Genomic DNA, 64,704 nt, shown 5'->3' with positions numbered 1-64,704 from the left:
GATTCTGCCATCATGACCGGCAAGCTGCCTAATCACCGTCTTTGGACAAACGGAACTGTTCCCTATGTCATCAGCGCAGCGTTCGGTAAGCTGATTTCAAGGCGACATTTTTCCGGAAAGCATCGATAAAACATTGAGTAGAAATTGGAGCAATTTAACTGGCGTGCTGCTTTATCTTATTTTACGGTTCTTTTCAGACTGGCGAGACAATATGAAGATTAATTTTGCTCTCGACGGATTCACCACAAAACCGATCAGTGTATCAAGTTTGTCCGAAAGGCGGCAGAACCGGATTTCATAGTCTTACATTATCAAACACGTAAGCATGCTTACTGCCTAGTCAATTCCTAGTACTCTTTACAACTACATAATTCTGGCGCACTAGTTGACTACAAGTCTTCTTGATTAAAACTGATTTCAGTAGCTCCGGCTGTCGATCGAGTGTTGGAAGACAAGGAGGTCCGCAAATAATAAGCTTGACTCCGGCGTGCATTTCTCGAGGTATCATTCAGCATTTAGTACTGCATTCTCTTGGATTCTTTCACGAGCACCAACGGCCGGATCGGGACGGCTACGTGCATTTTAATGCAAACAGCACGAACGCGTCGGCGTCGTTTCGAATACTACCACAGATGGATTCTTATGGAACTTCATACGACTTAGAATCCATCATGCATTTCGGCCCCTACGATGCCGCCAACGGAGACCAGCCAGTTCTACTGCCGAAGAAAAGAGGAAACTTTAAAATGGGCCAGCGTCGAGGCTTAAGCACCGCTGATGCGGTCAAACTTCATAACGCCTATAACTGCACCATTGCAAATATAATTCCACATAGTGATCCGTTTCCGGCATTTATTCCTGTCATTCCGTCGAGCTTCACCGATGAACAGTGCGCTACGTTGAGAAGTTATGCTTGTTTCGGCGGCGATGACAACTGCGGTAGCAGACCGTTTCTCCGTCTGGAATGCGAAAGAAATCCGCCACTCGACAAATTACGACCGTTAATCACGGAAATCAGTAAATCTCTGCATGCAATAAGTCTGGTCTGGTACGATGCGGTAAATTTTACAGCTGATACGGTTGCACCAGTTCGCCGACAAGTGTTAGGTTTCACACTTCTTGAATGTTCGAGCACTCATTCCACGAACGACCTAGCAAAATTTCGTTTCCACAATCTTCTGATGCTCCAGTTATCGGATTGCCGGGACCTACGAGTATACAAGAAGGACTTCGTGGGATTTCACAGATTGACAATTATTTTGTTCACGCGAAGCACACTTCTGTCACTCGAATGGAACGCTTTTTCTGATTTACTGCTAAGTCTGGAGTTTCTTTCGTACAGTACGGAAAAGAATTTGAAAGAGCAGCCGTTAAGGCTCGGCTTACCTTATCTGCGATTCATTCAAGACCTTCACTGCAGTTGTCAGTATTCGAAATTCCGATCTTGGATACGGAGCAGCCAAACTCTGATTCCTAAGCCGAACGCCGGTGATGTTTTCTACGTCAAGAACGTCTTTCAGAGTATAGGATACACGCTCGAAGACCTGTACTACCCAGTTGACTGCAGCAAAGTGCCATTTTCTGCAAATCCGGATTTTTTCAATTTCTCTCGTACTGAGTATTCTGTTAACGAACCAGTCTGTTGATACCGCAGCCGTGTTCTCAAGTTACTAATTTTGGTCTTCTAACTCTACCATAACCTTTTCTTGCTTGAACCTGCTCTGCTCAGTATACAGTAGTGCGGTTACGTGAACTTTTTATGCTTTTATTGTTACTTATTAGTAATCGACAACAAAACTGTAATAAGTTATTACAGTTCTGTTGTCGCGAACTTGCTGTTACTTGTTATTTTTCTTAAAGAAATCCAGAATAGATTTGCAGCAGGAACTTTTTATTACGAAGGACAACTGTTACTAGGTTCACCAATTATCAGTCAGGCACACCAGTTTTATAACAGCATATTAATCACTGAAAACTGGCAATACCAAACAACAGAATTATCTCAGTTAATCTATATTCCGAATTTCATTTCGCAGCGGTTTCGAGACCTGGTTGGAGGCTGCTAGTGTTCGACAAAAGAAACTACTATCAGAGACTGTATCACTATCACATACAGGATTCGCCAATCAGTGCTAGTGCCAGTAACTGCTAAGAAACGGAAGGAAACAACAAGCAGATCTAATTAGATCCAATTAACTCCGTTCAGTATTTATAGTTGACAGTCAGCGTGACACAAGCCGCCACCGGTGCGGCGCGGGCCCCGGGCAGCTCTACCGGGCGCACAACACTCCAGCGATTCGATGCGGCATCGTACACCTCCCACTCTGTCAGCGGCACCCCGTCGCGGCAGCACCCACCGCACACGTACAGCTGGTCGTTCAGCACGAACATGCAGTGTCCGTAGCGCGGCAGGACCAGATCGGGCAGGCGCTGCCACTGGGCGCCGGCCACGCCCAGCTGCAGCCGCTCACAACTGCTCAGAACGGTCATTCCGAACGGCATCAGCAACCCGACTCCGCCCGTTACATATAGGTAGCCGTTGTATATTTTAGCGGCGGAACTGCAGCGCGCCTGCTGCATCAGTGCCGGCAGATCGCTCCAGGCGTTCGTCTCCGCGTCGTACATCTCACCGGAGGCCAGGGGCAATATGTCGCTGGCACGGCCCATGGCTGGGTATCCACCCAGGATGATGAAGTACTGGTTGTTCCACACGTCGAACGCCGCTTCTTTTCTGGAAATCAGACGAACAACCCGGTCAAACTTAGAATCAGTCGCCCAATATTTTGTACACATTGCTGTAAAAACTAACCTAACGAATGTGGGGTTACGGATAGCGTAATCAAAGCCTCGCGCTCCGGGATCGTACGCGAAGGAGAGCGCGTACGGCGAAGTGTCAGTGCTCCAGCCGTACACGCGGCCCTGGAGGCTGACCAGCGGGCCAACAGCATCGGTCATGTGGTTGTTGAACATGCACTCCATCTGCGCCTTCACACCACCAGCGTCATTCTTCAGAATCAAAGTCAAGGCATACGCTCGCAGATACATCCGGTGCTGGACGCGGAACAACATCCGGTTGTCCGCTAGCGGGCCCATCTCCATGACCGTGTTCCACGTCTGCAGTTCCGCCGGCAACCGGATGCGGCGCAGCATGTTGTGGCGCGCGTCATACCAGCGCAGACTGGCTGTGTGCCCGTCGGCGGAGAACAGGCAGACCACCTCGGTGTAGTGACCCTCGCGGGGTGCGGCGGTCAGACGGACACCCTTGGACGGGAAGAGACGCGTCCGCAGCTCCAGTAAAACGTCGCGCAGCGGCCCGGTGGCGGTGAGAAGAGCCAGGGATAGCGCGTCGCCCAGCAGATCCCATCGCAGCTCCGGTAGAACGGCTCGGAAATTCTCCAGTGTCCAGCGCGCCGGATAGTCCACGCGGAACCATTTCATCACTCTCTGGCCAGGCAGACAGGTTTTCAGAACAACAGCGTATTTTGAAGAGTGCTCACATTAAGGGATTTGGCCCGGTACATAGTACCAAATTCGGATACATACACGGGATATTTCGCTCGCACTCCTAAACACCTTTTTGCATTGCTTTATGACATTTTTTAGCCAAAGGATTTGTATACGTAGGCGTAAAATCCGTTTGCGCGCGCAACATCCGGTTCGGGAGTCATTAAGGAAATAAAATTCCAAAAGTTTAAACGCGCGGAGGTGTACCGAAAGTCTCATTATGAACCGATTCTCTTCAAATTTTGCATGAAAACGCAGATTACTATGAAGATCGTTTTGGTACCGAACCAGCTTTCCAGCATGTTTTTAAAAATTTTATATGAATTTCAAAAATTTTAAAAATTAATTTAAAATTTGAAAAAAATGGTAACCATTTCATCACTCTCTAACCAGGCAGACAGGTTTTCAGAACAACAGCGTATTTTGAAGAGTGCTCACATTAAGCGTTTGGTACAGCTTATCACGTGATATGTACAGAGTATAATCTACTCTAATACTGTATTAAGTATTTACTGCTCCACGTAGCGCCTCTGTTACTCCGAAATTATGAAGATCGAAACGAACAGCAAACAAGAGCGTCCGACAACGTATACCGTATACGTAGAACTTCGATATATAATCGTCGAGAACCATATTACAAAACAGAACTGCAGATACCTCCACGATATGTAAGCGGCGTAGCAACTGAAGCGAGATTGGACTGAAAAATTTGAATAACTAAAATACACTTGTATTAAGTCCAAAATTACTTCAGTGTTCACTATTAATTTTAAAAGAAATTATTAAAATTAAAGTTACCACATATCCAGCAATTTAAAATGCATAGAGAAAACCATTGGCGCAAATTGTCTAAAACCATCATCATTCTCGTGCGACTGTCTGCCGGCCTCGGCCAGTTTCCTTACCTGATATAGTTCCATTTCCGTTGAGAATTGAATGATATCCTGTCGAAGAAGCGTCAGCAAAGCGTCCAGTGTCAGATCCGCCTCGGTCACGGTGGGATCGTCCGGCGGTGGCGGCAGGCTTTGGCGCGTATTGGCTGGCTGAGCGCTGGCCGTGGTACTCGAGGCCACGATCGCCGGGAACGCGACAGTGGCCCGCGGCTGGACGATCCCGGCCTTAGAGTCCTGGCCAGCTGCGGAAGACAGTGGCGTTCCTACGTAGCAAAGAAACCCGGACACCATCATTTAAGGCATCAGCTTTTATTGTCGTAATGAAATTAATTTTACTGATACGCCTCCACCGCCGACCAGCGACTGTACACCACAAACTTGCCTGTAACAACGGCTACCAGCTGCGGCGGTGCACTCCGTTCCGGCTCGCCGCTTCCGCTGACGCTCGCGCTGACGTCACGGCCGGGATCGGGCTTGACGCGCGTACTCCTGGGAGCACTGCCGCCAGCGTCGTCCGCTTTGCGTTTCCCCACACTGTCCATGATCAAGTTCACTACAACCGGTCAAACCGTTAGTAATGTATGTTGCTTGCTTATAGCACTGCTCCCTACTATTTTACGCTTGTGCAACAACAAGCTTTCTTGGAAACCCAAGAAAACTTACGGAAATCTAAGAAACCGACGAAACTAGAATTCTGTGAAACCGAACGAAGATACAGATAGGTCATCCGAGTAGACGACCGAGCTTTCGAATGCGATAAACTATTTCAAACTAGCAGAACGCTAAAGTAGTGTTGATGATCAAACGCTGCGGAGCCTATCGCGGCAAATTACCAGAAGTGTGCAGTACGTTCCCGCAAACGCTGCGGCAAAACCGCTTAAATACTTTCGAAAATCAGAAGCTCTCCGAATACTAAATACTGGGAAGTATCGGCAAATCAGGGTTTGTGTAACAGCTATACGTACGTACCTAATGTCAAGCTCCTTCAAAAGCAAATGCAAAATCTCACCACGCGCCAAGTGCTTGACAGACGGTAATGTTATTGAAAAAAATAAACACCGATCGGAGATCTAGATGCACTTCCCCTCCTAGGTTTTGCGTCCAAGTTTAAACCGGCAAATTAAATCGGCAACGAAGAACAGCCTAGCAGACGAAAGTTTGCCGAATGATTTGCCCAATACACACGAAGCACCAACACAACGAAGTTGAGCGAACGGTTTCTGTAACTGCGGAGGATGTCAGCGTGCGAACCTGACGTGGGAAGGGGCGTGGTCGAGAGAGCGGACTGGCTGACGCGTGAGCCGACGTTGGCACTGCGAACGCGGATCCTTTGTGAGTCAGCGCCCGCTTATCGGCGGTGTTTTGGTCAGGCAGGCACCGCGACGCCTGGCGCAGGCTCACTTTGCTATCAACGCAGATTCAAGAGATAAGCACGCGCGACGCTCACAGATTGGAAAGACGGATTTCTACCGACAAGGGCGCTCAGATATGGGAAAGTGGACCCTGGATACTGAGTCTGAGAACCTCGCTCGTCGGGCGCTCGATGACGTGATTGTGCGTGGGAACGATCTGAACAAGATTGTTCTGCAAGAGTTGTATAGTGCTTTAGGTTTGTATGTACAGCTTATCGACTGTGACCAAATAAAAATGCAAATCATCAAATGGGTATAATGGTAATATACCTCACGATTGCTGTGACGTAACCGATGATGCCATTCGACTCTGTATTTTTTTCTAAGTAGAAAAGTGATGACCATGACCTTAAGGGAGGAAAAGGTCATCTAAAGCTCACGGCCGACTATGATTTCTATATTTTTTTACTAAATTTTTCTTATGTTTCCTTAGCCGAAATAAATTTCCTATAGATGTTTTGTTCAGAAAAAAGTCACGTGATCATGCTGATCAAGTTAGCGTTCTACATTAACGGCTAGTTTCTTAGGTTCTTAGGATTTCTTTCTTAGGTAACCCAAATTACTGTTTTATTTCAGCGGTGTTTTCTTAGGTTCTTAGGGTTTCTCTCTTGGGTTAACCAGCTTACTATTCTTCTTAGGTTAATCGGGTTACTATACCCGCGCAGAAACAAACACATTGCACGCGAGTGATGGTAAAACACTATATAATTGTATTTTGCTCCATGACCTTTGGATAACCTTTTTCCCCAAAAGGTCATGACCGTTCGACTCTGAAAGAAAAACTGAGTCGAATGGGGTCAGCGGTTACGTCATAGTAATCGTGGGGTATGTTACCATTTTACCACTTCATTCTTTTTCCGTCGGACCGTCAGGCCACTAGATAAGCTCACTAAAACTTTAATGGCCAGTTTGTCCTAACCAGTACTCGCACTTGCTGCTGAAGTTTAGGAATCCTTTGCGCATTGGTGTTTCCGTATAAATTTACTTTTACTTTGGCATCTTGCTTTGTTTGTTTGGATTTGTACCTAACTGCAGTTCCGCATAGACTTTTCGGCTGTAATTTAATTTATAATAAATTCGAAAACAAATCCAGGCTGCTCATTAGTCCGAGAACGTACCGGCGCACTGCGCTTCAACATAACATGGTAGAACGTTTTCCTAGTTATTCTGGGGTAATTTACACTGGATCGTATGTAAGTGCATTATCAAACAGGGACACACCTTTAATACCGAAGAGGGAAGACTATTACTTATAATATTTTTAATAGAAATTTTTATTACTTATTTTAATAGGCTTTACTATGACCTTTTAGTTATCATTATAATTTTTGTGACGGTTACCCAAAGAGATTGTGCAACAGGATGCAGATTATTTAATTATTGAAATTTTGTTAAAGCTCTTTATGTGCTGCCTTGCGATCAATGGCTCTACTCATCATTAGATTGGTTTGGATTCAAGAGGCAAATCGAATTACACAACTGCGAGAAACATGAATGTACAAGTTCGCAAAAAGCTTCGACTTGCTCTTCGTCGTAGTCTTCTTCGTGGTCCTGGGCCTCTTGGCCTTCGTCTTGGTATTCAGTTTGGTTTTCACTTTGGTAATTGTTCTCGTGTTCGTCTTCGTAATCGGCTTCTTCTTCTCCGGCTTCCGTTTTGGTCGTCGTCTTCGTTCTCTTCTTCATTTTCTCCCTCCTCTTTTCCTTGTTCCTCTTCCTCGTCGTCGCTCATCGACACTCGTTTTGTCTGGAGCAGACCAACTCTGTCAAGCAGTTTGCCTATTGCGCGCATGGATTGTTCCCATTCTTCATCCATACCTGGAAAAAGTGACGTAATGTATCAAAAAGCAATACAAACTACAGATTTTAAAACATGAAATAGTAACGTTTCTATAAGACTTTTGGTACACATTTTTTTGGTACACATTTTTTGGTACTTTTGGTACTTTTGGCTTTTTTTTGCCTTTAAATTTTTTTGGAATTTTTTTTACTCATCAGTTAATAACCTCACCGTATGTGCGCGTACTAACGTTTTTCACGTACACAAAAATCTTCGTCTACAGAATTTCATAGAACTATACAAAGGTTATTTTGGGGTGCGCGATAGTTGTTGAGCTTGTACAGGAATTTAGCACCATTTACCGGCACAATTCCCTTAAGTACCTTGCTGTGTGTACGGCGCTTGGCACCATCTCTGTGGATCTTGACTTAGCACGGTATTATTCACGAAAAAGAAGTTCTCTGCTTTCGGTATCCAGGGATGCAGGGTGTCCAGGTTATAATTGAAGGACGAACTCGTGCAGTGGGTAAAAACCACAATCACATTTTCGGCTGCATTAACGTCTGGCCATGATCCACCAAGCCGGATCAGAGCTTTACGCACATTGTCCGTGTTCCTGGTTATTGTCCCGTTAAGAACGACGACAATGACCGATACGACGCCGGCATTCTCCGCGGTCTGCATAATCTCCCTCAAATGAGCAGCGTCTTCTTCCATGCCATTTGTGTTACTCAGCCCAGGGCTGTCGATGAAGCGGAAGTGGCATCCATCCACCTCGAAATCATAACTATTGCTGAAAAGCCCGCGTCACCTTTATTATTCAGGTTGCACGCCTTTTTTCGTACTCGCAGAGCCGTATACTGTAGTTCCCGAAATAAATATTGTCGGCAAAATTAGAATTTCTTCGCACTTACACACACCTACCACTTCGTTGTTCTGCTTTGTATACGATCGCCGATGCCGTATTCGCTGTTCGCGCAGGCTTCGGTAGCCTCGTAGAATTCATTGGGTATGGCAATGCGCGGGGACGTCGCGGAGCCCCCTTTGCAATAGCTCGTTATGTAGTTAATTAAGGTCGACTTTCCAGATCCAGTTTCGCCGAGCAACAGTACAACTAACCGATCGTTAGCAGACCGACCGGACAGGTGGTACTCATCGGTACCCGTACGACGACGGATGATGTTCCCCATGTTTGAAGACCAGCGTAAGCTTTTCACCTCTAAGGAAATTTTAGTGAGCTCTGGCAACGTAGCTTACCTTTCGGTCTGACAGTATTGCAGGAGACTAAGCCAGTGGCGGCCTGAAACGCGTTTCAGATTCTGTTAGTTTTGTGCTTTTATTGACCCGATTGAAGCAGTCAATGCTTATCTGACAACCACAAAGTCAGCCACGGGGATAACAGTGACAGAATAAAGTAGCTCTTAGATATGCTTCATCGTAATCGCACTTTTGCAACAGATTGCTTGTTAGCGATATGACCACTGTAGTTCAAAAGCGCTTTCCGGTAACTACGTATTAACCTCTGCCTTAAAACTTAATAGACCGTGTAAATAAAGCACTGACAGATCTCAGACTTACGACTTACCTGGCTGATGATACCCAAATACACATTTCAAAACGAGCGGAAGCCGATAGACGTGATACCACTATTATTGTTAGTTATTACAACGCCAACAAGAGGATGGCAATACGTGCCTTAAACAGTGAATTATTTCGAAAACCATTATGCATGGTTTTGCGATCAGGATCATTACCTGAAGTTGCCGTCAGTTTGAATTATCATCTAAATTCCGATAACAAATTTTACGAAGTTTCTGAAACATCCGGAAGAGGAAAGACAGCGAGTTGTACAGCGGTATCTACAAACAAAGGCGGTCGAAAAACAGAAAAACTTTCGTCTTAATTCGCCGCCGGACGTGCTGTTCCCATTACAAAAGCCGCATGTGCTCGCTGGATTTCGATGCATACCGTTAATGCAAAAAATCAGTTGATCGTTCTTCGCCAGTTGCCTGTTAGATCGTCCTCCTTTATCATTGCTGAAAGTTAGAATTATATAATTATTATTAAAACATGATGCGAACGGCTACATAATTATGGTAAAAAGGCTACAGCAACGGTCAAGTGATACACGCTGTACGTTCTTACCGTTTCAGAGTGTTTCTCATGTGGAATCAATATATTTCTAAGTTGAGTCGGGCTAAATTCTAGCGTTTTACCTATCAATGTTTCTTATACTTCTAAAACTTTTTCAAAGGTACCGACCGGAACAGCTTACTAAAAATATTTTATTTGAGTCGCCGTGGATGTATGAAACAAAATAATGCTACAGCGGCACTCTCTGCAGTGGCGTGTACAATCTACACTGCAGTTTTAATTAATATGTATTATTAATTTTAATATTATTAATTTTAAGCGCACCGTCACTGTGAGCAGTGGTAATTAATTGACTTTATATACTTCTTACAAGCAGCACCACCTCGTCAGTATATTTCACAAATATATATTATATATATATATATATATATATATATATATATATATATATATATATATATATATATATACATATATATATATATAATATGTATATATTGTTTGTCGCGGCACGCTCCACGTCAGGCCGTGATCTCGCGGCACAAAATATGGGGGGCATCCTATGGGCATCCATCCTCTCAGGCAGTCGGATGAAGAAATAATGAATTAAAGAAATGAAAGTGCTGCGCGCCCGGAAAATTTTCGGGCGTGTAGTTATTTCGCTATGCGCCCGGAAACTCGTCGTAACTGTAAAGTTTCGCTGTTATACAAGAGCTAATGCAACAGATTACTGAAGTATGAAGATTATTTTTAAACCGAACCAGAAACCTTTTTTTCAAATTTTAAAATGAATTTCAAAAATTTTAAATTTCATGTCAAAATTTGAAAAAATGGGGGAATTTCGATTTGGTGTAAAACCAGTGTTTATATTAATGCGCATTCATTTACGTGCAAAATTTAAAGTAAAACAGTGACTATAATGAGACTTTTGGGTCACGTCAGACTACCGCTACAGTATGTCAAATAAGAATACAAAAAGGTACTCGTATTTGTGAGTGGACAGAAACGAGATTTCTCCTCCATGAATCTTCAAACGGATGAACAATATCACGTCATAGTGCTTAATGCTACAGAGTACGAGGTAGTCTGCCACATACGCAAAGGAACTACAGGTTTCGACTTTCGATACAGTACGGCAAATGGAATATCCTATTCATTGCTGTAAAGTGTGTTCAACTCAATTCGGAGCCAACTGTAATGAAAATTTGAAAAGTGTTAACGTAATGCTAAGAATGTACAACTACTCGTATTTAGTGGTACAGTCCTACTTGTGAACTTTAGCAATAAATATGGCAGGAGGGAACTTCGTTTTGTTCCGCAGACCTTCGTCAATAAGATTTTTGAACTGACGCAAGCGAAAAGCGATTATTCTGTAGTTTAAAAAAGCACAATTTTGCGAACGAATTTCCGAGCGCATAGCTAAATAACTACGCACCACAAACCGATCACACTGTTTATGTGTGTGCAACACAGCTAACCACCCAGCAACGGCAGTCCGCATAAGCATCAGCGCGTGAACATTTCAGTTAGCAGCTGCGTTTCGCAATTCAAACCAAACACTCGCATTTAGCACCTTTTTCGAAACTTCCCATCTGATATAGCTGTAGAAAAAAATTCGAAAAATTTTATATTCTTACTAAGCAACATATCAGTTTTTATGACAAACCTATAAACTGCGTGGGGTTTTGGGAAAGGTGACCACTCCGCACGCTACTTTCTGCACTACCTTTCATTCGGTCACTATCTTTTTGGGCACTGCCTTTGACTCCGTACACTACCGTTCAGCACTATCTTTCTTTTTTTTAAAGTTTTCACATCAAAGGTATTTCCAGAACTGTTGGCTTTTTTTACAGCTGTTATTTCTGCGTAATATGAAGCATCACCAACAATTATAAAATGGAATTCACCCGAGTAAGTGACTCTCGGCGCCACTTTGCAGGGTTTTTCTTTACTGCCATATTATACTACAACGCCGTCGGAGCGGTCCCATGATGTCACAAGGCTGCATCGCCAGCGGCATGTGTGACCTTTATCTTTTTGTAACGGAATTGGTATCTTTCCATTAGGGTGTGGTTACCCGCGACCGGCCTGCCACTGCTGCCGGTAGGTGAGGCGGGATTGTTTCAGCGGGACTGACGCTGGGATCTGGGCCTGATACAGCGGCACGCGGGTGTAGTTCGACTGGCCTCCCTCTGCACTGAACGAACCGTTCCCTTGGCCTTGAGGTGTATTGTCGGGCGGAAACTTGTTTCGGGCTGGTAGGAAGACGTCAGCGCCCATTGAAACAAGGTTCTTATCTGGCTGGGCGAAATTCGGCTGGCCGGTAGCGTTATCGGCAACATCCGGGTAGTGGGAGCTGTCGGAGATGGGGCTGTCGCTGGCGTCACCGCCTAGACCGCTCGTTGTCGGGTTATGATTAGCCGAGGTCGGACTGGTGCCGTCCTGACCTGTTGGACAAAATTCATTTTCCATGTTTATACTATACGCGAATTTCTAATTGCCTGCAGATATTTTACAAGAATCTTTGATTATTGGCATGGCTTTCGCTTCTAATACGAATTTCTAACCATCTCCTTCAAAACAACAGCGGCATCACTTAACACGTGCCGAGTACCAAACATGGGCAATAGGGACAAATTGACGACAAATTAACATCTATGTAAAGGTTTTCGATGTCCTCTTCAAAATTACGATGTCCCCCTCCCAAAGCTCTCGAAAAAAAAGCCAGGGCGTTTAACTCGGAATTTACGGTATTTACGGTACATATAACAAAACAGAGTTACCAAATTTTTATGGCGTTGTATTTATTGACAAATGCAACCCATTACTTATGCAGTACCGAGTTTCAAGTGATGTTGACAGTGTTTCAATGAAAGGCTGAAAAAGCACGGTAATAAATGCCTAACACAACAGTATAATTACAATATTTACCACAAGAATTTATCTGCGTTTTGTAATTTTGTTAAGAAATTGGTTTAATATTTTTTTATATTGCCAAAATATTTAATAATAAAGAATGGTACAATTTCCGATACAAAATAATATAAAAATAAAAAATATAAGATAGCTATATATATAAAAAAAAATATAAGATAGCTATATAAGATATAAGATAGCTTAAATATAAATATAAGATAGCTTTGAGTCATAGACTATAGAAACAGTGGTCAGCAAAAAATTCACTGACAACTTGACCCTTTTTAAAAAACACACACACACACGCAAAAATCGAAGTCAAACGGCTTTCAACACCACAACAACGGCATGGGTAACTAGTCAGCGCCCTTATCGAAGAGAATTCAAGACATACAAACAACCATAATTAATACAATCAAGCGAAAGAACTGTGATACGTACGTACTGTTAACCAGACCAGCAACGATGATCAGCAACACGGTAACTGGCACCGCGAGCATGGTTCGGTTAGAGACTGCTTAAAGGACGCTATGAAAATAATAACTTCACTTGGGGAATTCTTATGAAAATCGTGTGCGCGCTTTTATAATAGACGTGAGAAGAAATCGAACATGGCATGGTTAGAGAAAATAATGTCGCGGCAGGAGAAACGACACGTCGGAAACGATGACAATAATGTTACGGGGAAAGCCCCCGGTCAGGACGGATATGTAGGTGAACGGGAAATTTGGGTAGACGTTGCTAAGCAGCCATGCGAGCATACTCTCTGTACAAGTATCATTTATTTTACGTATTTTATGTTAATAATAATAATAATATTATATATATTAATAATAGTATCATACAAGGATGAATTACTAAGTTAAATTCGGTACGCCGCTGACACTACATCTTTGTTGGTAATGCGAAAACGGACGCCATGTATCTGAGAGCGAAAAGGTTGGCGCATCGGGGCATGTGCAAAATCGAGGTCTGGGCAAGCGGACCTCGACCATGAGTTTCCGACATTCCTTCTTTGCCCGACTGCCCCAAACAATACCGACTATCCACCGTGGTTGTGGTTGACAGCTACAGGGTCTTGTGTGCGGATGTGTGCGGATAAGGAATCGGCCGTCTTGGTGAACAAAGAAAGGGCTTTTAAGGCGGTTTGATGATCTGCGACTGGGCAAGGTGCTGCCGGTACGCCTGCACGGGACAGATCGAGCGGCAGGTGGCCGCCAGCGCTACGGAGCAGCCTAGCCCGGTTCGGTCGGTTTTGGTGACCTTAAGGCGCACGATAACTTGGTTGCCGCAATCAGGGTGTGCTGAGCATCGCATCGGTCATTTCGTGGGCTGGGCACTTCGCCAGTACGTTGAAAACCAAAATACAGCATGCCTGAGCATGGTAAAGACTGCCCACTGCATCGCCAGTTCGTAAGAAGATATTCCAATATGGCGAAGGCTGCGTTCCAGGCACCGCAGTATCTGCAGGGTCACAGGTTGGCTTGTGTACGGGCGCGGGGCAGCAAGGCGTCGGTAGCCCTGCTGTGCCCGCACCACAAGGTCGTGATCTGTGGGTGATTTTAGGTCCGCTTCGCGGTGGCGCTTGTGTATGCCGGCGAGGTAGACAGCGACAGTGCGGAACGATTTCTTGGTGGAGAATAACCGAGCGACGTATTCGGTGACGGTATCCGGCGATGCCGGCAAGGAAGTTGGCAATCTGGACTTGCAGGACGCTGCGAACTGGTTGAATTCGGCGCGTCGTGCGTCTTTCTCGTGGAGTTGGCGATGTGAGCGCTTAGGAGCCGGTCAAGGCTGGCTGTCAGCTGTATGTTTGGAGCAGTTGCGGGAAAATCTCTGGGCATGGATCCGGATGTTCCAGCGCTGTTGGTGCGAGGCTGCGAGCATCTGTGACCATGAAAACGAGACAGAGAATCAGCAATCTCGCTGTTAACGGCGCGTATATACTTGAGCGTAAAGGTCATGTTAGCGGAGGCGGCCACCGTTAGTATGCTGCGCATAAGGTCCAACACGCTGGCGTTGGTCGTTCGCAGGTTTCAAGGCAAGCGTGGCCCCTTCGTTTTCACAGTGAAAGATGACTCGTTTCCGCGCAGACTCGAGCCACATACAAATAGGCTAAGAACTGTGGGAATCAGTTCCAAATACTCGATGCACGGCTTTCGCTGGAGGATCCACTGTGGCCAGCGCAGATGGAACCATGACCCTTGATAAAATTCCCGAGTCCGTGAGTTCCAGACGCGTCTGTATACAGGTTAAGTGCTTAGTACGTCAGCTCAGGTCCACCCGGGCGGATAAAAATAGTTGTGCCGTTCCTGGCTGGGAGGAACTCTCCACCCGTCGAGATCTTTTTCGTTTCAGCGGTAATTACAATAGGTCTTCGGCGGCGGTTGTCGGCTAGGGAGCAATCTTCCGCCGCGTAAACAGCCGGCTTGCTGAGGTACACTTGGAAGCGAAGACAAGAATTCCGATTAGGCATTGAAGCGGTTGTTTCGTGCACAGGTCACGGTTGCTCCAGTCATAGCGTGCTTCCTCAATGCTTCGTCGCTTGTCGCCTGGTAAACTGAGGGTTTGACGAATTGAGTCCAGGTGTATGCCCAGAAACGTCAGCTGAGTCGCAGGCCCCTCAGTCTTGTCGTGCGCCAAGGGGACCCTGAGCTCACCGCACGTATGAATCATGGTGACCATTAAGTACTCCACTCTTTGCTTCCGTGTCTGCCCAGAAAAAGGTAGTCATCGACATACTGAGCATGCTGTCCAGGCCGGCAACATTGGACACGATCCAGTGAACTGGGCTGGCAAACTGCTCAAACACGCACGGCGATGCTCTGCACTTGAAAGGTAGCATTACGCCAAAAAAACTAACCGTTCCGCTGGTAACCTAGCAGGTTCCATTCCAGTGGGCACACAGGGATCAATCGGAATGCGGCTTTCAGACATCCATTTGTGCCATAAGTGCACCTCTACCGCGTTCTGTCAAGATCGACCCCTTTGAAAAAGGTGGATGATAGAACTGGCTCAATCGGTGCCCAACTTTTATCGCGCGACAGTCGCGGACACGATCGTGACGCTGAGGTGTCCGCGATGCCCGTATATCCCCGCGACGCACGGCGACAGTGCTTATGCCGCAGTCAGGCTTACCTGCCCCGACGGCGCGATGAAAAATATCGTTAATCGAATATTTGTAGTTAGGTTACTTAGGTATGTCCTTGTTAACATGACTGTAATTGTGTGATAATTAAAACTTACAAAATTATAAATTTCAATTTGTCGTGTGTACTGTTAAATCAGTGTGCTAGAGTATACTGCACCACACAATAAAAAGACGCTGGATCCTTGTTGAAGTCTCTGCCGTAGAAATATTGAATCAGTTTCCCACCTTCTTCGCCTGAATTTCATGTATATCGCATTTCTATTCTGCTAGTATTTTTCGTGAATTTTCAAAAAACCTTGCATGCACTTCCGCGGAATTCTTGTTGCAGGTACAATACTGTACACTGTGCTATTCTCATCCCCAGGATGTCTTTTTTGTTTAATCGAATGATCTAGTTCTGAGAAATAAGAAAGTTATTAAGCAATGGAGTGTGTCAAACGAAAATAAAGCGTACATTGACGAAACGCTCAAAGCGTTGTTGTTTGATGGTAACATTGAAAGCGCTGTCTTCATTACTTAGTTACTCTAATCTAAACCCTTCGATGATCATATAAATATTCGGCAGTATTTTACCCACCGTTTCCCGTTTTGGCCGTGACCTTTCCCATCTCCTACCGCAGGCGCCACACCAAACGCTTGGCCGTGTTCATCTGCCTGGGCGTCGTTATCTACGTCCATCTGTTGATTTTGCCGCCATTTTAGTCGATCAACTGCTGCATTATCCGGCCGTATACGCTAAGTACCAGGACTGCGGGCATTATTCGCCCGACTTCCTGGATTTTAATAAAGCCGATGACATTATCAATCGCCTCCTCCCGATGCTGATTGTCATGGTCGCCTATGTGTTCATTATTGTTAAACTGTGGCTGAAGAGAAATTCACGTCGCCGCAGCGTTGCGATTAGTCTAAGGAAGTTTCCAGCCAAGAAAAAAAGTTCCAAGCAGAATTCACAACCCACCGCTGCACAGCCATCGCCGCCAAAGAAAACCGTGAAACCGCTCGTCGGATTAACGCTGACGACGATCAGTGTGGTGGTCTGCTGGGCGCCGATACAGACGTTCTTCTTCATGGGGTTGTTACTCCACATCGGATTGCCCAGCATCATCTTTACCATCGTGCCCACGCTGTAGGTATTCGCTGCAGGCAATATCCGGTTGGGGAGCTCTGACTCTTCGAAATTCCAAAAAGTTTTCAATGCATTCAGGTTTACCAAAAGTTTTATTATGAACCGATCTTCTTCAAATTTTGCATCTGAAACGCACATAAGCATACAGATCGTTTTTTTACACGGGACTACTGTTCTGGCATTTTTTTAACATTTTAAAATGAATTATAAAATTTTTGAAACTCATTTTAAATTTTGAACAAAACGACGGAACTCTGGTTTGTTGTAAAAACGATTTTTATGCTTAGTGTACTGTATTTAAGTGCGAAATTGGAAGGTGATCGGTCCGTAACTGAGACTTTTGGAACATCTGAATGCATTTAAACTTTTTGGAATTTTCTCACAGCCCTAACTCCGAACCGGATGTTGCGCGCACAAACGGTTTCCACGCCAATGAATACAAATCATCTGCCATTAGAATGACAGGAACCAAATAAAAATGTGTTTGGGACCGCAAGATAGTGAAAGTTTTCGTGCATGTACGCGAATTTGGTGCCATGTAGCCGGTCACTTCTCTTAAATTCCAAGAAAAACTCTGGCAGTTATGTTTTTGCGAATGTGCCGGCGCAATATCAAAACACCTGACATAACAAGCAGATACGCACAAAAACTGGTAAAACCCTTAGAAACATGATATAGAAAATTGCTAATTGCCTAGCCTTACCTATTTGCAGCTGGCGGGTCGTTTTGCCAATGCCAGTCAGTAGTCTGTGATACAACTCTTACAACAAGTTGGTATACGTTCGCAGACTTTCATGTCACCGGAAGACTGACTCAGCCTGCCAAAGTTCAAACGCTACCAGTCTTTTTTGCCGAGAACGGGGATTTTTATCCAGAAGTGATTGAATGTTGAGAGTTTCTGGCTCGGCTTTACATGAATTGTTTTACCCGTTTCATTGGTCGTAAAATGGAGATGTACGAGTAACTGGAGAGGCTGCTGTTGAATGCAATGCTATGCTAAGGTTTCACTGTTACAGTACACATCTTCTTTTATAGTGTACTAAGCAGGGCGCCATCCACTGGAGACCGAGAAACGGCCGAAAAATTCACCGTTGGGGGAATCGAATGGGCTATGTCGTTAGATCCGCGTAGGCAGCACCACAGCGCAAAGTGTTGAAAATCCTTGGAAGACTTTGTCGCTGTATATGAGCCGCTTCTCTCCCCACACTGTATATATAATAAACTCTTTTCGTACGAACACACTGTCGTATGCTGCTGTGCGAGTACTAATCACTGGATCAGGATGAGCCGAACGGTGGTCCGAACCTATCTTCTACAAATTTTGCCCACAAATTTCCATAAATATGATGGTTGTTTTTATACCAACCCACATTTGCACAATGTTTTCCGAATTTTAAAATGAATTTTGACATTTTCATAAATTATTTTAAAATTTGAAATTTACATCTACGCGATCAAGAAACCAGGTTTGGTTGAAGTGGCAAATAAAAAACAATCTGGTTTGATTGTTCGCGTTTGTCTAAGAAATCTCTGGAAATTCTTCACTTTTGTACGTTCGAAATAGAAAACGCCAGAGCACATAGTCATAGTCCAGTGTTGCTGCTAAACAGTTGAAAATTCAGTAGTAGTTTCCGCTAATCGGCGCTAAACGCTTCCGCCAGGATCAACTGCTGTCAACGTTTTTTGTCAACCCGTTATGACTCATACGGTTAATGACCTGGATCTGCGTCCCGTTGAGCTGCAGCACACTCCACGTTGTTCCGTGGCCTCGCGGCACATAATAGTGGCCTAGTTGCATACTGCCTCGGTACACCAGCTCCGCTCCCGACACACCCAGTGCCGGGGAATTCATCGCCTCCCGGTTGGTGTAATCGTGCACCTTAACCGTATACACTCCCTGAAGCTGTTTTCGCACGGTCACGGTCTCCGGTCCGTAGCTCTTGGTGACGTCCACATCCAGGTCCGTGTGATTGCCCGGGCTGAGCTTGGAGTACCAGTACACGTGCATCTGATTGCGGTTGCCTTCTATCGGACCCCAAACATGTAAATCTAAATCCAGCGGCCATTCGCCCCAGTGTAAAACAAACCGCCACTGCTGTCGGGAGACGACGGGGACTATCACGTGGTTTTGACCCGGTTTCTCCATCCCGCCAAGGATCACCACGGTAAATGCGGTCGGCGCGAACTCGGGTTTGGAGAGGGTTGCAGTGTAGTGACCCGTCGGGAGGGTGACCGTCCAGCGACCGGATACCAGGGTGGTGGCCGTAGCAGCAACGTCCCCGGTCAAGACGTTGATCCCGGAACGAAAGTGGATGAGGACCCCGGGTTCCGTTTGACTGGTCACCGCGTTAGTGACGTTCCCGCTAGCGGTACCGATGCCGGTGAAGCGCTGGTTAATGTACAGCATTGGCTCGACCACCAGCGTTTGTTGGACGGTTACCGGCATCCCGTGCAACAAGGCCGGATAGTAGCCCGGGAGTTCGAAGTGGAGGTCGTAGCTCGGCATGCTCGGTAGCGACATCGAGAAATCTCCTTTGGCGTTCGTGTGTCTCGTTGATTGAAAGTTTTGTCGGGGTAGTCGAGCGGTTACGCTGACGCCTGGAAGGTAATCCAAGCTGTCTGCATCGCGAACCACGCCCTGGATGGTTCCGTGCGGAAGGAAGACGACCGGGTTGATCGTGGTCGTTGTAGGTGACGTTGCCGCCGCTGTCGTGGTGGTCGTGGTCGTCGAAATGGTTGTTGTTGTCGGAAGTCCCATCGTTGTAGCGTACTCTACAATTGCTCGATCAAGAAGCTTTCGGAAACTCTGCAGGGAACTTGCATTGAGAAGTTTGTCACAATCTGGTGGCACTGCTGACTGGCTAATGGTCAACGGTGTGAAGAACGCCTTAATGTTTTTAACGGTAAGTTGTAACGGTCGAATGGACGTTTCGAGCACCGACGTATCCGCTTCCATATCGGCGTAGTGGACGGTCCGGTTTAAAGCGAAACTCCCGTATCTTACACGTGTGATAATATGGGTCCCGAAATGCTTGAGGAAGCTTATGTATTCCGCTGGGTCGTAGAGGTCCGGTAAGGAACAAGCCGTGGATAGTAAGTGTGAGTCGAGGAACAGGTCTTCTTTGTTGTAGACGTATCTCATCTCGTGCTGATACGATTGCCTGAACGTATCGTTAATTGTAGCGCCGTGCCGGATGCTGCGCATTATCGGGCTGCGCATTCCCACGCTAGCATGGATTACCGGCTGCAAAGTAGACCGCGTAGTTTATCATCGAGTGAACCTTACTGATTTAAGGGAAGTGGGCCGGTACATGGTACCAAATCCGTGTACATGCACGAAAACTTTCGCTTTCGCGCACTCCCAAACACATTTTTGTTTCAGTTTATGACGTTTTGTAGCCAGAAGATCTGTATACACTGGCGTGAAAACCGTTAGTGCGCGCAACATCCGGTTCGGGAGTTATGGCTGTTAGAAAATTCCAAAAAGTTTAAATGCGTTCAGGTGTACCAAAAGTCTCATTGTAGACCAATCTCCCTCAAATTTTGCACGTAAATGCACATAACCATGAGGATCGTTTTTATACCATCCACTGTTCTGTCCAAAAATTTTAAAATTTTTGAAATTCATTTTAAAATTTGAAAAACATGCTAGAACAGTGGATCGGTGCATGTACACGAATTTGGTACCATGTACCGGGCCACTTCCCTTAATGGGCCCGTACAATTTTAAGACAAGATTTTGTATTCTTCACAATGTCATAATATGGTCGCTTTCACACAAAGAGTAACAAGTCTGTGTATGTCACAGTTAGAGCGTAAAAATCAGTCTTATAAGTGAAGGCCGAAAAACAGCCTTTTTGCACATGATCGAAGGGTCAGCTCGCTCTGCTGTTATGTTAGTCGGACGGTCCGACAGAAATTGAATCACGTCCTAATTTATCGATAGCAAATACTGCGACATGCAAGGCTTCATTAGCCAAAGACTTACGTCAAGACCATCAATGTCCAGCGTGCTTAGAATTACGTCCTGATACTCCTCCACCGCACGAAAGATATGTTTTTCCTGTGTATGCCCGGTAGGCGGCAGCGTTGTACAGAGCACTGTGTCGTTGCAGTTCCCGGTGACAGGGCAATCCTTAAACCGGAGAATCGGTTCGCCGCTGTGAATACCGGCGTGAAATTCCGTCCCTAGTGGATCGGCGCGTAACAGATCGTATCCGTGACCCAAGACATTAGTGTACGCATCGCTGACACAGGGGTGCCGTTGACCCGCCAAGAAATTCCGCGTTTGGATGGCCCTGATCTGACTGCGGATCTCCTTCGGCCAGGGAGTTATCTGCGGTGTGGCGATCGGCTGTTCGGTTTGGGCTTCGTTGCTGTAGGCATCCATTGCTCGGTACAGGTTGTCGGCAACGGTTTTCAACCAGACCGGTTGGTTGGCTTCGGACATTCCATCGAACAGTTGTCTGTAAATACAGCGCAGGACCCACAGGTGAAAGCGGCCAGTTCGGTTTGCAGTCCGAAAACGCGACAATGAAATAACTAAATAATGTCGACATCCACATATCGAATGCGCAGAAATCGCCGGTACTGCTTTACTCGCAGTATTTGTTCAAACAAAACAATTACTTACCTTTTTCGTCCTGTCCTCTATATGGCTCTATTTACCGTATAATTGTTGTACAAATGCTGATAACGTTACCTGCAGATCTCGTTAAGGGACCGGTTTAGATGGACCTTGTCAAGGAGCTGCGAAATTTCCAGCAGATGAACCGGCAACGTAATGTTGTGCGCGGCAGTCTCGTTGACAACGCTGTCCGAACGCGGGCCCTTCATTAAATCGTCGGCAATTCGTACGAGCATGCTGTCGGTAATATACCGCAGCTGAATTCCATCCGCCCAGTGGACGCTGTCACCAGTGAAGGTTGTGCCGCTGCGTACCAGATGCTGGAATATCGCTTTCGGATCCACGAACACTCGGGTCCGCGATTGCTTGACCAGTAGCAATGTCTCGATCATGTGCGTGCCGAAGCGTTTGAGAAAGGCCACGTATTCGTCACCATCGTACTGCTCGGGAAGCCGGCACACGCTTTCAGCGAAATCGTCTTGAAGAGAAACTGCAATTACGCATTCCGGAGATGCATTTTAACATTTTTACCTTCAGACTAGTATTGCTTAAAGGGTGACAGGTGAACAAGGCAGTCGGGACGGCATGGTTTCCGGCAATGTGGATTACAGGATACAATGCATTCCTGTGCATGCCGTGTTGACGTGATCAGTCCACGCAACCAAAACTGGACGTCAGATGTCGCAGTTGCACATCGGTATATCCAGCGGAAGTTGTGAATCGGTTGGTCCGGTAACGCTACAGGGGAAGTACCGGCGATGGGCAGCAAATTCGTTCCTTCAGCTTCCTTGAATGCGTCAGTTTAACACTAAACTGTGAAAATATAAACAGCCCGTGATACACATTTACGCTCACTTTCGCATCGAATGCACAGAAGAATTTGAAATCCCACATTATTTCTATAACAGAGAGTACCCGTTAAGGACGCCCCTTTTTTTAGAACTACTTATACCTTTATTCTATAAGATGGAGAAGGATTTGGGGGTGTGTGTACATCGAAAAACCTAGAAACAGCCGATAACATGGGGTATAAGTGAACCGCCGCATGCTTTCGTTTGCCGCTGTGTGGTATGTGATTTTTTATCGTTGTGTCGCCACTGCTCCTGAGAACAAATCTTTTGCACAACCACTTAAAGGCACTGATCCATCAGCAAGTATGGAACCGGGAATGGACCAATAGAATAAGCTAAAATCCATTCCATTCCCGGTAGTAATCGTCCGGTCGTCCTTCGCAATGAGAAATTGGACGAGGACGACGGCTGGCTTCCGTGAGACGCTTTCAGTTTTCGCAATCCGGATTCTGAAAATACTTACTGGCGGTTCGGACACCGGTCGCATCGCGCACGGTATTTTCTGCATGTGTTTACATTAGTCAACTTGATAAATTTTTATAATTTCGTGAGTTACCTTGAGGGCACCAGCAAAGATCCGTAACAACGGTGCTGTTTCTACAGCATGTTCGTGAACAGTTTTGTGCACCAATGGTGCTTGCAGTACGTAGTACATACACAAGTATTTCCGCTCCATTAATTAAATAATAGGCATTTGTTTGTCAGCTTCCACTGGTGCATATTCGTTGTTTTTACTTGGCATTAGGCAGAATTCTGGACCACACAACAATATTGACTATAAAAATTCGTTGTTCACCCCTTCCATTGTATTAAATATATGGCACCGCATGTTGTACGACCGGAAAACATGAAGACCGGCGCGACGTCTTCCTAGCTGTGGTGTCCTGGGTTGGGGGAAACGTGACAGGCTTTTGTCGAAAATGTCAGCGAAACCGAGAAGAGGAAAAAACGCGATTCCGCGACATTAACGTAAATCGTTACACAATCGTAGGGAAGTCTGATGACAGCAGACCGGGCGTGAATAGTATGCAGACGCGGGGAGAAGTCAGTAACATCAATGGAACGGCAACGAGGTTCAAAGCGGTTCAAGCGCGGATGTGCGACTTTTGCACACCAAAGCCGGCCGATCCATTCTTTCAAAGGTTTCGTGGTGGTTAAAGCGGGCTCCGGCAAACTCACCCATTACTACAGATTATTACTGTAGCTACGTATTTTTAATCCCTGTTACCTTTTATTTATTTAGATAATCGAGAAATACAAGAATGTAATACTGAAAGTATTACAGCCTTGCAACACGGCGGTTACTCAAAAGCTTGTGTGTGTTCTGTTAAATTTGTACAAAGTCATTCGATCCTCTACTCTACGATTGCCGATGTTGTTGCGTAATTTACTTGTGAAATTTTGGTTGATTTACTCATGTGAAAATGTGTAAATGGAGAAAAAATATTTTTTAGATGTAAAGAATGCATTTTTAAAACAGTTTTATACGAATACTCAGCAAACAGTTTATTAAACTCGGTTTCCCGCTTTGCTTCGGCCTTAAGCGCAAGCCAACAGCGGTGCGCTTCCCTACTCTAGTACGTATTGATTTTAGGTTTGGTTAAATTGTAATATTTAGATTTGGTTATGCCGGAGCGCCAAGGATGAATTCCCGCAGGCAGAACTGTCGTAGCATGTACATGAGGTTTTTACAGCGGAATGAATAATTATACAAAGTATTATAGAAATATACACGGAGCGAAACGCAGTCATCTTTAACCATACTTCTATACGAGTTGTTATTTCTTGTAAAGTTGCAAGCTGTATCAGGCAGAAGACTAGCTGAGTCATTTATTTTTCTCAGATTCTCTTTACTGATTCGACAATGATCATGTGGACTTGGAGCCTGTTATTTGCGGCACACGCCGTTTCTTTTTAATACCAGTTTACATACAGTATACGAAGCTCGTGATGCTTGGTCCTGTGTTTGTGCTATCAGTGCGTGTTGCGAGTGTACAGATACTTGTTTCAATTTAGATCAGTTTTTAATGTTTTCTGCATTTGTTGCCAGAATGCGGACAACTGCCATCGCAGTAACATTTCTGTACTTGATTCTGTTGGCTGATTTGCCAGGAGTATACCAGCAGACAACCGATGCAGAATACACCAGGTATGTTAAACATACCCTGATTAAAATTAATCAGTTCCGGATATCAGTGCGGTTTTTGTCCCATTGTTGGACTAATAAAACTTCTAGGCTAACCAGATAATAAACCAAATTCAATGGTAAACCAGACATTTTTTGGCGGACCGAACGCTATACGAACCAGACGAAAAAATTGTTTTTTTACTCGTCGATTTTGCACTCGTATACAGTAAGCGTAGAATCCCTTGATTGACAATTGCGCAATAATAATGTTCTGAACTTTCTTATGCTGGACGATTTTACAGCGAGCCGGAGCTGGAAAGGCCTGAAACGGCCAGTTCGGCGTCCGCTCCACCGTCATCCTACTTTCTGGGCGCCGGCTACGATGTGCAGTATGCCAATCCCCGTTCGCTGACTTTGGATTCCGGTATCACCCGAAACAGCATCACATCGACGAAGCTCCTCCAGTTTAAATATGCCAATGATACCCATTGTCCACTATATGCCAAATGCGATATACCTCCGAACACTAGCCAGAAATATAAGGTTGCCGTGCGCACCTTCGCTGATTATCAGAATCACATCAAAACCACACTGAAGATAAGAACCACGGTAAAAACATCTAAGACGTATTTCGTAGTGATTGATGTTCGGTCAATATATTTATTTTTACGTAGCACTAGCAGGCGGATTTTGCCTTGTAGAAAACAATGACCAACAGCATCGGAATTTTGGCTGAAGAACTGGAAGAAGCGCGCGCTCATCTCAACGACGGTTTATTCTTCGTTGACTACATCGGACAAGTGGTTTTCGAAGAAGACCGGCTGCAGCATAACTGGTTCGAGCATACAGCACGGCTAATAGAAACGACTGTTTGCACTTGTGCAGACACTAGAGACATAGTGTGTACAATTTCGTATACCTAAATTCAAAACCGAGGATCTTTTTTAACTAAATATGGTCAATTTGTTTTCTAAATTTTGACCGAAACAGAAATGCTTTACGAAATACCTATTCAAAAAGGCAACCCAACCAAAAACCACAGAAAACACGAATCTCAGGATTCGTGAGATCAACCATACATTTTTATGGATCTTACCTGCGCAGTTAGTGCACAACCCGGTCCTGATAACGAGCACGTAAAGGTACAGCTAATTCATATTAAGAGCGCTGTTAGCGCTTCATACGATGGCCACTACCCTACCTTTCTTTTTGGCGTGACCCGTTAATTTACACTTTTCGCTGTATTTTATCGTGCTCTTCATCCGGACCGGCTGGTACCAATCCGCGGGAAAGTGCGCACATTTGCACAGCCTGACGATTGTGTCGCTAAGGAACAGCTCCAGCTCCGCCTGTGTTTGCGGGCCCCAAGACACTTTACCTTAATTCTACACGCGAATACCCAACCCGTCAACCAGTACTAATGATCCTGCATCCTGTCAAGTGTCAGCCAACTTCTGTACTTACCAATGATGCGAACCGAAAAGTTTCCGGAAGCCTAGATTCGTTGACGATCTCGGCGGAGGACGGCCGCATGCCGAGATATTTTGCACTAGGGACGCTGAACCCCGGGATACGGCCTGGAGCCGCCCTGGGCCTGATTGATTGATTAGTGACTTATTTCTGAGCAGCCAAGCCCGTAAACGCACATTCTCACATATCTTATCCGTTGAAGAACATCGGACATACTCGGCTAGCTAAGTCACCGCAACTCGTTAAACACCAGTAATACGTACGCTCGAGAAGCAACACAGGACAGAACTGATGGAGGTACGCTGCAAATCCAAAATCTTTAAAACCTACGAAGTACGATGCAGAAAACGAAAGGACAGAAACTGCAAAGGTATGGATAGTTCTTTGCGCTTAGTGTACCCTGTACCTAATTGTTAGCTAATCATTGTCTTTTCGGTTACTGCACGCAAAGTTGTTGGCAGTTGTTGTGCACGCTGTCTCTGGTGACCTTTCACCCATTGCCGGCCTGCACAGTTGAGTCAGCTGACTGTTCGCTCGAAGAGCATAATTGGCACCTTGTCGTTGAATTTTCATTGATGCTGCAGAATCACCGCACAGATTTCGTGCTGCTGCTCAGCGTGGACGGGTGCAGCGAAGTCTCAGTTAAGTGCCTAGACCTTTGTCTTAGCAGCGTACGGCGGTGTACTTATAAGGAAAACGTTGATTGTGGAAAAATTACATAAGACGTGTAAGTAACAGTAATAAACGGGCCTTTAACAATAGTTAAATAAAAACGCAGCTTCTCCGGTTACATCCCGAATTTTACGAACCATGAAGCGGATAAAACAATTCGTATAAGGCCGAACCAAAAACTGCTAGCTTTTAATCACTTCTGGATAAAAAGTGACCGTTTTCCGAAAGAATTTGTAGCCTTTGAAACTTTTGGCTGACTGAGCCACGCTTCCGGCGACATGAAAGTCTGTATCCGTACACTAATTCGTTGCATCCCAAACTATTGGCTTAAAGTCTTACACTGACAAACAGAATTTAACAGTGATTACGTCATGCCGAGGGAATTCCGTCGTTACGGGATAGGCATGCCTGATGTAGCTGACAGGGAAGGTTATGTACATAATAAGCAATTTTCTGTAACACTTTCTTAAGGTTTTATTTCTGCAACCTGTCTGCGCAGTGCGCAGCCATATCTGATCGTTTTGTCCTGTGTTTTAATATGTGCGCCGGTATGTTTGTGAAAAACGTAACTGCGTGGATTCTTCCTAAAATTTATTATCAATGAAGTTACAGTCGGAAGTTTATACGGAGGTAAGTGAAAATATCTATTGGCCAGACGGAAAAAGATGATTAACCCGTTGACGGGCATTGGCGTCAGGGCGCAACATGGCGTTCAGAATTTTGTTCCAAGTGATCGCAAACAGTTACTTGATATCCCTTTGCATAATCAGCAACAAGGGACCTTAAAGCAGCAGTAACAACATAACTCAAACTTGTATCTTAAGTTAGTTACAAACTACAGGTGTCCAAAAATGACCAATTTCGGACTTTCTGACCTCTCGCAGATCTTGCTAATTACCTAATTAGTGGATGAGTAATTAAACCGGAGATAAATCAACAAGGAACAATTGACAACGCTTTATTCAAAAATGTCCAACGCAGATTCTATAAGTTGAACCATAGATGACCGCAGTCCGTCAAAAACGTGTGTTGCGTGCCAACACCATTGCCCATGAAGGGTCGTGAATACACGGGCGGGTGCACTTTCGACAGATTCTTATCACTACGTAACCGGAATAATTTAATATCGGTTCGGACGCCAAACATGCACCATGCGGTTTGGTTGTTGGAAGTTGGCAAAACATGGGGTTGCTGAACACCACCCCGGGCGGTCGGCATGGTAGACGTGATTTTAATTCTACCGTCAGTGTATAATTGTAGCTGTGTGAATTGAAATGGCAGCACAACACTGCTTTCTGCCGCGTTCCACCTTCGATACCGAATACCGATGCACCGCTTGGGCAAGCAAAGCTGTGAAGCCACGTAGCTTTAAAAAACATGCAAATTTTGAGTTTTGACCAGTCTCGGGCGACTGCAAACTGTAATGATCACATTAGCGATGTTAACGTTTCCGAACAGCCTTGTATAGGTCACATCCGGTCGCTAATGAATTTCGTTCGAAAAAGTGCGAGTGACAACTAATATCTGGTTCGGCGCCAATCGCCTTTGCATCTGAACCATTTCCGCCGCTGTCCCCATACCGGCAACTGCGGCCACATCCATGAAACGTGCAAAGCCGAACAACGCAGGCAGTGTGAAGGTAACTCGGTGTGTCAGAAATGCAGGAAGTGCAATGTTAAATTGCACAAAGACTGCTTCGTTTAGTGCCATAGGAGAGATTGATGAACGTTTTGGGAAAGAATAGTCTCAGAATCGCTTGTTTTCTACGTTTTTTGTATATAGCAGTGGTCAAAATGCAACAAAACGGGTTTTGGCAGTTTTTAATTTTTTACTGACCAGTGGTCAAATTGTTGACCACTTCTATACTTCTCTTTTAAAGTACTTTTTTTGTGCTATTTAATGAAGTAAGTGTTTTTACTTTATTCCTGTTAGCTTAATTGTTACAAAAATAAGCATTTATATGCTGTAGACCGTCCATGGGCACTGGCGTTGGCAAACACCCTAGTCACCACCACTGACCTATGGTCAGCACAAGCTCACAAAAAATTCCCTATCTTAATTGATTTTTTTCATCGGGAAATCCCGATTTTCAAAAGAAAATTCGCACTCCTTCGGGTGCCGCCCGCTGGAGGGTTAAAGTCGCAAATGGGGAAATGCTAACGATAGCAAATAAACTTGGTCCTGGCCATAATCAAAATCCGAAAATACAGCGATAGGTAACAAGTTCAATCATACGACAAAAGTGAACTGTCGCTTTTAACGTCGCAGCATTTTGTGGTGAACGGTGAGCGTCACACAGGCCGACACGGGCGAGGCAGCAGCCTGGGGATCCTCCAGCGGGCGCACAATGCTCCACCGATTAACTGATAAGTCGTACTTCTCCCAGTGGGCCAGCGGTACCCCGAGGCGGCTGGATCCCCCGCACACGAACAGCTGGTTGTTCAAGGCGAACATGCAGTGTCCGTAGCGCGACACGGCCAGGTCGGGCAGGCGCTACCACTGTGCGCCGGCCACGCCCAGCTGCAGCCGTTCGCAGCTGCGAAGAACGGTTGATTCTGGACCGACGCCACCCGTCACGTACAGGTAGCCGTTGAGGACTTTGGCAGAGGCACCGCAGCGGAAAGATGACATGGCCGGCAACTGGCTCCACTGGTTGGTCACCGCGTCGTACATCTCCCCGGTGGCCAGCACGGGGTCTCCGGCCACATATCCGACCAGGATGATGAAATACCGATTGTTCCACACGTCAAAGGCCGCTTCTTTGCTGATAATTAGAAGCCATATTACTACGATACTTGTTCGTATTCTGCCGCTCAGCGGTTCATGTACATTTTGGTGAGAACTGAGAACTAACTAACCGAAAGCCGTTGGGATTGCGAACATTGTAGCCGAAGTGGCGCGCGTCAGGATCGAACGTGTAGGTATGGGAGGCTGTGTTGAGCGTAGTCCCGATGCGCCAGCCGTAGACCAGACCGCTGAGACTGACCTGTGGAGAGGCGGCCGTCGCCAGCTGCTCCTGGAACATGCATTCCATCTCCGTCGTCACCTGATCCCCATCAGCATCCTCATTCACCTTCATCGTCATGACGTAAGTTCGAAACTCCGTTCCCCGTTCGACACGGAACCACATCCGGTTGTTGACCACCGGGCCCATCTCCTTCACAACGTTCCACGTCTGGAGTTCCGTCGGCAGCGGTATGCGGTGCAGTGTGTTCCCGCGCGCGTCATACAGACGCAGACTGGTTTGATGTCGATCGGCGGAGAACAGGCAGGCCACTTCGATGAAGTGGCGTTCCCGCGGCGCGGCTGTGCAGCGGACGGCGTCTGGCGGGAAGAGGCGCGTCTGTAGGTCCAGAAGGACGTCGTGCAGCGGCCCGGTGGCGGTGAGAAGGGCCAGGGGCAGCATGTCGGGAATCAGATCCCAGCGCAGCTCCGGCAGGACGACCCGGAAGTTCTCCAACGTCCAGCGCGCAGGGTAATCCACGCGGAACCATTTCATCACTTTCTGACAAGGGCGACAGGTATTTGTTAACCAGTACTACAGCTTATTTTGGAAAGTACTAAAGCGTTGCTCACGGTTCTCAGATTTAAGAAGTACAGCTTATCACGTAATTCAGTGTAGAACTGTGTGCAGTGCAGAGCATGACACCGATGTACCGTACGGTGCAAAGACTGTTTATTGTATTTACGGAGAACTCCGAAAATACAGTATTAAAGACCTTACGAAATTGCCAACAGCAATACTTGCACAAGAGCGCCTGATTTAATACGTCCTGCTACTGCCGTACATAGTTATGTAAATTTATTTTGGTTTTCTAGAAGTTTATGATCGAAACCTTAAAACCATCTGGAAAAACTAACAACAATTATGTAAAATTCCATTACTCGCAGAGAAACATCCTACACAACTGCGAAGGCCTCCGTAGTATGTACCGGAAAGCGTTGCACCAATTGATACTGCAGCAGATTGTACTGAAAATTTTGGATGAACTAAAATACTACTAACTCTACGGCACAAGTTTCGTATACTTATTATCAGCTACAGTTTTTACTACTTAGGATCAAGTAAAAGTTACTGCTCTTGCAGTACATGGTTTTCTACAGACTCAATAATACATCCCTGGCTGATCGAGCATTCGAAAATGCAGACAGAAACCCATCGACGCAAACTGTCGAAAAGGTAAACGCACCATTATTCGCGTGCGACTGCCTGCCGGCCTCGGCCGGTTTCTCTTACCAGATACAGCGCCATCTCAGTTGTGGCGGGAATGAAATCCTGCCGAAGATGCACCAGCAAAGCTTCCAGTGTCAGATGCGTGTCGGCCACGGGGGGATCGGCCCGCGGTGGCGGCCGGGTCTGGCTTAAATTAGATAGCTGAGCGATGTCGGTGGTGGCCCGGGACGAGACGGTGGCGCCCGGCTGGACGATCATCCAGGCCTCCGAGTCCTGGTCAGATGCGGCAGCCGTTAGCTGTGGTGTTCCTGCGTCGCAGTGAAGCACAGACACCATCATTAAAAGCAGCAACAGCTCGATATAGCATTATGTTATGCTTAACGCATTCGATTGCGTGTTAGACGGTTCAACGGACTACTAACGCTATCATACTAAAGTTAAGTTGGTAAGTTCCCTGTTTCAGCGCGGCACTTACGGTCGGCTGCACGCAGCACTCTTGAAGCGGGATCCTGAGAAAGGCGGAGGCAGCCTGTAGCTGAGCGGTGGTGGCAGGGCCGTCAGCGCCGCTGCGGGCGTGACGATCGTCAATGGGCAGACCGGGATACAGCGCCGCCTGCAGGCAGGACGAGATAGGCCGCCCACGGGGTGACGTGCGCCGGCAGAAGGACGTGATAGTCATGGCCCTGACGGCGCAAAGGCAGCGCCAAGGCCTCCACCGCCGACCAGCGACCGTACACCTTAAACGCCCCCGTAACTACGGCCACGAATTGCGGCGCTGCGCTCCGTTCCTGCTCGCCGGCACTGCTGACGCATTCGCTGCCGGGATCAGGCTTGACCGAGCCACATCCGGGGTCGGGTTTGATGCGGGTGATCTTGGTGGTACTGTCGCCAGCGTCGTCCGCTTTTCGCTTCCCCACACCGTCCATGATCAGGCTTCCTACATACAACCAGTCAAACCACAGGTGCTGCTTACTTTATTTGCTCTATACTAGGTATTTTACGCTTGCTCTGCAGCTGGTTGTCGTGGGCACCTAAGAATGCTTTAGAATCCTAAGAAACTTCAGATCTATTGGAACTAAAGAAAGGTCATTCAGGTACACGATCGAGCATTTTGCTATCTCACCGCCTTCAGAAATTCATACGGCTACGTACATAAACGCTGCTTTGAAGGCTAGCGTGGCAAATTAGCGGAAGCAAAACGTCTCGGCAGAACAACATCCCTTAGAACAGTCGTACGAAAACTGGAGATTATTGCCCACCAGAACAAGTGTAACCAGAAAATGTGTCCCAATTAATTAGCATGAGAAAGTATAGTCTAAGCATCAGACTGCCAAATAGGGAAGTAAGTGGAGCAAGCGGCAAAGGCAGATCCAGTGTGGAAAAAAATTTACACGTACTTACCAAATATCAATCCGCTTAGAGAAAGCAAAGGCAAGATTGCACCACGTGCCGAATAATTGACAGGAAATATCCAAAAAGTATACAAGTGGAAAGCGATACTAGGTCTAACTGTATTTCCCCTTCTTAGTTTTACGTTGAAGCTTAAACCGGGAAATTAAATCAGCAATGACAGCCAGCCATGAAGAATAACTTCTGCTGAATGATCTTTCCGACGCACAGGCAGCACCAATTCAGCGAACGGCGTCAGTGGAGGCTGCTAGCGTGCCAACTTGTCGTGTGAATGGGCGCTGCCGAGACAGTGGATTGGTTGACGCGTTCGCCGGCGTCGTCAGCGCAGATCCAAGAGATAAGCACGCTCGCAGCTGATTGGAAAGACGGATTCGAGCGGCAAGCGCGCTCACACATGGGAAAGACGACCCTGGGAATGAGCATAAAAGCAAGCCTCGCTCGTCGCCGCTCGATAACGTAACTAGGCGGAGGAACGATTTGAAACAATATTTTGGTGATTTAATGGTATAGTTTTCTCTGTCTGTATGTACAGTTTATTAGTTATGATCAAATAAAGACACAGATCTGAACGAAAAATACAGTTCACAAAATTGCAAACACAACTAATTTAACACAACGTCAGATCAGCGTCAAATTTTCGATTATTGTTGTATTAATTTTTTTTTACGGAGTCGGTTGGTTTGGCATAAATCGGGCTCAAGCAGCCTGCATTTAACAAGATGTACGTGAGAGAAACGCCGACACGGCTGATCTCCCATTCTGCGGTTCACCAGCGAATGCCGTTGTTCAGGACCCAGGTGATTCCACGCTCTGTTAAGTCATCGAGCGGCGACGAGTGCGTTTCCAGGCTGATAATCCAGGGTCGCCTTTCTCATCTGTGAGCGCGCTTGCCGGTCGAATCTGCCTTCGCAATCTGTGCGCGTGGCGCGTGCTTGTCTCTTGAATCGACGTTGATAAAAGAGCGAGCCGGCGCGAGGCGGCGCGTTGTCTGTCTGAATGAGAAATAAGCAGAGAGCTGACTCACAAAGGTTCCGCGTCCACAGTGCCCTCGCCCGGCGTACGCGTCAACCAATCCGCTGTCGCGGCAACGCCCATTCCCATATCCGGTTCGCATGCTGGCCGCGTCCACAAGGCGCCGTTAGCTGAGATGGCGCTCCGTGTGTGTTGGGCAGACCATTCAGCGAAATTTCTCCAACGTGGCTGGTTGTTTTTGCCGATTTAATTTTCAGTTTAAACTTTAACGTCCAATTCAACAGAGGGAATTCAGCTGGATCTCTTACCGTTGTTCACCCGCTCCAATATTGCCGCTTAAACGTTTGGCACGTGGTGCATTCTTGCATTTGCTTTATTATACATTAAAACCCCAATGCATAAAAAAACTCAGTCATTAACGATACAGTACCGATCAAAATTAAAAAGCAAGCGCATGTACTGGTTAAGGCATCTGTTTGCCCAGCAGCGTTTTAGTGAAACCATCCTTTGGCCTGACGGTGCTACAGAAAAAGCTTAAAAGGGCGAATTAAAAAATGCCAACAAATGCGAAGAAACTTGGTCCTATATCAAAACATCGAAAACGCAGCGACAAGCAACAACTATAACAAGTGCGAACCACCGCTTTCAACGTCGCAGCATTTTGTGGTGGACGGTGAGCGTCACACAGGCCGACACCGGGGAGGAAGCAGCCTGGGGATCCTCCAGCGGGTGCACAATACTCCAACGATTCGCCGCGACGTCGTACTTCTCCCAGTTGGGCAGCGGCACCCCGAGGCGGCTGGATCCCCCGCACACGAACAGCTGGTCATTCAAGGCGAACATGCAGTGTCCGTAGCGCGGCACGACCAGATTGGGCACTGGCTGCCACTGTGCCCCGGCCACGCCCAGCTGCAGCCGATCGCAGCTGCGAAGGACGGCCGACTCGGGACCCACTCCGCCCGTCACGTACAGGTAGCCGTTGAGGACTTTGGCGGCAAAGCTGCAGCGCGGATGCAGCATCGCCGGCATCTCACTCCACAGGTTCGTCACGGCGTCGTACATTTCGCCGGTGGCCGGATACCCGCCCAGGATGATGACATACCGGTTGTTCCACACGTCAGATGCCGCTTCTTTCCTGCTAATTCGAACCAAACTGATACACACTTGTATATTCTGTCGTTGAATGATTTGTGCACGTTGTTGTGAGAACTAACTAACCGAAGGCAGTTGGGATTGCGAACATCATACCCGAAGAGGCGTGCGTCGGGATTAAACGTGTATGAATCCGCGTTGGTTCTCCAGCCGTAGACCAGGCCGTTGAGGCTGACCAGCGGCGAGGCCGCTTCCGTCAGTTTCCCCTTGAACATGCCCTCAATCTCCGTCGTCATGGGATCACCACCAGCATCCTCATTCATCTTCATCGTCAAGGCGTACGCTCGACGCTCCTTGCCGTGCTCGACACGGAACCACACCCGGTTGTCCACCACCGGGCCCATCATCTTCGCGACATTCCACGTCTGCAGTTCCACCGGCAGCGGGACGCGGTGCAGTGTGTTGTGGTGCGCGTCGTACAGGCGGAGACTGGTCTGGTGGCGATCGGTGTAGAACAGGCAGGCCACTTCGATGAAATGGCGTTCCCGTGGCGCTGCGGTGTACCGGATGGCGTCTGGTAGGAAGAGGCGCGCCTGCAGCTCCAGTAAAACGTCGCGCAGCGGTCCGGTGGCCGTGAGGAGGGCCAGTGGCAGCATGTCGGGAATTAGATCCCGCCGCAGCTCCGCCAGGACCACCCGGAAGTTTTCCGCAGTCCAACGCGTTGGATAGTCCACGCGGAGCCATTTCATCACCTTCTAACAAGGCAGACAGATATCAAACACAACAACAGCTTTATTTTGGAGTGTAGTGATGGCAGTGTACTCATACAAAGCGTTGCTTGGGCTGCTTAGATTTATACACTGTACCGCTTATCACGTGATTCAATACAGCACTGTATTTACCGTTAACTGGCTTTACTATTTACGATAAAGCATTTCAAGTTACCTATTTGAAGTTACTGCTCGTACATCAGATGGTTTTCTACAGACTGTACACAATTTTACTGGCTATTCGAGTATAACAAAATGCAGACAGGAAACCGTCGTCGCAAACTGTCGACGCCACCATCATTCTCGTGCGGCTGCCTACCGGCCTCGGCCAGTTTCCTTACCAGATACAATGCCATTTCCGTTGAGGAGGGAATGAAATCCTGCCGAAGAAGCGCCAGCAAAGCGCCGAGTGTCAGATGCGCGTCGGCCACGGGCAGATGGGCCGGCGGCAGCCGCGGCGGGATTTGGCGCGAATTTGCTGGGTGGACGCCGTCGGTGGTGCTCGAAGCCACGGTCGCCTGGACGGTCATCCCGGCCCCTTCCGGCTCTCCGCTACCACTGGCGCTCGCGCTGACGTCACGGCCGGGATCAAGCCTAATCCGGGTAATCCTTTGAGCACTGCCGCCAGCGTCGTCCGCTTTACGCTTTCCCCGACTGTCCATCATCAGGTTCGCTATCGCGTGAAATATGTTGCACTGCACGGTGACTGCGGGGCGCGTGCCATGTGTTTGACAAGCAATATGGAAAGTTGGACCAAGTAAGTGTTCAACTATCAGAGACCAAGTTGTACTTCGTCTGCAAAGTTTAAGTCGAAGATTGAACTGATAAAATAAATCGGCAATGTCAGCTAACCACGTAGGCGAAAGTTTGGCGAATGATCTGCCCAGTACAGACGGAGCACCAACTCAGCAACAGTTGTCTGTGGATGCGACCAGCATGCCGACCTGACGTGGGAACGGGCTTGGTCGAGACAGCGGATTGGTTGACGCGTACCGGTGTTTGCACTGTTGACGCGGATCCTTTGTGAGTCAGCTCCTACTTATCGGCGGTTGCTTGGTCAGGCAGGTGCTCAGGCAGGCAGCTACGCCTTGCGCTGACTCACTCCTATATCAACGTACGTTCGGAGATGAGCATGCGCCACGCGCACAGATTGGACAGACGGATTCCACCGGCAAGCGCGCTCACACATGGGAAAGAAGAGGCCCGTGCTCAAGCTCGGACTTGGACCCGGACTACTAAAACTTGGACTCGGACCACACTTGGACTTCTAAACTTGGACTTGGACTCTTCAACTTGGACTTTTCTTAGAATTCTTGGGTTTCTTAGGTTTCTTAGGCTACTTAGATTTCTTAGGTTTCTTGGTTTTCTTAGATTACTCAGATTTCTTAGGCAAACTAGTACTTTCCAAGGAGAAGTCCAAGTTAGAAGTCCAGGTTTTGAAGTCCAAGTCCAAGTTTAAAAGTTCAAGTTTAGAAGTCCAAGTGTGGTCCGAGCCCAAGTTTTAGTAGTCCAAGTCGGAAGTCCGAGCTTGAGCGCGGGCCGAAAGAAGACACTGCAAATGAGCCTGCAAGCCTCGCTCGTCTCCGCTCGATGGCGTGACTGGGCGTGAGAACGATCTGAACAAGATGTTTTTGCTGTAGCTGTAACGGTGCGTTCTGCTTGTATGTACAGTTCATCGGGTGTGATTAAATAAAAATGCAGACCTGAAGTAAGGTAGTTGGTCGTAAAAGAATAATGGGAGGTCAGCTGTGCTGGCGTTCTCTCACGTGGACCTAATTAGATTTTGACATTTCAAATGGACTAATGTTTATTTCCGTATAATTATCACAGTAATATTAGCAAGACACTACTACAGTAAAACCTCCTCTTACGTACACTCCCAAGATACGTACACCTCTATCTTAAGTACAAAAAATTCTGTACCGAAACTCTCCGTAGACTACAGTACAGGGGGAACCTCTACGTAACGTACACCTCTACGATGCGTACACGTACACCTTTTCTCTGTACCGCCTAAGCATTGAACTGTACGCAATCACCTCGAATATACGTAACCGGGGAGTCAGCATTTAATTTTTAAATATTTGATGGGAAAATTGTGATAATCTAAATGTTGTCTTTTGTTCTGAACTGATTCGGACGATGTTTTCTGTTTGAAGTATGTGGGAGAGACTATTTCCGCCTGCTTATATGCTGTAAAAAGATAAAAATGTGTATGAACTAGTGCAGCATATAACATTTGCAGTACATTTCAGAACTGCACGCAGTATACAGTGCAGTAGAATGCAGTACACTGAGTATTCCGCGGTGGGGCACTGCCCTCATTATACAGCCCCCCCAGGGGGGCTTGGGGTGGCGATTCTATGGTACGTACACCTCTGAGATACGTACGAAAATTTTTGAACGGAAGTGTACGTATCTTGGAGGTTTCACTGTATTACAAAATTAGTAATGAAGCCCTACCAAAACATCCAATAACATCCGATCCGATTCGATCCGATCTAAATCCGATTTATGCAATAATAGCCGACTCTGAACAGAGAACACAATCCATCGTCAAACAAAAATTTTTAATTATTTACGTGTAATTTGGTTATCTGCATTTTTATCTAATCACAGCCGATAAACTGTACATACAAACAGAACACACTATGCAGCTACAGCAAAAAAATGTTATTCAGGTCGTTCACGCACAATAACGGCATCGCGTGCCGATGAGCGTGATTTCAGGCTCATATCCAGGGTCGTCTTTCGTATCTGTGAGTGCCTTTGTCTCCTGATTCGGCGTTGATAGAAGAATGAGCCAGCGCAAGGCGGCGCGGTGCCTGCCTGAAGAAGAAACCGCCGATAAGTGGAAGCTGACTCACAAAGATTCCGCGTCCACTGTGCCGACGCCGGCTCACGCGTCAACCAATCCGCTGTCTCGACCACGCCCATTCTCACGTCAGGTCCTCATGTTGGCCGCCTCCCCAGATACCGTTCGCGTGCTTGGTGCTGCATGTGTAGTGGACGGTTCATTCGGCAAATTTCTTCAACCCTTTTGGTCTTCTTATTATTGGTTCAAAGTTCAAACGACGTAAAATTCAGCAGAGGATCTACAGCTCTGATTTCTCCCACTTGCATTATCACCTGTCAAAGTGTCAAACATTTGGCACGTGGGGCAATCTTGGGCCGGATTCACGCTGACTTCTATCTATCCATTTTCTATTGAAGCGCCGCCCAAAACGGCCAGTTTTTTAGCAGTATGCGTGAACGCGGCCCGCTTTGCTAAATAGATACCTAAATAGGGAGCAGAATTGCGTTCACACAGACACCTTTGGATAGGTGCTATAAAAGTTGTTGTTTAGGCGACTGCGATAGTCAGTCGGGTTTGCGTGAACGCAAGCCACCTATCTGTATTTATGCGAATATAATGACAGAATATAATAGAATCACAGAATGGTAATTATTTTCACACTCTTACTGTTTATAAAGATCGATTATTAAATGACTGCGTCACTGTAGGATAAATATGTGTAATAACATTAACGGTAACAGTTCCGTGTGCTTCACCATATATTATTTAATCGCAATTGCAGAGAATAAAAACGGATTTCACGCTTGCGCTACCTCAGTATTTCAGTTCTTTGGGTGCCATTTATTTGTTGCAATAAATACAATAAATTACTGAATGCATGTTAAAGTCAGTGCTTCAAAAGCGGGCAAAAGTCGAAATCAGTTTTCCAGGTTCAAAAAATGAAACGTCTCACAACACACCAGATAATACAGTGTTCGTAATTTCGGTATTTACCCGACATAATATGTCGTATTTACTCGACATATTTACCCGACAGTTGGTTCGTTAATTATTCGGCTTGCCATACGCCTAATATCGGCTCACCATAATGCACCGCTCAACCGCCTCGGGCGGCTGCTCGCTACCGTCACAATGGGCGGATGCGTATAGCGCTGCCTACAATAACCGTGGGCGGTTGCCAGTTGCCGAAACAGCGGGCGGTTGCCTACTGCCTAGTGCCGAAGTGAAAAGTTTACTAACCGCAAAGTGTAACCACAGCTTTAATACAATTATTTGTAACAGTATATCGAGAACAAATTATAAAAAAGCACGGACTGGGTGCACGTATGAGGATCGCTGTATAGAGCAGTGAAAGTCTATCACGTCATAAGGCAATAAATAAATATGAAAGAGTTTTGTTCCTTTAAAGTATAAACGAAATATTTCCACGGTGTTAGTAAAGTTGAAATTTCCATCTTCATCAAGCGGCTGGTCACATGAAGCTATATATTTATTAACTGCAGGTGCAGACTTACCAGTACCGATGGTCTTTCTCAAATTAAATTTAGAACCCAGTGAAAAGTACATATTGTTTTTGCTAGCAAAGTACATATTGTTTTTGCTAGCGGTAGATCTCTAATTTCACAAACACACATATAGATCAACATATTATCGCGTGTGTTTTAATTATATAAATGGAACTTTGCATTAAATGCAGATTTGCTTATGCAACAAACGCACGATACCATTTAAAATGTGCTAGCATTTATGATTTAGTAGATTGTAAACGTTAAAGTACGGCATTTGTCTGTTACTCGTAAAAGCCAGATCAGTCGTATCCTGGATCAAACATTTTTTAGGTCATGCATAATCATGGTGAAAGCATTTCAATCAGAAATACATGTGTATCCGTGACAAATAGGAACCTCGAGTGGTTCCTATTTGTCTTAACCATTGCGTCTACGGAACAAACGAAAAGGTACCTTTTGATAGGAAAGCACTGTTCAGGCTGCGCATTGCTATCTACCAATTAAGAGCTAGGTAATTAACGTTAGCATAGGTGTGCTGCGTGAACGCAATTTTGGGACCTAATGCAATTAGGTGGTTGTCCCCGGTTGAACTCAAATCCCACTAAGCAATTAAGATAGATAGGTGTATGCCTGAACGGGCCCTTGTACTGCCTTTCTTGAAGCATTGGTGTTCGGTAAGTTCGTCTAGCTGTTTATGAAATCAGGATTTGTTCGATACTTCCCAGTATTCGTATTGCTTTTCGAAAGTAACCTATTTTGCCGCAGTGTCTGCGAGAATCGATTTCCGTTAGCTTTCTTAGATTTCCGTACTCTACGCTTTTTTCTGTGTCTAAGATCAAATTAGCATCACCATTGATTTTACGGTACTTACATGTTTGCAGCAAACCCGACCATGGACAAAACGGGAAAGCGAAAAGCGGACGACGCCAGCAACAGCACCACCAAGAGCATCAAGTCCGATCCCGGCTGTGGTGCGATCAAACCCGATCCCGGGAGTGCGAGCGTCAGCGGTGACAGCGAGCAGGAACGGAGCGCACCGCCGCAGCTGGTGACCGTGGTGACAGGGGAGTTTGTGGCGTACGGCCGCTGGTCCGCGGTGGAAGCGTTGGCGTTGCCATGTCACCGTCAGAACGACCGATTTCACGTCAATCTGCCGGCGCACATTGACCCGTGGGCCGCGCATCTCGTCCTGCAGGCGGCGCTGCATCCCGGTCTGCCCATCGACACCCGTCACTCCCGCAACGGCTCCGGAGGTCCCGCCGCCACCAGTCAGCTGCTGGCGGCCTCGGCCTTCCTCAAGATCCCGCTGCCAACAGTGCTGCGTGCAGCAAACCGTAAGTGCCGAGCAAACACCAGGAATTTGCTAACTTAAAGTGAACACCATAAATGTGGTTTACACTGGACACTCGATCCGAGGACCGATATTCTGAAAACAAGACTAACAACAAACCAAAATAAGTCGGTCATGTCCATTGCGCGTAGACAGTAGACTCGTATGCTAGACTCAAGAAATTGGAACTTGCACAGTTCGAACCTAATTTACCCGGGCCCGTGCGCAACCTCAAAAGAATAAAAAAAATTAGCGAGAGTTTTGATATCAAACAGTTTGGCACCTGCGAAATCTAAGACAAGATCGAGCCATTGTAGTTTCTCGTAGACAAAGCATAGGATCCCTGCGTGAAAACAGATACCAAACCGTGGATTTGAATCCTATGCTATGTCTACAAGAAACTGTAGGTGCCTCAATTTTCTCTTAGATCTAATAAAAACCAACCTGCTTGGTATCGAATTTGTTGGCATTTTTTAACATCAGAAGGCCGATAGACAACACGGAGTTTGCCTATTTGAGTACATATAAGTCTCTGGTTGCGCGCGGGTTGAGTGTAACCACATTTATGGGTTACACTTGGTTTGTGGCTAAATAAATGTAACCACATTCAATTCATGTCGTCCATTGTAACGTTAACATGAACGGCGTTAGCGGCCCGGCGTCTAACAAGTAACGGATGCGTTGACCATACGATATTTGCTTTGTATGATATTACTTTGATATCAAGGAATGTCCTTTTCAATTTTATTGATGGTGTCTGTGTTTCTCTGGAACGTAGGAACGCCACAGCCAAGGGCTTCTGCAGCTGGCCAAGACTCTAGCGCCTCGATGACCGTCCAGCCGCGAGCTGCTGTCGGGATACCGGCGACCGTGGCCTCGAGCACCACTGACAGCGCTCACGGCCAGCCAGCGATTACGAGCCAGAGCCTTCCGCCAGAGCCGGTTGATCCACCCGTGGCCGAGGCGCATCTGTCACTCGGCGCTCTGCTGGAGCTTCTGCGGCAGGATTTCATCCCCTTCTCAACTGAAATGGCACTGTATCAGGTTAGTAAGGAAACTGGCCGAGACCGGCATGCCGCCGTACGAGAATGATGTTGGTGACTTTAGACAGTTTCTGGCTTACATTTTGAATTTCTGGATTTGTAGTAACTTCACTTTTTAATAATTTCTCCAAAAATTAATAGTGAATAATTTAGTACTTACGGGCTTTAGACATCAGTGTTTCAGTTCTTCAAAATTTTCAACACAGTGTACCGTAATACTGTCTCTCCTTTTAACTTCCAGAAAGTGATGAAATGGTTCCGCGTGGACTACCCGGCGCGCTGGACAAGGGAGAACTTCGAAATCGTCCTGCCGGAGCTGCGCTGGGATCTTCTGGGGGACATGCTGCCCCTGGCCCTCCTCACCGCCACCGGGCCGTTGCGCGACGCCCTCCTGGACCTGCAGACGCGCCTCTTCCCGCCGGATGCCGTCATTCTGACCGCTGTGCCCCGGGAACGTCATTTCAAGGAGGTAGCCTGTCTGTTCTACGCCGACCGGCACACAGCCAGTCTAAGAGTGTACGACGCGCGTCAGAACACGCTGCACCGCATCCAGTTGCCAGCGGAACTGGTCGCGTGGAACGTCGTGAAGGAGATGGGGTTGTTAGTGGACAACCGGGTGTTGTTCCGCGTCCAGCATCGGGCGCATTTGCAAGCGTACGCCTTGACTTTGACTGCGAAGAACGGTGCGGATGACGATGCGTTTAAGGCGGAGATGGAGTGCTTGTTCAAGAAACATCTCAAATACGCCGCTGACCCGCTGGTCAGCCTCCAGGGCCGCGTCTACGGCTGGAGCACTGGCACCATGCCGAGCCCGGCCTCCTTCGCCTACGATCCCGCAGCGCGAGGCTTCGATAACAACATCCACAATCCCAAATGCATTCGGTTAGTTCGCACCACAGTAAATTCTTCCAAATTTTTGCATTAAGGACACTTTCACAAAATTAATGGGATTCGTGTACCGCAAAGACACCAAGGCGTTCTCTCCGTAGTTCAACATTATACAACTTTATGATTTGTTAACATTATTGTCATGTATGTTACGTACAAGCTTGTGTAAAAACAATAAGGCAGTATTATTTTAAGGCAGTATTAATTTTTGAAAAGCTGTTTGCATGTGGAACAAAGCGGTGGATACGTGAGTAATACATGGGTTTTACTAATAGAGAAAGACAGTCCGTGCTGTAAGTATCTTTAGAAATATTGATAGTACATGATGACTGTCTGCTGTAGACTGTAGCATGCATACAGGCAGTGCGATGGTAGGATCTCATAAGGCGGCATCCATAAATTACGTCACGCAAAAAACTGGACATTATGATACCCCGGCCCTCCCCTGTGTCACCAATGCTAACAAACTCAGATCCCCTCCCCCGAGCGTTACGTAACAAAATGAGAACCCTCCATCGATATAGCATGTTGACGTCAAAATCGTAACAAATTTTTGAAGCCCCCCTCCCCCTTGCAACAAACAGTAACGCTTTCAGTACCTCCCCTCCCCTATTTGCGTGACTTAATTTATGGATGGCGCCTAATATGCAAATGGTACATCTGCGTATAAAACTTCCATCTGTGTGTATTACAGTGTAAACACACACAATGGAAACTAAGGGTAGTACACGTGAATACCTAGAGGGTATTCCGCATGGGCGTCGGTCATAGACCTATATGCGTAGATCGTGCACGTGTGATCACAGGATGTTCACATCATGTTTCTCACATTACACGTGTCAGGGTTTTCCGGTACTCAGATCACATTTGTGAAAGGTTCCGGAATGCGAATAACAATGAAGGTTAAGGTAACTGGGTCGAGAATACAGGAAATTTGAGGAGCATTCGGAACAATTCTATTTGGTAGTTGAGCAATTAATTTGACCCGGTGGTGCGTTGACAGGAAAGACGCGGCATTCGACGTGTGGAACAACCAGTACTTCATCATCCTGGGCGGATACCCGGCCACGGGGTGCACGCGCGACATCGTGCCCCTGGCCTCCGGAGAGATGTTCGACGCGGCGACCAACGATTGGAGCGAGCTGCCGGCGATGATGCAGCAGGCGCGCTGCAGTTTCGCCGCGAAAATCTGCAACGGCTACCTGTACGTGACGGGTGGGTGCGGGCCATCTGCGGCCACGGGAGCAGTAGCCGTCCTCGGTAGCTGTGAGCGGTTGCAGTTGGGTGTGGCCGGTGCACAGTGGCAGCGCCTACCTGATCTAACGATTCCCCGCTACGGAAGCTGTATGTTCGTGCTGAATGACCAGCTGCACGTGTGCGGTGGATGCTACCGCCAAGGGGTGCAGCTGACGGAATGGGAGGTGTACGAAGCCGCGTCGGATCGCTGGAGTGTTGTGCGCCCGGTAGAGCTGCCCGGGTCCAGTGGCGGCCTGTGTCACGCTGACTGTCAACTATGAATGCTAAACGGAGTTGCGTCTATCTGTTGTCACAATTCCTTTCGTTTCATAACTGGCATCAATACTGATCGAAGATTTGCATTTCGGTGCAGTCTCGGATAGCCGTCTCTTTGTCGAACAAAGACTAGCAACTATGTCTGCCAGACCAATAAACCAGCTGGCCGCGAAATAGTACTGTTGGACAAGCTAGAAATTTCTTTTTGGTTGCGGATTTCAGAAACACTTTTTTGCAGCACACTGCCACATGTGGACGCTTTTTACGGCTGCGACTGGAGAACAACTGGGTTGTTCCTTTTGTTTGGTATTGATAATAAATTTCAGTGTTACTGTAAGACTGGGACGTCTGACTGATAAGTGGTAAACCTAATTATATATAGGGTGAGACTATAGGCACCCCTTTCACCCCCGTGTGCTATAGGCACCCCCTTTTGCACCCTGTTTTACTATAGGTACCCCTTTTCTATTACATAAAGCTCGCATCCCTTTTTTCCGTGGACTATAGGCACCTGTTTCCTGTTTGCAGTCTTTTTTCCCAGCAGCCTGGCAAAGATTTTCTAACAGCTTTTTTTGGTTTACAAAGATTTTTTGACGATCTGACATGACTAGGTCATTCACATAAAATGCGTGCGTACTAGGGACTCCTTCCGACAATGTGTCGGTTTGACTGACTTTATACTGATTTGGTTGCTTTATTAAGTTTTCTTGCATTCCTGAGGTCATGATGGTAATGTTTGGGGCCCTTTGGGGTATCGGACACCACGATATAAATAAACGCCCCGGTATCTTTCTTACGGATCTCGTTTATTACATGACTGACCTTCCCTCTTTTGTTCTTTCACCTCGTTCCACTATATCGTGCTTGGTCGTGTGTTGTTTTCGTGTCCGACTGAGTGCAGGAATTAGTTAATCAAAAAGGGCCGTGATACGATGTGTGACACTTATGTAGAAGCCACGTCCCGATTAGCAGGAGCCGCCGCTGAACCGGCCTCCGTGGAAAATAAGAACAAGTACCGCACCATTCTGGACAGATGCCATTTTGTTCCCTTGGCATGCGAGTCTTTTGGCCCATGGTGTGAAGGTGCTGTTGTTGTGTTTAAAAAAATCGGTAAGAAGTTATTTGTTCGAACCGGCGAGTCCCGATCCACTTCCTTTTTTTTTCTTTCAACGTTTAAGTCTAGAGATTTGGCGTGGCATTGCTCAGCTGGTTTTAGCAACCGTCTCCTCACGCTCGAACTGGGATCACTTCTTTATTTAATTTGTTGATATTGTTTTCGTGACGCTGTCCACCGTACTCGAGCTTAATAAAATATTCCAGACAGAAAGGGACATTATTGAATGGGATGTCGAAATATCGGTATGGTACGGGCGCTGTGATATCCATAGTGTTAAGAAATGGGTCTCCACTCCCTGGTATTACGGGAGTAATGTCCCCCATACCGGTTGCCTTCAGATTATTATTTTTGCAATAATGTCCGTTTTCGGACAGGCACCAGTAAATCTTATTTAACTCAAATCATACTCACTCTCCTTTGAGTATGATTTGACCACTTAAGTGCCGGTCTTACAATGAGGCGATCGAATGACCGCTGGATCCGCATTTACACGTCGGGGGTCTCTTCGAAGGCAACCACAAACGGATGCACGCATATTCGCGTTCCAAACTCAGTCCGGACCATCACACGGACCTGGACGTGGACGACATCACAAGCTACGGACCGGAGACAATGACCGTAAGGAAACAGTTGCCGGGGCTGTGTTATGCCAGTGTGACAGACAACAACCAACATCTCAAAACTTAAGAAACCCGAAAAAACCATTGGAAATCTAAAGAATTAAAATAATCAAAGAAATGTAAGAAACCCAAGAAGCTCAATAACTAATTTTACTAACTACCGGTGACTGAGACATCGGTAATAAAAAAATTGCATGACGCTAACGGAAGGAGCACTAGAATGTGCGAGCTCAATTGCAGACAAAATTATGCACTTCTTGTCATTCAATCTTTAAGGCTTTGTGGCGCTCACCGCTCAATAATGCAAATTTTATAAAGCAGTTGCTTTCGGATTACTACAAACTTTCGGATTGACTTGTGCTTGATGTGGGCGTCCGGTAGCGTGGAAAACTACTGACAATTGTTTTACATAATCCAACAATAAATTTACAGCGGGAATGTTGTAGGATACTCCAGCTCAAGGCCTAAAATAGTGTCCATTAATGGACAAAGTGTCCATCATTGAAAATAGTGTGTCCATCATTGCTCCAGAAAGTGTCCATCATTGTAAAATTCAAATAAAATGAGAAAATTAAATGGAGGTCTCTGAATTTTAAAATAATTTTTTTATTTTGTTATATTGCCTTTTACCCAGCTGTTGAAGACATGAAATATTTCGCTTTATCCACTTCTAGGCCTGTCTGAAGTACAGATAAAGTCAGTAAGGTCAGCTTGTCTGTTCGCTACCTTGCGCATGCCGGGCAAGTTGTGTGAGTGCAGCTAGCGGTCTGCCTGTTTCTCGCAACTTTAATGCCATAAGAGACAGTCAAACACGAATAATATTCTAAAGTTCTGAACTATCTACTACTTAAGGCATTACGCAGCTCAAAAATCTTCCTGTTGCTTCCTGCCGAAAGATGCCACTGCTTACTTACTGCATAATTTTAGCCTACTGTGCTACTCTTGTTTCTGATCGACCAAGCAGCAACTCAACGTAATAAAACGAATTAGTGTGATTCGGCATTTTTATTCGAATTTCTAGAATTGTTTCGGCGAATGTGTCCGTTGGCTTCGCGCTTCGCGCGAAGGGAATGTCCAGCTGATATCTTTACTTAGGTACGAAGTCGCTTGGATCGACACTCGACAGCTGCACATACATATGTAACGTAGTCCTCACCTCATCAAGTACAGCACACGCGATAAATCTAATCAGCAAAGTACAGACTGTATATATGAATTCGCCTAAAGGTCAGACATTGGACTTCACCCCCCTGAGGGGGGAGATCATCCCCCCTCCAGGGGTGTCCATCATTGACTTTTGACTATTTTAGGCCCTGCTCCAGCTACTATGTAGTCTGTGCACAACACGTGAAAATCTCGTAATAACTTGAATATGATTACTGCAGAGTATTAGTAATATGCCTAAAAAACAAAATCTTTGATAATCGATGGCACCGAAAGCCATACATGTAAATCTTTTTCTGAATTTGTTAACAGAATGCTGACAACCGTCATCCTAGTAACATTTCTCTACAGCTTCCATTAAAACCCTTTTTCTACAACACTATAGAATCACAAGAGCAAACCAGCATGGCGCCGATCGCGCAATTGCTGCCGCCATAAGTGGGGATGGAGCTGTACAAAGTGGATTGGTCTATCATGATTCTCTTGAAACGACAGGCTTTGCTTGTCGGCTTCGATCAACGATTCCCTGAACACTGACTGCCGTGGATATGAGAATGGTGCATACCTGAAAACAATATTGACTACCCGTCAGAACTGTATAAAAATGCACTGTCTGAAAATCTGCGCCGCTTACTTTAGCTAAAAGATGTCTTGAATATACGAATAATCCTCCTCCCGATATTCTTAAGGGGTGATTATTCGCTGCTTGCTCCATAACCTCGAGCAGATTTAGTAAATTCTGGAGTTTCTGTAGAAGGACAATCTTTAAGCAGGAAGGCGCACGCAAGTTCATATAATTATTATAATATTCAGTGCAAAGGGCTGCACGCGTCTTACTCTTGCATACGCCGGCACTGTCTGCATATAATCCTCCACAAACATTTGCAAACGGTAAAGAGCCAGCGGAAATCCTTCTATCTGTAATAAAAAACGCTGACACAATTCCCTGTGAGACAATGTCGAGCTGCATTCATGTGCAAACGCTACCTGTTCGTTAGCTAACACCAGCGGGATTGTAAACAGCGCCACGATAATGGAAAACGTCACAAAACTGAGATACTTAAAAACAACGCTATCTACCGTCTCCGGTCTGCTGTACAACAGCACTGCCAGGAACGAGCAAGCCAGAACCATGCTACAACCAAACATGCCAGCCAGTGTCCAGCTATAAACGCGGTTCAAGAAATCGGCGCATTCCGTCAATGCAATCTGGAAATTCTGGAAATTCTCCACAAGCCGGAAAATGTCCAAGGGCGTTGTGCTAGGCATATTTTCACAAAGAGCCTTCATACGAGCTTGCATTTCAATACACTCGCGTAACATAAGGGTGTTGGTGATGGCACAAATTTGCAGTTGCTGTACCAAGTAACAGGGAATCGTGCACAAGGCTGTCCATAAAGGAATACCTTGTAGGACACTGATCGGTATGGGTAATGGTGCAAAATATCCATCCCCGTCAATTTCTTGCCAGTATGGATCATTCAAGTATGTCCACCAGGAGAAAAACTCCCAGATAGCAATCATCACGAAAGTCAGCGCCGACAAACCAGCAGCTATTGCTTTCCATCTGATCGCCGTGTCAATAGGAATGGAGCCCAAATTAATTAGGTTTCTCAAAGAGCTTTGACAGTTATGCCAGTGATGCCTGGTCACGAGGTAGGCCAAGGTGACCACAGGAGGTTGCAAAGCGTAGCAGTAGCCCCACAGAACGCTAATAGCGTAAAGTATGGGGTTTTCGTCCGGGGTGTGGGTTGTCTGTAGGCTTTTGGCGACTACGGCAGCCGTGTTCAGCAATGCGTGTGCAAAGCCTCCGAACACAAATACAAACGGGAATAAAGATATTACTTTTCCTATGTTTTTCCATTTACCCAATCGTGGAAATACTATAAGAGGTGGTAAGTAGCCGGTCAACGCCAATATCTGCTCCGGCAGAACGCGGAAGTCCATGAAAGCTAACTGAATGCGCACGAACAAGTAATGAATTGAACAATACTGAAGTAATACATATGGCAATTTAATAGAGAAAAATGCATTGTGGAGTCTTCTGGATACGTTTTTCCGTGGTTCTTGTTTTCCGACACACATAAACTAGCACATGTTTGACAAACAGTGAAACAGAGGGATATGTTTGACATCTAGATCAATGTAACCATCATGAAAACAAATAGGGCTGATTCACATAGTTCCCAACTGGTGTGAAGTTATATAATTGCGCTAAACTCTGGAGCCCTAATTTGTTAAGTGCATACAAACAACGGAATCCTCAGAAGAGTGTCAGAAAAAGTGCAAATACTCTACCACATAGAGGAAATCTAGACCGACATTATGCAGGCCTGAAAGCAGGGCTGTCAGGTGATGCAGGCAGCGCAATCGAGCTGTATGTTATTCCAACCACCTTAAAACATTTGCATATACTGTTCTTTTTGCATAAAATTTTATCATGTTAAAAGCTCCTAAACCCATAGAGTTCTTTCCAGTCTTTGAAGCTATGGCGCTGTGCGTAGATTGCGCGTGTTATTTACGTACGTGCGTGTTGTCTGTTATATTACCTACGACTTGATGTTCTTTTCTAACGCATTTAATCGATCGCAATCAGCCTAAAGTTTCTAACTTCAACTATGTAAATCTGTGGACTTGTTTCTTGCTGAAAGGTCGGTATGACCCCATGTTATAAGGAAGTTTATTTCATTTCGTTCTGTTCTTTTCACGTTGCGTTGTCCCTTCAGTTTGGTGACAAAACATTTGGGGGGTTCCTCAGCGTTTGGGCTTCGGTAACTTTCGTTAGTCACAGCAATCCGCTCGTATCTAGCCGAAGTAGGTAGTCGGGGTACCACTTACGGTACGGAGTCCAGAGCGTGTTCTTACTCTACCGATTGAGTAGATTTGGTTTTCCAGTGCGGTTGTCGCGTTGCGACTTCCGCATATCGTGTCACTTATCTAACTGGAACAGACAGGAATGTTTTTTGATAGCGTAACTGGGTTATAATATAGGGCAACATTATGGCATCTCATTTACCGCCGCGTGACCTGAATCGGTCATCATTCAAATTACAACAATTAAGGATAATTTTTCTGCGGAGAGCTGTTGTCGCTCTGCTGTAGTCCTGAAAGTCATGTTTTCGTATAATTAGACCATGACAATCAGCGAAGGAATAACACTAACAGACTATTGAACCGAAATCTGACTAGATCAGCTGTGGAACCGTTATTGGCGCACGCTAAAAGGGTGAAAATTTTACACCTGTCAGCGGGTCCGAGAAAATGCCTCTAGATCAAAAATTACGGCACCGCAGTAGTCAAAGTTTTAACTATCGCCGTTAAACAACGGAATTTATCGAGCGGTAAATTCCTTCCTTACTTCCACAATCGAGTAGTGAGCTGGCATATTAATATATTCATAGTGTGCCATCTCAACATCGCTGTTGGCTAGTCAACCCGAAAAATCGACCAATGGAAAAAATACCGTGCTTAGACTTATACAGACGGCATTACACTAATTGTTTTATCAGTTTCGGCACGTAAAATGTTTGACAGACCATGACATGTTGTGCACCGCGCCATAATTTCATTACTTTATTGTGTCATGCCGTTTAAAAAACTCAGTTTGCATCTGGTGTCGCCGTTGTTTTGACAGACACACATTGCCATACACAGATTCTTTGGTGACCTTTTACCCTTTGTCACCCTGCACGGTTAGCTGTTCCCTTGAAGCGCTCAGTCAGCAGTTCGAGGACTTAGACATTTCTGTATGCCCCGCACCGAGCCCAGGGCAATATTACCGGTATCGGTTGCAACTCACCGTCACTCCTAGCAAAGCTATAAAATGTCATCTTCGGCGATTTGACGAATACGAGGAACTAATACAAACTGCTGGTTACGTCGCATGATTTACAATGACCATTTTCTCACAGTCGTATGATGATAGGTAAAAGGCTGACTGTGCAAAGCAGGCAGCTGTACGGTCTAATGAAACCTGAAGGCGTTTGGTCCTTTGACGTCTGTAATTACAGCTGTATGGTATATCAGCTGGCACGCTACTGACATTGGACTAAATAATCCGCACACTGCAATACTGAAATGCATACAATCAAGTGAATCAATCGTTATTTCGGTTTCTGTTTAAACGTGCGAAGTTGTATTCGATGACGATAACGCTGAGGTACTGAATCGATCATTTCCGTGAGTACGTTTGCACAGGTGCCGTCAATAACACACTAGCGTCTCTCTGCCTTATTCGGGGGAGACCGTATTCATACATTTCCTCGCAGAACACATTTAGTGCTCGAAAAATGATGATAATCATGGCTTTGGCACCGAACCAAGCGGTGGCGCTCGATAAACGGTGCCCCATCCGTGGTGTAGTCTGGAAGGCGATCATGGTCTGGGTAGTGCTCCTGCGCATCTGCGGCTACGTTTTCGCTCCCACCGAAAAGCCATCGAAATGGACGAAGTGTTTACAATGCATCTTGAGCGTCTACTCTGCATTAATATTACCAGCTAAGATGCTGACTCTGGTGGATGCTATCCGGTCGGGCTACGGGGATCTGTCCAACTGGTTTACCTCCCAGATTATGAAACTACTGGACGTGACGCAGATTTGCAGGAATGTACTGGCGATGATTCTTCTCTGCTGGTTTAGCCGACGCATTGCACAACTGATACACGCACTTGACGAAAGTTTTGCTGCTTGTACAGATAAAAAAAGCCTTCGTACCATTGCTCTTAGTATGGCGCAATTTTTCTTGATCGTATTAATGAAGAACGCGTATCGAATGCATGCCAGACAGTTTGACCCTTGCGTGACCCATCAGATCGTGCATTTTCAGCAGCGCTATCCTTTTATTCAATCGCCAGTTATTGCGGAATGGGTTTACCGTGTTTACTGCTCTCTGGACAGAACATTTTACATGGGATGCGACTTCCTTGGGGGTTGCATGCTGGGCAGGGGATAAAAGGTGGCAGTGGCACCTGCCACTGGCAATTGCTACCGGCAGTGGCAGTTCTGGCAAGCGATAAAACGTGACAACCGTCGGAATCTTGAAATGATATGGTTCTGCCATTAAAAAGTTCAGAAGGAAGTAAGTCGCCTCTATACAACCGATCTCTCGCCATTTGAGCTTGAGAGAAGTGCATACTGCATGGCTTCATGTGCTTGAGGCAATCCGCTATTGTGCACTGGATCAAAAAAGCACTTAGCAAAGGACACTACGACTTCGTTTGGTTATCGTATAGTTTCCTAAACAGTGCAATACTGCAAGCCATAATTATACGATTCGTGTAGATCACAATTGTTTCACCGCTACCTTTTGGGATACCACCTTGAGGGACACCGATTTAAAGAATGCGACATTGGTCATTCTTAGTTATTATGGTTTTCTTGAGTTTTTTTAGGCTATTCTCACTATCAGGTTTTCTTAGATTAATTCCGAGGTTTTTTCTTGGTTTTCTTATGTTTCGGATAATTTCTCAAGAAAACTTAAGACATAAACAAAAATCAGCATAAGAAATCCTAAGAAATCCTAAGGGAACAAATAAAACTAAGAAATTTTAAAAAAATAAAAAAAGTTAAGAAAACTAAGAAACCAAATAAAACTACGAAGACTAAGAAAATTGTATGGCTACAGTACAACCACTGCAGTCACTACCAGTCCCATTACCACCACCAGTACCACTATGCTTATACCCTTAGGGTAAAATCGTAATATACCCCACGATTATTATGACGTAACCCGTTGACCTCATTCGACTCAGCATCTCTTTCTGGGTCGAATAGTCAAGACTTTTCGGGAGGAATAGTCATCCAAATGTCACGGAGCAAAATACAATTATATAGCGTTTTACCATCACTCGCGTGCAGTGTGTTTGTTTTTACGCGGCTATATAGAAATCTGATTAAACTAAGATGAATAATCTAAGAAAAATGAAACCCTAAGAACTTAAGAAACCACCGCTGAAATAAAACAATAATTTGGGTTACCTAAGAAGAAACCTAAAAAACATAAGAAATAAACGAAACCTAAGAAACCCAAAAAATCTAACAAACAGTAGAAACCTAATAAACCTTAGAACCCTAAGAAACAAAAGAAACCTAAGAAACCAAAGAAATGATAGAAATCTAAAAAACCTAAGAAACCTAAGAAGAAACCTAAGAAAAAAATAAGAAAACTAAGAAGCCTAAGAATAACCTATGGAATCCCTAAAAAACTTAAGAAACCCTACGAAAAAAAGGAAACTAAGAATTTGAGTTACCTAAGAAAGAAACCTAAGAAACCTAAGAAAAAAACGAAACCTAAGAAACCTGAAAAACCCAAAAAATCTAAGAACCCTAAGAAATAAAAGAAACCAAAAATCCTAAGAAACCCAAGAAAACCTAAGAACCCTAAGAAAACCTAAGAAACCTAAGGAACCTAAGAATTTACCTGCGAGTTTTTTGGGTTAAGAATTTTTGGGAACCTAAGAATTTACCTGCGAGTTTTTTGGGTTAACCTAAGAAACCTAAGAACCTAAGAAGGAACCTAAGAAACCTAAGAAACCTAAGAAACCTAAGAAACCCTAAGAACTGAAGAAACCGTCGCTGATATAAAACAGTATTTTGGGTTACCTAAGAAAGAAACCCTAAGAACCTAAGAAACCAGCCGTTAATGTAGAACGGTAACTTGATCCCGTGACCTTTTTCTGAACAAATTGGCTATAGGAAGTTGATTTCTGCTAGGGAAACATATGAAAATTTAATTATAAAATATATAAATCATTGTCGGCCATGACCTTTAAATAACCTTTTCCTCTCAAAAGGTCATGGCCATTCGACTCAAAAGAAAAAACTGAATCGAATGGCATCATTGGTTACGTCATAGCAATCGTGAGGTATATTCCCATTATACCATGCTGACAATTGCTGTACGTACCAGCACCAGTGCCACCGCCATCATCATTACCGCAACCACTTCTTGAACCAGTATCAATAACTAGAATTACCGGCGACTTCTTTCTGAATTTTGTAGATGTTTTCTATAGAGATTATCATTGGAACCATATCATTTCGAGATTCCGGCAGTTGCCACGTTTTATCGCCTGCCAGAACGCGTAGTGGCAACTGCCACTGCCGGTGGCAATTGCCAGTGGCAGGTGCCAGTGCCACCTTTTATCCCCCGCCTGCATGCTGACGGTTATCTTGCTGACCAGCGAAGGAATGCGTGCTACTGCACGAGACTTAGATGCTCGACTGATAAAGAAGGGAACAGTGGGTGTGGCCGAGTATTCCCAGCGGATGCAGGTCTTGACGAGTGTCCGTCGTTTGGATGCGTATTTGTCGCTGATTGTGGGCCTGCAGTGTTACGGTGCTTTAGCTGGCACCATCATCTTCACCTTCACGTGCAGCCGGAATGCGGCCGGTCAGCCGCCCATGGCGTCATGCTTGATCAGACGAGGAACTTTTTTATGAATAACAGAAAATATGAAGTTTATGGAACATTAAAGTCCTGTGCTTCAGTTTATTGCCAAGACAGCCAAAAAAACAAATCTAATTAAACCATGAAGACCTAAGAAAAACCTGAGAAACTTCGACCCCAAAGAAACCTAAAAGATGAGAACAGAAAATAATGATTATGACAGTAATTGTAGCCAGTTTTTTGTGTAGGGTCAAAAACTGGTCCATGTGGCCGAAATTTGCCTGCGCATTGGAGAGAAGGAGTGGAAGAGTGATGAATGGAAAACCATGTATCGCCGTAGCAGGCGCTGCGAACCGGGGTGTCCACTGTGGCGGGCGTGGTAATCACGAGGGAAAGTGCCATGCAGGTGCAAGCCGGGCGCAGTTGATTTGTCTTATTTGAATGTTATCGATTTTAGCTTTTTCGTGCGTACATGTACTTACATCTGGGCTGCCAGTGACGCAACTAATCACTCGCTGTATTTGCTGCTTCCATTTAAGCTTCGGTTGCAAATAATACTCACTAATGATTATTTAAATTCTGGCAGGTGAGTGCCGCTCTTTTGAGCACTCTGGTGGTCTTTGCGGAACTGGCTCGCGCTGCCACAAGCGCAGAAACCGGCAATAGCGCCTGCAACGCCACTCAGGTCAGCAGCTACAATCACATGACAGTCGACACTACCGCACATAATCTGAACAGGATTTGCATTTCAGAACACTTAAGCACAAGAAAAGCAGGCGAATTTCCGGTTTGTCAGAAGGTCAGCACAGCATGCTGGACCCATCTGTCTATCTGTATTAATTTCTTTTCTTCGTCAACAAGCATATATCTGGGGCACTTGCAGATCAGCGTAGCTTGTGGTGTTGCACACATTTTATGAATGCAAGTTGTAGTGTGACCGCGAAAACTCTTTTTGTTATGTTGGTGGCTATTGCTTAATAAACAGTATTAGTGTTCGATAATTTTCTGTGCTGCTGCTGCAAAAGTTTTTCTGCTGCAAATGCTGTAAAGCTGCTGCAAAGTTTTCTGCTGCTGCCGCACACATTTTGTGCTGCTTAGCTTGGACGGGTGCCAAGAAACTGCTGCTGCTGTAAGCAAAAAAAATAAATACAAAGAAATGCAAGACATGTAGCTCAGTAGTTCAAAGAATAAAATAATATAAATTAGCCCAAAAAAAATTGTAGTCTCTAAACGTAAAAAGGTCATACCAGAACATTTTCTTTCCTCAATTACTGGCCTCTATGTGCCGGGCAAAACCGCCGTCTTAAAAGCCTTTGCTATATTTTATTTATTTAAATTGCCTGATTTTGTTTTACCTTTGCTATATACGAGGTACATCTGCTATATTTATATATGGTTATAATACCAAATTTCCGTCAATACGCTGCCGTTTTAGGCCTTCATGTCGATTCCTGCTTTAAAGTCCGCACATGTAGAATATTTACAGTCAGTACAGTTATTATCATAATAATAATAATGTTATAATTAAGTGCGCTACCACAATGTTAATGTAAAATTTTGGACTCACTTTTTAATCGAATTTCCAGTGCCGAAAGAACAAAAGTATTGATATCAAAAGGCAGTCTGCACTCTGCATTAACATCCATATAAACGGCGTCGCAGTTACCTACCCAACGTTCCAAAAATATATGCTGGAAATAATATGCCTCTTGCCTAACTGCAGCTCTGAGTTTCTATGTAGCATACGCGACATTCTGCTGAAGCGCATCTAACGTAGTAGTGTACATATGTAAAACATGGAAGTACAATACGAAACTGGATTGAGAAAGTCTAAAGCGGTAATGCTTACACACCGCATACGTACCGCGTGCCTTGCGCAATATTATAAAATATGATTGTTATGACTGTGTATATTAACTGTCCACATCCGCATATACTGTACTATACAAAATTTGTTGAAAAAGTGTGAAAGCCAACAAACGGAAATGTGTGTCCACGGTAATTTGGTATTTACACACAGCGTTTCCGAACGGCAAATTTTTGACAAGAATACCGCTATTCCCGCAATGCACTCCTTCTGATGGCGTCTACTGGAGCACTTACTGGATACTTATGCCCTTGGCAGACCCGTTTGTGTAGAAAACGATGGAAGGTAGCCGCAATTACAATTAGATTGACCTAATTGGTCCGTTACGTACTCATTTTGCAGCTTTCTCCAGAATGTTATTAGCGCTACGTTGCTAACGTTTGCGAGGTGCAGTACAGACTCTGTACGTATGCCGCAATAACTGTAGTAAAAATAAAAAAATTAATAATATTGCCTGCTGGGTCTCGTGCGCAGCGTTTAAAACTTAATAAAATATTCTAAGGCTGTTCCAGACAAAGCGATAAAGCTTCTTTCTAAAAAAGAAGTACACCGCAACCATTCGTCTTTTACACACAGTCCGCAAAAAGTGTCAGCAAGAGAAGTAAACAGACAAACTTAGTTCTAATTATTTCTCCATAACTTTTGAACACGGTTTAATAATTGCTGCGTACCAAAAGGACCAGATCTGAAATCATTTCCGTGACCGTTGTCAATGTAGACATCTCCTAATTCTTATTTCCAACATTCTGCAAATGCCAAACACGGGTGTACAGAGGATATACAGTTATTTTCTCTCCACCATAAAATGACTCGGTTGTTGTCACAGTTGAACGGTATCACCATAAGTAACTGCTTGAAGAAAATCGGATAAAAGAAATCAAAATTTAACTGTACTTCGAAGGTTGAACTAAAATAGGCACACCGAAAGCCAATATTTGGTTTCACCTAGCGAAAAAAACTGAGAAAAATAAAGAAGAGAGAACAACGGTCAACATACCTGGCTGCAATTGGTACTCTTCGATCCGCAGCAAACTGGGCATTTGCAACCATTGGCCAGTTCAGCAAACCGAAGCAGAGTGCTTATCAAAGCAGCACCCGTCTATGAAAATGAAATGAACATTCTTCCTTAATGCCAGAAAGAGATCTTTCCTTTTATTCAAGGTCATACGGATTTACAAAATCTTGATTTAATCTTTTTTGCTCTATGGAAACGCCTGAAAGCAACCTGGAAAAAATGCTTAAGAACTATCATCTTATGCGCAGAGCTGTGCTAAACAAAAAACCTTAAAGAAAAGAAAATGCAAACAAGTTGAGTAATGACTGCTATAAGTAGCTGTGAAACTGCTATGACCCGTACAGTACTACCCGGAAAAAGAAGATTTCAAAAGATTTCGCAGTGCAACTACTTGTGTGTGGAACGCTGTTACATATTGCCATGTGCTGTAATCTATCAGCTACTCCATTGTTCCAGAGAAAAACTCTGTATGCTTTGCAAATTATATCTGAGTTAACCGGCAGTAATGAGTGTAAAATCTTGCAAAAGTTATTAATATCTCGTCTGTACTTAGGTAACTCTGCATCAAAAACATTCGGACCTTCCGGTTCCTGAGCGCTCGTAACCTTTCGAAACCAATCTGACAAAGCGGTCAGTATAACGGAAAAGAGCATTTGGGAGTAAAGGCAACGTTCCGAGCATTTGCTGTTTTCCTGACGCGCGCCATCAAGATGCAGTACAGGCGTCGAAATTGGATTCCGCTTCAAGTCTTCAGCTTTGGTCCCGTACCGCTGTGTTTGCGTTCCATCGTTTTGATGGCATATCGCACTGTTTACCACTTTTTTGGTGTTTTTTTTTATGCTAATTGCTAGTCTAAATTGTGAAATGTTGTTCCGTGGATAGTAAGTTTTTGTTTGGCATTATCGTGTTTAGTTAGTACCTTATCGCGTACTTTAGTACCTTATGGCGTACCTGCTGTTCTGGGGCGGTCATGTACTGTACGGAAGCTAGTTTCGCTACAGAAAGGGGTGTACGAGGCCTTAGTGTATATGGGTATCATTGATTGCAAATATTTTTCATGATCAGCTCTCGTTCGATCGTTCGAATTCCCCCTTCGTCACCTTTTCCTCACAGCTTTTATCATCCAGTTGATCCTTCTATCATCCAAGTAATCCTTTTATCATCCAAGTAAGATCTTTCCTGGAGTTGCGGAAATAAGCAGGTACATGAACAGAGCACCAATATCGGTTTTCTAGCATTGTGGCGTGGCGAGTAGGCAATCTTCCCCAAGGAAAGCCTATCATTCCTTCCGTTATAATAACCTTCCTTACGAAACAACGATCTAGAAATCGGCAAAACTAGTTTGATTTTGCTCCAAAGATTATACATTCCTAAACTTCGCCCCAACCAGAAGAAAAATCACTTCCCTCCCCAAGACGAATTCGCTTCAACCGTACAACAGATGTGGGCAATTTGTGCCGTATTTTTTGTGCTGCAGTACTTACGGCTGGTTTGCGGCTTTGCAGCGCTCAAAGGCACGGTACAGGTCTTCCAGTGTTATACTATATCCAAAGAGGGGTTGTACTTGTATCTGCCTCGTTTTAAAATAGATTTTTTTGATGGCGAAATTATTTCTCGGTGTTTCCGCATGTGAGCGGAGAAGCGGCTCACGTACAGCGATAAAGTCTTTCAAAGGATTTCAACGTATTGCGCCGTGGTGCAATGGTACTGCCTACGCAGATCTAACGACGTAGCCGGGGTTCGATTCCCCCATCGGCGCCTTTTTCAGCCGTTTCTCGGTTTCTCTCGGATTGCGCCCTGCTTAGACGCATTTCTGAAAACTGCTATTTTTAGCGTTTGCCAGTCGCGAGATGGCATATGCCATTGCCGGTGCCCGGTGTCACTGCCATCGTTTTCACCTCGGTATTTGCAGTTGTGCACTTTGTTGGTATACGATAAAAATCACACACGCTGCGCGCAGCTCGGCCTGACGTGTTGGCCGCAGCGGCCAAGGTCAAAACGAGGGATGGAAAAACAAAGGAAGGAATTTTCTTTGGTCGAAAAGAGGAAGAGAAAATAAAAGGAGGGGAAATTCTATTGTCAAAAAAAATGAGAATATTTCTAGTCAAAGAAATTATGGATCACAATATCAGGATTTGGGGATGATACCAGACGGTGTACATGGTTGCAAGAAAAAGATTTCTTTACAGAATATGTAAGTGTTTTCATGTAATCAGGGAAACAATTAGAAATGGTACATTAGAAGTACAAAAATGATGAAACATTATGAATACATAATTTCGAGAAATGCGCAAAGCAGACATATTCGTGTTAGACTTTCCCTTTGGTTCTAAAATGACAGCATAAACAGCGACCTTTGATGGCGACCCGCGAAAACAGTAATATGAAAAGGCAGGTGACAGTTTGGACCGCGCAAACTTCTTTCCTCTTTTTTACCTTCCTTTAATTTTCCTTCCTTAAATTTTCCCTTCCTCTTTTCGACCAAAGAAAGTTTTTTCCTTCCTCTTTTCGACAAAAGAGAATCCCTTCCTTTAATTTTCCCTCCCTCGTATTGACCCTGCCCGGGCGCGGCCAGGCAGACCTGACAATGGTACAAGTTGATCAGGCGGATACAGTACGTCATTATTGCACATAAATCGATACTAGTATCACGACTGTACATTATTACATACCGATGACACTTTCGTTAACTGGCATAACAATCATGGTGCTGCAAAGCAGACATTTCAAACAGTCCGAAAAGAAGACACTTCAGTTGCTACTCCATGTATGATTGTTCTCACAGTCGTGTGACGCTTCAGCAAAAGCAGCTGTATCGTTAAATGAGAACTGAAAATGGGTGTACATTAATGTGTTATCTCAGGTGGCACACAGTCTGATCTGTTGATATTGGCTAAATAATCCGTTAATTGCAAAACTTAAATTACATACACGGACAATGATGCACGCCACCGTTGTCCTGTGATCGCGTTTCAAGTTGTCTTCGATGGCGATAATGCTAAATCAGTGGAGATACTGAATCGATCATTTCAATGCCCAGTCAACAACACACTAGGTTTTCTGCCTCGATCGGGCGAGACCGTGCAGTATTCTTGCTGAATACATGCAGCGCTCAGAGAAGAATATTATGGTGCTGGCAAATAATCAAGCGATGACGCTCGATAACTGCCGCCCCATCCGTGGTGTAGTGTGGAAGGCGACCATGGTCTGGATGCTATTCCTGCGCATCTGCGGCTATGTTTTCGCACCTACTGAAAAACCATCGAGATGGACGAAGTTTTTACAATGCATATTGGGCATCTACTTTGCGTTAATATTGGCCGCTAAGGCGCTGACTCTGGTGGATGCTATCCGGTCGGGTTACGGGGATCTATCCAACTGGTTTACTTCCCAGATTATGAAACTACTGGACGTGACGCAGATTTGCGGGGATGTATTGGCGATGATTCTTCTCTGCTGGTTTAGCCGACGCATTGCACAACTGATACACGCACTTGACGAAAGTTTTACCGTTTGTATAGCAAAGAAACGCCTTCGTGCCATTGTTCTTGCTGTGGCGGTATTTTTCCTGATCGTCGTAATGAAAAATGCGTATCGAATATATGCCAAACAGTTCAACCACTCCGTCGCCCAACACGTCCTAAATTTTCAGCAGCGATATCCTTTTATTCAATCGCCAGTTATTGCGGAATACGTGTACCGTATTTACTGTGCTTTGGACCGAATATTCTACATGGGATGCGATTTTCTCGTGGGTTTCATGCTGACAGCCATGTTGCTGAGCAGCGAAGGGATGCGTGCTACTGCACTAGACTTAGATGGTCGATTGGTTAAGAAGGGAACAGTGGGTGTGGCAGAGTATTCCCAACGGATACAAATAATGACACGTGTCCGACGTTTGGATTCGCATTTGTCGCTGATAGTGGGCTTGCAGTGCTACAATGGACGCCAAAATTGTCTTACACTTATGTAATCACAAAACTCGCGCAACCAAGCACTTTTCTGTACTCAAACAGCCAAATTTTTGACTGGCCATCGGCCTGCTGACATTTACACTTGCACCTTACGCATTTCCCAACGAAAACCATCGACCAATATCTCAAACGAATGAGGAGAAAATTTCAAGCATTTTGATACCAAACAAGGTGTTCTTTATAAGATCTAAAAGATAATCCAGGCATCTAAAGTTTCTCGTAGACATAGGATTTGCATCCGCGGTTTGGTTTCAGTTTTCACACAGAAATCTTGTGCTTTTTCTACGACAAACTAAAATGGCTCGATTTTTCTCTTAGATCTCATAAAGGATGACATGTTTGGTATCGAAATTCTTGAAATCTTTTGTCTTTCGTTTGAGATATCGCTTGATGATTTTCGTTGGGAAATGCGCCAGGAACAAGTGTTCGTATTCTTGCGCGTTTTCTGTTTGTTGGTCATTTGGTCCTGGCCATTTATTTTTATTGGTCATTCGGTCCCGGACCGAATGTAAGACAATTTTGACTTCCATTGTATAATGCTTTAGCCGGCACCATCATCTTCACCTTCACGTGCAGCAGGAATGCGGCCGGTCAGCCGCCGGCGGTAACCGCTATCATCGCTCTGATCAATTGCATCTGCTCTTTTTTTCTTCTGATCTTCGCCTGCGCGTATTCATGCGAACAGGTACTGCTTCTAAAATTATATTAATTTTTGTTGAACGTTCTCAACATTTCGTCGTAGATTACATATTATTCTGTCACTATACTTTTTTGTAGGGTCAAAAACTGGTCCAAGTTGCCCAAATTTGCCTGCGTATTGGAGAAAAGGAGTGGAAAAGGGATGAATGGAAGACCATGTATCACCGTGGCAGGCGCTCCGAACCCGGATGTTTCACAGTGGCGGGCGTGGTAATCACGAGGGAGAGCGCCATGCAGGTGCAAGTCGGGCGCCGATTAAGTTTAACTGTCATATTAGAATGTCAACGATTTGCGATTTCTATGCGTTCCTCTTACTCAGGACTGTCAGCGGCGTAGATGGTCAATAACTGTTGTTTGCTGCTTCCAGTTTGGCTCCGGCTGACGTGAGGTAACACGCACTAATGATGAGTGTATTTCCGACAGGTGTGTACCGCTCTATTAAGCACACTGGTGGTCTTTGCGGAACTGGCTCGCGCCGCCACCGGCGCTGAAACCGGCATCAGCGCCATTAACGTCACGCAGGTCAATGGCTACGAGCACTGGAAAGTCGCTACCGAACATAATCTGACGAGAATTTGCTTTCTAGAACACCTAAGTGCAGGAGAAGCCAGGCGTATTTCCGGTTGTTTCATGCTGGACCCACCAGTCTATCTCAGTTTCATTACTTCGGGAACAGGCCTACGTTTGGAGCGATCTCAGATCTGTGTAGCTTATTGTGGTATTGCAAACCCTTTACGAGTACAAATTGTCGATGATTTTCAGTGCTGATGCAAAAATACTGCCCAGATTGCATGCTATGGTTTAACTTGAAAGACTGTAAAGGAACCGCTGCTGCTGCAACAAAAAAATATAAAATGGAAGACATACAACTCTGTAGTTTCAAGAATAGATCTGCACTGAGTTTAAGAAAATAGTAGTTTCTAAAAACTGAAAGGCAGCACCAAAGCTGTAACTTTCCCTAATTTGTATCTCCCGTCAGAAACGCCTTCTGCTGCTAAAATCCATTTCGCTACATACGACTTTCATTAGGAAACGAAATAGCAAATAACTCGGGTTTGTTATATTCAAACTGAGAAAAATTCCCGGAAAGAACCACTGACGGTGTCTGCCATTTTTCTCCTGATTTTCTTGAGCAGTTTTTATCATTTTTTTCAACACTCCCATTTACTTTTTTGGTAGCACAAAATGTAATTTGTTTAAGAACTTTTTTACCTTCCAGTAAGGATTAATAAACAAAACAGTCTCCGGAGACGTCTTTTTTTAGGAAAATAAAAACCATAAGGGACTAGATACCAAAAACAGAAAGCGAAAGCCGGACGGCAACACGCTTGAAAAAAACTGCATTTGACGGTGAACAAACGTTTATGGGTGCGTTAGATTATCTAGGAAATCCATAAATTGTACTATTTATTGGAGCGAAGAGTATTGAATTCAACAGAAAATACCTCCGTTGTACATTAAGTACTTCAAATGACAAAGAGGCGAATTAAGGAAAGCTGTTTTTGGAGTGCCCTTTGTAAAGGCTCCCCTTAACATTTGTACGATGCCGCCCTTTACCCTGCCTGTCAACTGAAATACCGCTACAGTATTCCAGCAAAGCACTCCTCATCATGATGTCCAGAAAACTTGCCGGTGACTATTTGGCTGTAATGGACTGGCGTTTGGCTGAGCCAAAGACTGCGTTAGACGAAGGTCTCGCCGTTTGACGTTGCTGCACACGATTGGATCCGCCTTGTGGTATACACCAAATCTTCGACATCGTAACAGTCAGTACACTGCGGCAGTCTCGTCCCAGCACAAAAAATACAATCTGTGAAATGTGTACAACTCATTGAAATTACCGTAAAATCCGATATTAACGCCCCCCCCCCCCACCCCGAAATTTACGCCCCGTGCGGTTTTAAACGCCCCCTCCCGTAGGTCAGGAAATAATAAAAGTCCCCCCCCCCTCCCCCCGAAATTATCGCCCAGGGCGTCTAATAATTTGCGGCGCCGCGCTTTTTTTGACTGTTGTTGGTACGGTCTTAGTGGCACATCTTGCTAATTTAGGTAAACTCCACTTATGCACACTCGTTAAACCATGATTTTCTAACTGATGTCTTGGTTACTGAATCATTCCTTCAAGGTTCATGCATATTAACCTTGTAAAACTGACACATCATGAGCGCGTTTCCCATTTGAAAAATTACACGCCCCCCCCCCAGGTAATAAACGCCTCTGCGGTTTCAAACGCCCCCTCCCGAGGCATTTGAAAAAATAAACGCCCAGGGCGTTAATATCGGATTTTACAGTATTTATCTGACAATTACGTAGAAAAGAAAACAACCAGAAACTTTTAAGAGCCCTAAAAATTAACTCTATTAATTACCGGTGTCACTGCATAACCGGCAGCATAGATGGTCTTGGTGAGCAGCAACACGTGTTGCAAATACACTGGAACGAGCATCAGCTCCAGAACGGCGATAGGAATGTAGCACGCAGAGTACCACACCGAGACAGCAAACAGCACCTTGGCCGTCTTCAGTCGCCGCCGCGTAATGCGGTTGTAAGCGGCATTCTCGGCCGCTGCATCACGGTTTCCGCAAAACCACCATGTTGCTTGTGTACAGAAAACGGATGTATAAATGGTCAGCAGGAGTAAATTAGGGATATAGATGCCGATCGCTAGGAAGGAAAGATAATATGAAACATTATTCTTCGTGGGACGAAATCCACAGCCTTTATATGGCATGACGAAGACGTA

At 45.4% G+C, this 64,704-nt stretch overlaps 6 protein-coding genes across 8 annotated transcripts; 2 read left to right on the top strand and 4 right to left on the bottom strand.

The window, feature by feature from the left end:
* Positions 1 to 7,179: 7,179 nt before the first annotated feature.
* Positions 7,180 to 9,429, bottom strand: LOC129601576 (uncharacterized). The gene is made up of 4 exons (XM_055500409.1): positions 9,341 to 9,429; positions 8,511 to 8,886; positions 7,970 to 8,379; positions 7,180 to 7,624 (listed from the first exon to the last, which is right to left on the bottom strand). The coding sequence occupies exons 2-4, from the start codon at positions 8,774 to 8,776 to the stop codon at positions 7,401 to 7,403; spliced, it is 900 nt and encodes a 299-aa protein (XP_055356384.1). The 5' UTR covers positions 8,777 to 8,886; positions 9,341 to 9,429; the 3' UTR covers positions 7,180 to 7,400.
* A 2,020-nt stretch (positions 9,430 to 11,449) lies between these two features.
* LOC129601577 (uncharacterized) lies at positions 11,450 to 13,251 on the bottom strand. The gene is made up of 2 exons (XM_055500410.1): positions 13,042 to 13,251; positions 11,450 to 12,127 (listed from the first exon to the last, which is right to left on the bottom strand). Exons 1-2 carry the CDS (start codon positions 13,094 to 13,096, stop codon positions 11,754 to 11,756), a joined length of 429 nt encoding a protein of 142 aa, XP_055356385.1. The 5' UTR covers positions 13,097 to 13,251; the 3' UTR covers positions 11,450 to 11,753.
* Positions 13,252 to 18,536: 5,285 nt separating this feature from the next.
* LOC129601571 (uncharacterized) lies at positions 18,537 to 23,534 on the bottom strand. The gene is made up of 4 exons (XM_055500406.1): positions 23,531 to 23,534; positions 21,576 to 21,990; positions 20,862 to 21,339; positions 18,537 to 20,117 (listed from the first exon to the last, which is right to left on the bottom strand). Exons 1-4 carry the CDS (start codon positions 23,532 to 23,534, stop codon positions 18,537 to 18,539), a joined length of 2,478 nt encoding a protein of 825 aa, XP_055356381.1.
* Positions 23,535 to 24,296: 762 nt separating this feature from the next.
* On the top strand, positions 24,297 to 30,142 carry LOC129601572 (uncharacterized). Of its 3 annotated transcripts, none has more exons than XR_008692248.1 (4): positions 24,297 to 24,500; positions 24,782 to 25,088; positions 25,181 to 26,319; positions 26,411 to 26,461. XR_008692248.1 is itself a non-coding variant. In XM_055500407.1 (3 exons), exons 1-3 carry the CDS (start codon positions 24,379 to 24,381, stop codon positions 25,400 to 25,402), a joined length of 651 nt encoding a protein of 216 aa, XP_055356382.1. In that variant the 5' UTR covers positions 24,297 to 24,378; the 3' UTR covers positions 25,403 to 30,142. The 3 variants fall into 3 exon arrangements, 1 of the variants encoding a protein (XP_055356382.1); XR_008692247.1 differs by having other exon boundaries at positions 26,401 to 26,461; XM_055500407.1 differs by having other exon boundaries at positions 25,181 to 30,142.
* Positions 30,143 to 33,822: 3,680 nt separating this feature from the next.
* LOC129601570 (uncharacterized) lies at positions 33,823 to 35,701 on the bottom strand. Its single transcript, XM_055500405.1, has 3 exons — positions 35,381 to 35,701; positions 34,396 to 35,024; positions 33,823 to 34,312 (listed from the first exon to the last, which is right to left on the bottom strand). Exons 1-3 carry the CDS (start codon positions 35,699 to 35,701, stop codon positions 33,823 to 33,825), a joined length of 1,440 nt encoding a protein of 479 aa, XP_055356380.1.
* On the top strand, positions 34,204 to 44,377 carry LOC129601569 (uncharacterized). Its single transcript, XM_055500404.1, has 5 exons — positions 34,204 to 35,796; positions 40,226 to 40,678; positions 41,453 to 41,718; positions 41,959 to 42,599; positions 43,609 to 44,377. The coding sequence occupies exons 2-5, from the start codon at positions 40,237 to 40,239 to the stop codon at positions 44,120 to 44,122; spliced, it is 1,863 nt and encodes a 620-aa protein (XP_055356379.1). The 5' UTR covers positions 34,204 to 35,796; positions 40,226 to 40,236; the 3' UTR covers positions 44,123 to 44,377.
* The last annotated feature ends 20,327 nt before the right edge of the window (positions 44,378 to 64,704 follow it).

Source organism: Paramacrobiotus metropolitanus, unplaced genomic scaffold, assembly GCF_019649055.1.
Source record: "Paramacrobiotus metropolitanus isolate TYO unplaced genomic scaffold, Prichtersi_v1.0 Parri_scaffold0000252, whole genome shotgun sequence".
Classification (NCBI taxonomy): Eukaryota; Metazoa; Tardigrada; class Eutardigrada; order Parachela; family Macrobiotidae; genus Paramacrobiotus; species Paramacrobiotus metropolitanus.
Note: the sequence above shows the minus strand (reverse complement) of the source record. Positions and strands in the feature narration are given on the sequence as shown.

Coding starts and splice junctions, on each gene's coding strand:
- LOC129601576 (XM_055500409.1), bottom strand. CDS start 8,776: ATGGGGAACATCATCCGTCGTCGTACGGGTACCGATGAGTACCACCTG. Junction 8,380..8,510: donor CAAAGCAGAACAACGAAGTG/GTAGGTGTGTGT, acceptor CGGGCTTTTCAG/CAATAGTTATGATTTCGAGG. Junction 7,625..7,969: donor AGCGCCGTACACACAGCAAG/GTACTTAAGGGA, acceptor CACTTTTTCCAG/GTATGGATGAAGAATGGGAA.
- LOC129601577 (XM_055500410.1), bottom strand. CDS start 13,096: ATGCTCGCGGTGCCAGTTACCGTGTTGCTGATCATCGTTGCTGGTCTG. Junction 12,128..13,041: donor CGTTGCTGGTCTGGTTAACA/GTACGTACGTAT, acceptor TTTGTCCAACAG/GTCAGGACGGCACCAGTCCG.
- LOC129601571 (XM_055500406.1), bottom strand. Junction 21,340..21,575: donor TCCCTTAACGAGATCTGCAG/GTAACGTTATCA, acceptor CTGTATTTACAG/ACAACTGTTCGATGGAATGT. Junction 20,118..20,861: donor TGGACATTGATGGTCTTGAC/GTAAGTCTTTGG, acceptor TCTACTTTGCAG/CCGGTAATCCATGCTAGCGT.
- LOC129601572 (XM_055500407.1), top strand. CDS start 24,379: ATGTTTTCTGCATTTGTTGCCAGAATGCGGACAACTGCCATCGCAGTA. Junction 24,501..24,781: donor ACCGATGCAGAATACACCAG/GTATGTTAAACA, acceptor ACGATTTTACAG/CGAGCCGGAGCTGGAAAGGC. Junction 25,089..25,180: donor CACTGAAGATAAGAACCACG/GTAAAAACATCT, acceptor TTTGCCTTGTAG/AAAACAATGACCAACAGCAT.
- LOC129601570 (XM_055500405.1), bottom strand. CDS start 35,701: ATGGACAGTCGGGGAAAGCGTAAAGCGGACGACGCTGGCGGCAGTGCT. Junction 35,025..35,380: donor CGGAAATGGCATTGTATCTG/GTAAGGAAACTG, acceptor CTGCCTTGTTAG/AAGGTGATGAAATGGCTCCG. Junction 34,313..34,395: donor CGCAATCCCAACTGCCTTCG/GTTAGTTAGTTC, acceptor TCGAATTAGCAG/GAAAGAAGCGGCATCTGACG.
- LOC129601569 (XM_055500404.1), top strand. CDS start 40,237: ATGGACAAAACGGGAAAGCGAAAAGCGGACGACGCCAGCAACAGCACC. Junction 41,719..41,958: donor CTGAAATGGCACTGTATCAG/GTTAGTAAGGAA, acceptor TTTAACTTCCAG/AAAGTGATGAAATGGTTCCG. Junction 42,600..43,608: donor CACAATCCCAAATGCATTCG/GTTAGTTCGCAC, acceptor GTGCGTTGACAG/GAAAGACGCGGCATTCGACG.